This window comes from Strongylocentrotus purpuratus, unplaced genomic scaffold (genome assembly GCF_000002235.5).
Source record: "Strongylocentrotus purpuratus isolate Spur 01 unplaced genomic scaffold, Spur_5.0 spur5_scaffold_8, whole genome shotgun sequence".
Classification (NCBI taxonomy): Eukaryota; Metazoa; Echinodermata; class Echinoidea; order Camarodonta; family Strongylocentrotidae; genus Strongylocentrotus; species Strongylocentrotus purpuratus.
In genome coordinates this window covers 6,678,560-6,750,648 of record NW_022145614.1, presented here as the reverse complement: position 1 = coordinate 6,750,648, position 72,089 = coordinate 6,678,560, and the positions used below count along the sequence as shown (strand labels likewise).

Sequence of the window (72,089 nt, the reverse complement as noted above, 5' to 3'; positions counted from 1 at the left end):
GGGGGGGGGGCGGGAGGCGCAGGGTAAGGGGCGCATCAGGCCAGTGCTCCCTTTTTAAAACGCAAGTGGAATACATTGGTTACACAACATCAAAATCATGCCCCTAAGCTTTTGAGGTGCTGACCCCCCCCCCCTTTTTTTTTTTTGTTTCCTGCTTGTCAGAACATTTTCTGGACATTGCACCCCCTCATTTACAACATCCTGGATCCGCCACTTGTGCAACACCGCTGTCATTCAAACTCACGTCACACCGACGATACAGATACCAGATAGACAGCAAACCGAACTGAAAACTACATTATACCATTACCGAAAGGCTAAAAGGTATCGTGGTCTCCGGAGTGTGGATCACATGTCTCGTGGTTCGAGTACCGCCGCGGCACTAATGCCTTTTGGAAAAACATAACTAGACATTAATCTTTATTTGCCACTCTTCACACGGGTGTTAAATGTGTAACGGTAGGAAGGAATTCCTTGAATAATGTGGGAACCAAAATCGGTAGCCTAGCTGATCTCTAATAATATTTAAACGCCTTGAGCATCTTGCGTAGTGGATAATAATTATGTGAGCTAAAAAATATCCAATATGATTATTATTTTTATTATCATCAAATGGTCGGCTTGGGGTTGATTTTGGGTCGGTTTGGCGGTGTGACTGAGGTAGGCCTATTTTTTCACATTGAATAGTTGAAACGACATAATATATCATATATTAATTTTGATAAGTTGAGTACAGAACGAAGTCCTATATTCGTTATCAGTAATGTCAATGGCATATATCTGTGTGCAAACATTATCAATGGCTACGATATATGATGATCATTGTTTGTTCTACGGGGAATTTTTTCTTTGACGTAATGAAAATGAAAGATTACACAACTTCATGTACGTGTATATAGTATTAAGTAGAAGTCTAGAAGACACGTGGATATGATCACTGTGCCGGGTTTGGTAGGCGTAAAGTAATGGAAGTCAATTGCGAAACATTGAAAGCGGAAGTCATTTGTGAAGACTTGAATGTTACAATAAAGCCTTGTAAGTTATCAATCTGCTCCACATAAAATTACACAAGTCCGCCAGAGAGAATGTATTAATTAGTTTCATGAACATGATTGTTTGCCCTAATGGTGGCGATCCGCAAACACTAATGAATGGATACATTATCTCATACATTCCACATTACTATATTACATATACTGTGAAAAGGTTGGGCAATATTTTTCAACACTTTGCCCAACGTTGTGCCAATAGTCAACCCAATCATCTATTGGGCAATATTTTGCCCAGTGGTATTGGTAAACGTAAAGTACGTGCATAATTGTTTCGTATTTTTCCCAACAGCTGGTCAAGAATTTCCCAACAAATGGGCTACCGTAGTCGGGCAGTTGAAGGATCATATCTTTGCCCACATTTTGGACAGAATACGAAACAATTATGCATGTGTGAAGTTGGGTACTGACGTTTACTAATACCACTGGGCAAAATATTGCCCAATAAATGGTTGGGTTGACTATTGGCACAACGTTGGGCAAAGTGTTGGAAAAATATTGCCCAACCTTATCATTATTATTATTTATTCGACCATTCATTAAAAAAAAAAAAAATCACAAATACAATACAGCATGGCAAGAGCCAAGTACATAATACGAATTAATAAACACATGCAAAGAGATATGGGAGCAGCAAGTGGGTCAGGGTGCACAAAAGTGAAGTTCAACACTAATGCCCGGAGGCATGCGCCCCCACACTAGTACATTGAAGACTTTAGATACAAATTATATTTTAGTTTCACGAAGGGACATCTGTATCTGCTTCAGTACTATTCGCTAAAGATACAGGTCATGTGAGACATTAGTTTTATACTGAATTGAGAGGAGGGGGTGTAGGGGGTGATAACATCGTGTCAGAAAAAGTACAAAGAATAAAATGGAACTGGTGCTACGATTCTGTGTCAGAGAACGTAAACATGACTAGAGGAGAGAGAGAAATTAAATCACAAATAATGCCCTGCAATTTCGTGTCAGATCAGAAAACGTAAGAAAGAATGCACGAGAAAGAACCAAAGAGAGGGCAAAGGAGTGAGAGAAAGAGAGAGAGGGGAAGTCAGAGGAGAGACATTTGGAGAGAGGTATAGAGAGATATTGAGGGGAAGAGGGAGTGAGAGGGAGAGAGAGGGGGAGGGAGGGACAGAGAGGGAGAGAGAGAGAGAGAGAGAGAGAGAAGGAGAAAGAGAGAGGAATAGAAAGACATTTCAAGTTAGATTTATAAACCCCATGGCTTCGACGCATCGCATTGATCCGTTGCCGCAGTGGGGTGACGAAAATAACCTGCTTAGTAGATCTGACCAACGGTCCTACGTCACAATGCATGCGCTCCATGTTGCTAGAAACAGCCCTTACTCTATACCGTAATGCTGAATTTAGTGAAGATGCCATGATGGGTACCTCTCGGCACCTCTGCATCGTATACCAGAACGGTAACAAATCAAATTTGAAAGAGGGCAATTACAGTATTATTTTAACTTGGAATGAAAAGGTTGTTTTAAATAAAAAGCAAACTAATAACGATAGTTGCGACAGTGAGAAAAGACAGAGAGACATGCTGCTTAATAGTGCATTCACAAAAAGCCACGTGACCACATAAAATAAAATCGAGGCCATGTCATTTATACGGAGACCAATAAATAAACATAATGATAATATTTGTGGTATATGGCTTGGTGAATAAAGTCGTGGTCTTAAAAATAGGTCATCCGGGTATCAAGATCAAACATGTCAAATGAAGCCTTTGGATGCCGTATCTATCATGAATTTACTCGTCCATAGGATAGACTGACGGCTTGATTCCCGGTGCATACAAAATGTCATTTAAATGAAGACTAAATATAAATAGCTCATGAGCCAATCATTCTATGTAATGTGGTTACATTTTACATTTTTGTGTGTACGATGCTTCTCTTGCATGGCGTATCAAAGACTGACGCAGTTCTGCATCAGTCACACGACACCTCGTCTGTGACAGGCATTATTTTCTTCGAGCTTATAATACCTGCTTCTCTTTATATAACACGCTGGTCAAAATAGACAATTAATCAATCTGCTTGGCTATTCCCGAGAAGTAGTTTCGCATTCATCGCTAAAAGTTCTCTGAATAGACTTGAAGATGGTATCATTCAAATGATTCAATACGAAGCCGAATTACCTTTCGTTGACAAAAAAAGGAATGTTTTAAAAAGCGCAGCGCAACTCGTGACGGATGGTCTGCTCCTAAACCATTCAAATCCACATCATAAATCTACTTGCTCGCTCAACGCTCCAGAATCCTTAATATATTCCGTCTTTCAGAATCGGAAGTTTTTTTGCCACGACGGTCGTCGTCTAACAGGTCCAATAGAAAATGGCGCCAAGCAATTACCTCAGATTTTATGAAAATTGCGATGGTTATAACTATCGAATCATTTACAAATTACAAATTGCGATATAACTGGGTTTTATTTATGTCATGTATATATAACTCGGCTATTGTTTTGTTCGTGATTCTGATGATCATGTTAACTTTCACTGCATTTTGTTGCAATCAGGTAGCTTTTTACGGAATAATGCAAGTCACAGCACAAAATGCATGTGTATACATGTGTATTGGGTGTAACGATAGATACCAATTCGTATTCATAACAAACAGAAACGTTGAGTTTGTAGAAGAACAGCATTCATTTTTATTTCTTGAGTTGGTACCCTCGATTTGAAAGTGCATACACAACTTTCTCATTTAGTATTTTTGTATTCATTCATATAAAGATCCTAACCGGGGGAATTTGAAAATGGAAAATTAATGCTTTCAAAGGGCACTAGAAAGGAAATATTGCACCATACCAAAACTCTCAAAGACTCGAAAACATTATAAAAATACACGATACACAAGTTCTCCAAAACTGAAAGTTGAGAAGCGTAAACCTTGAAATAACACTAGTTCATGGTCGAAACTTTCTATTTAAAGAAGTTATTCCACAGACCATAGAAACATTCTTTGTGCTACAGAGGAATCGCATTTCGGCGGTTATGATTCAGTCATGAGATATTTCGCGGTCAGCCAATGATGGCATTTCAAAACGGAAGAACTGCATGGTATGTGAAATAGCCTAGATCATGTGTATATGAACGATAAATGGAAAAGGAAAAAGGATGGAAAAATGAAAGAATTGGATAATGTAAGCTAAGACAGACAAAGAGAATAGAGAGTAAACGGTGCAACAACAAAAAACAAAGAAGGAAGGAGCAGCAAAGAGGGGGGGGGGGGGCATGTTTTCAGAAAAGGCTAGGTATAAGATGGTACATAAGAACACAGATGGAAGGTTGTGGTTATAGAAATAATAGAGAGACAACGACTATAATAATTCGTAGAGACAAGTTACTTGTTTTCGTGAATATTTGTGAGTTACTTGGAGGAGAGGAAATACTAGCCGAAAGGATAAGTAATTCATGCGGTAATTTCAGGATGTTTTAATACCAAATATTACGAGCTCCGGAGCTCAGCAGCTCAAGCCTGTCTGAAAAGCAGAATAGCGTTTCCACTGGCGTCAATTAAATGTTAGTCGTATTGCGCCTGGGTTAGGAAGAATAATCTCTAGAATGAAAGGAATATCCAACCTACAAGAGAGTAAGTATAAAGGAAGCTTGATTAAGAACAGACCCTCCCCTCCTCTCTCTCTATCTCTCTCTTTCCCTCTTTCCATCTCTCTACATGGATTAAGGGTTAAAGGTAAAGACCAGTATTGGAAAAGCCCCAATTTCAAAAAATGAAATGGAAGCTCTCATTACCAATCATGTGAAAGAATATGTTTTGACTAATACATGATGATACAAAATTTGCCGGGAAACCGCCTACTAATTCATATATTTGGTAAATTTGTTTCTCTCATGGTCTGTGAGAGATATAGGATAGTCCCATATACATCTTTCTGTGTATAGTGCTTGTAACTTTACGAAGAATGGGCCAAATTTCTTATCATTTTGATGATTCCAGAAGCTTGCAGATGCTAGATGCTAGATGATCAACCTTTTCTGATCGATTCCACAACGTTTCTTTCACAATGCAATCGCACGACCATAACTGGTCTTTACCTTTAAGGCTAGAGCTTTTAACAGTGCTCGTGCTGTATCGTTTTAATAGCAACACCACGAATATGAGAGGGTGACATCATGGTGTAAAACGAGTGGTGCTAGACACATCTCGAGGCAGAAATACCAAGACTATGACTTGTTTGATTTGTGGTAACAGGATGGATGAAGGTATGACGGTGACGAAAATGACTCTTTAAAAATCGTCACGACATATGAGTCGATAATACGAGTCCCTATCAAGACATAATTTTGCCGACCGTCGGTGTGTACTATGGTCAGCGAAGGCACATGTCATTTCGCAAAACAATAATGCCCAAGTCTTACCCTCACCCAATAAATTGTGTATGGGTTGTCCTCCTTTCGTTCTATATTTTATTAAAACTAGTACTATGATTATCATTATCATCCTTATTGTCGTTGCCGACATCACCATCTTTATCATCATCATAATTATTCAGGCCTAATCATAAATCTTCAGCAGAATCACCTCTTTGCCACCTGTTCGCTCTATCGATTGACGAATGTGTAGTTATTGTTAATACCTCAATGGTAATACAAATTGACCCTACCATGGTGATGTTGTCCAAAGGGTAGGGTAAGTTGTCCCATGGACCAAGTAGGTCCATGGTTATCCGGGATAGTTGTCCTAAGGATAGTTTTGTACGGGGATAGTTGTCCAGACTAACTGTCCAAGAACTGAGATGACATATGATAAGTAACATAACTTATTCCCGGTGCACAAGAGGTGTCATATAGTGACGGCATTTGCTGACGTAGAAGTGCGTTAACGACTGACGCAATCTTTGACGCGTCATGTGACATTGGTATTGTCTTTAAAAAAGGTGAATGCAAGAATAACATTGAAAACATTGCGTTAAATTACTGGTGTATGCACTAGTTGTATTCATAAACTTTATTAGTGTAGGTAAAAACGCAATCGAAATGACACATCGTGTACAACGGAAAGGGTGACGTTCCGCCAATGGAGAAACAAATATTAGCAAGTGATTATGACATGACGATGACAGCTACAAAAAACAAAATACGAAATTAAAATTAAAAGAACACATCAGTGCTATACGTCATATCAAATCATATAGGCTTAGGCCTTTCTTGTCGTTAAAGTGTCATCTATAGTGCGTAATCTTTTAATTGACTAAACTAGGTAGTCTTGATTGCAAACAGTTGCAACGCAAGTGTACCATTCTCTAGACTAGATCATCCGACCTCTAAGCATACATTGAAGAAATGTCATTAGTGAAGTTTTAGCCCCAAGTCCCCTCTTAACGTAGATGGATGTTGAGGGGAGTGATAAACAGCTAACTCTGACATACACACATAATACTGATGTAATAAAACGAACCGCCTCCAGCTCGCCTGGGAATCTTGATCGACAGGGAAAGATGCGTGCAAGGAAAATGGGAAAGACTGCGATAGACGCTTCACGGGATAGTCTGGTAATAATATCTGATCGAATTGAATGGCTGGAAACGTGTTTGTGGACACGTGACAGCAAGGTGACGAACAGGGTGAAGTTTGTCGTATGTTCAAGTCCGTTGCTTTAAACTGGTAGGAATTCGAGAAGCTCTAACAAAGTACGGGGATGAAAATGAAAGTCAGAATATTTCGTTATATGCGCTAGACAGTTCATAACATAATTATGTATAAAGACCACTTCTACCACAACTCAGAAATCACCACAATACCAGTGTAATGACGACCTGCGTACTACCACTAGCAATCTACCACCGCCCCCACTTGCAATACCAAACTTCCTGATATAGCCAACCAACATCACCACCATTTTCAGTTACGAAGAACAAATAAAGTACACGCGACTTTTTGCTATGGCTGTTGTACAAAAATGATGGAGAATGCAATAATATGAAACAATATAATTAAGGAATTTGAAGGGAATGCACATGAATGAAAACAAAGACACATTCTATTAAATATATGTCTGGCAATATGAGCATAACGGACGAATGGCCCACATGGTTATTTACAAGAATCGAAAATCTATCCTTTACCTGTCCTGATCTCATGACATGACCTGTGTGATATATATTAAAAGAGAGGGCGAGAGGGAGAAGTGTAAATTCTGTTAAGAAAAAGAGTAGGAGAGGGAGAGAGAGAGAGAGAGAGAGAGAGCTTAGAGAAAGAGAAGATGATGAAAAGGAGACAAAAAGATGACGAGAAAATAGGGAATGGGTTTAAGGTTAGATGGAAGTACACAAATGGGAAAGTGTGAGATAGGTACTGAGCAAAGCTAGAGGAAGAATAGGTTAAAATCAGAATGAGAGAGAGTGAGAAAGAAAGAGAGAAAGAGAGAGAGAAAGAGAGATGTGGGGGAAGGGGGGTGACAGATCACAGATGTATTGATTTGCAAACAGAAACATCGCGCTATACTCTGTAACACGGACACTATTAGTAAGCAAGTACAAGTACTCGTAGAATCGTTTTTTTTTCTTTTCTTCCAATATACGTGCCTCAAGAAGCTGGGTTGGTACGAACTGAAAAGTGAATGGTTAAGTATAAGCGATACAAAACAACCCACGCATATGGATAATGTAACATGCAACAGTACAATGCACAAAGACGAACGTACAATATGCACTGTAATGGACATACGTAGAATAATATTATCTATTCCTGTACATCTAGAACATGAAAAGTAAGGATTTTTAAATTTGTTTTTAGATATAAAGTGCATTCTATTCTTGGAGACAAAGAGCAGCTATACCAGTCAGTAATGGTTTCGACATAACCGAGGTATACACAGTGTTTAACATTTCCTTCCCATCGCATTTGTCAGCAAAGACTTTGTCATCATTTACATGTAATGACATGATCTTCTTCATAATGAAGATCTCGCCAGCGTTCGAAATGACTAATGCAATATTAAATTGGCAATCAAGACAGAAAGGTAGAACATGAATTTCCGTTGCACATGAAGCGTTATTTCTTGGCGTTGTCCTGCGTCACCGACTGACGCGGACTTTGACATAATACGCGACGTAAATGCAAAATGAACAGTGCAAACACTGAGTTGAATTATTAGCGGATACGCTAATTTCCTAAATAGGCCTGGGGCCCGTTTCACAAAGCATTTTTTCAATGACAAATGACAAAAATCAGTGACAAATCTGCTGATAACCAATCAAAAGCAAGGAGTTCAGTAGCTTATAACAAAAACTGTCATTTGTCACTGATGACAAGTTTTGTGAAACGCCCCCCCCCCCCAGATTAACGTAGATAACAACGCAATCGAAATGACAGCTCGTGCGCAACGGTTTTATTAGGAAGTGTGTGCCTTTAACAGCGGACGTTCAAGTGACAATGACCAAACAGACAGTGACGTCGGTGCAAATGTCAATTTATTCTCGGCGGGAAAATGAATTAAAAATGAGCTGCACATCTTTCCCGATTCGAGCACGACGTGCCCCATCGCAACTCGTATAATTGGAGATACAAACATTAGAGAACATAGACGTGTATAGTATTAGACCCCACATCACGTGATACGTCAACGTGATACATCAAGCACGTTGACTAGCTGTATAATGAAATGACCCAGTTTAATATCGCAGATCACAATAACACAATACGATTAATGTTTTCATCAGGACTTATACAACGTCGAAACAATCCTTGAGTAGTGAATGTTTTCATGTTATCATCTGCGCTCCGGCAGAGTCATTTTATTATCCCTTTTCAATCCATTTTGGTATGAATTAATTGATGAATCTTCGTCATCCATCACAAGAGGAATGATATTCTCAATCGTCATATTGACGTAGTTCGATTATTAACCCCCTTTAAGTCCATGTAGTGAGTTTTATCGATTTGCTCTAGTGAGTTGTCGGGGTATTCATCTTGCATTCTAATAACATGAGAACAACTTGCCTGGAAATAAATCGCTCTTCGTTCTAAGACGGGTAAAGTACACGTAGATGACTTTATATCCGCAAACAAATATAATGAAGGGGGAGGGGGGGGGGGGAGATGGCGATTCAAGCATTTTTCACATTTGTCAATTTGATAAGCTTCTACCATAATGACGTAGGTCCAGTGACTTACAGGGGGGGGGGGGGTTGCTGCTCGTCATCGAGTGAGGTTGACATGACAATTTCATTTCTGATTCACAGAGGTTGTTTCATCACGCATTTACTACATTCTCATAATTCTTATTGCCATTATTTTCACCCCCTTCATTTCTTTTTGTTTATCCCTTGATTACAACACCCAGGGATATCCGGGGACATTTTAACCTGGGATGTTTTCATCATGATCTGTTTGCATCCCATTTAAATGCCTCATGTGTCATGTCGGATCCTTCTCGCGTGCTACTCGCTAACACACCGGTAATGTGCTGATGAATCTCTTCTTTAGGATCCATATACCCTTCATCGGCCCACAGTGTAGGTGTCCTGGTAAAAAGAAACCGCTGAGAATAAACTGCATGACCATGATGATGTATGGGATCGTTAGCATGGAAATGTACTGCACGCCAGAGGCCCAACCTAACATGGCTTCTTTTCAACGCTCTTCATGTCTTGAAGTAAACAAAAACCCGAAATGATTTTGTAAGATGTGTGAAAGGCTTGAACAGTTAATCAATAACTTCCTGTTAAAGAAATGAAATCAGAAATGAAATCACTAAAAATGGTATTTTAAATCAATCCATCTTTGGTCTTACGGGTATAGTTGGTGTTTGCTGATTCGATTTCGTATGAACTCTGGTGTCTTCCAACCTACTATAATGAATTCGCGAATTTGAATGATATCCACACGCTAAAACACGTGTACAATTAACATATTTTGCTTGCTGCTCTTTATTTACATGGACTCTATTTGGTTTATTACCATCAAAAATACATAAACAACGTAGCTCAAGAAAGCATTAGTTTACATTTCAATTCTAAGACTCTCATAAACACAAATATCAACCAACATGTGATACACACAATATTTTCACAGTTCGTACTTAATCATAATATAATTGTAATTTGCTTTGATTACTAAATTGGTTTTCTATAACATAAATTCTGCTCATTAAAGCCCCTCTAAAATATTGGGAGCCCAAAATTTGCCCCAAATTTGATGGCAAAATTGCACTCAAATTGTATCTTAATGTGAAAGAGGATGTCATTTAAGACAAACTTCTGTTTTAACTTTGAAGACGAGTATTGATATAAAAGAATACATAATTTGAGTTTTTTTGTTGTATGCAGAAAACCTAAATTTTGTATTCTTTCATCAAAATTCGTCTTCAAACACATTTGTTCAGAAAATCCTTGCAGAAATGTGTCTTAAATGATTACCCTCTTTCACATAAGTGTAAGGAAAATGTTCCCATCAAATTTGTGGGGCTCCCAACACTTTAGAGGGGCTTTAAGTCTTCTCCAATAACAATAGTAAAAATAACTATATGCCTATTTCTTGAAAATGACAAGCTGCCAATCGGTCACCCCAGAATATTGGCAAATGACTGGATGCAGTGTTTGCTTCTAATGTTATACATGCACGCGCATTGTTTGTCAGGCAGGCCCTTGTGATTTACAAAGAAGGCTAATTCACAATGAGATGCTCATCAACGGTGACTGAATATAATGTTCAATTAGAATATCCAGATTTAAATTGTTTTTAAGACAAATGGGATTTCTGATAACAAAATTGAATACAAAAAAAGGGAAATTGAACGAAATACACATAGAGATCAGGGTATCTGAGGCCAACACAATCATGAACCAACCACCTGACAACATCTCAGCTTCTCAAATCGACAACAAGGGATAGGTTATTAATGCATAAATAAAATAGCAAAGCAGGAAAGCGTCGAAGGCAATAATAAAGTCAATGTACTAATGACGGTGCTTTAATGAAGGCCTGGATATTGTGGTGACGCAATGAAGATGTGGTGATGAAATATACGTTGGTTGTGACGCCTTCGTGGAGGCGACTTTTTGCGGTGATTCTGACACGTTGCGATGACGGGGAAAGAGGTCGGGATGAATTAGAAGGGGAAGTAAACGCAAATGGCGGTTGGGTGTCGTGGTGTTAACAATATTTACATAAAATTATGGCGGCAAATAATGACCGTTTTCAGGATTTGGTTATTGCTGGCTAACCAATAGGTGGTTGATTATACAGATGGATAAGAAAAAGTGAAGGGACTGGGGAGATTGCGAAAAGGTGAACGGTAACTGATGGTTATTGATAAATGATTGTCGTTGCTATGACGATCATATCCGTTATGATGGAGACGATAATGGAAATGGGGATAAAGCTGACAATGAATGAAAGAATAAAGAATAGAACTGTGCGAGGGACATGGTTTGATAATAATGTTTTATGTCTTGATGTGGGTCATGAGGATGTTCACTCCCGTTACTGAGTAGAATTGATGGTTACCATCGTTGACTACGATTCCGATTGATCAGGGGAGGGAACCCGTATTAGTATAGGATTCGATGGCGTGTGAAGATTATACAAAAAAGTAACAACTGGAGAATGATCGCGCATGCACCTTGGTCGCCTAAGCACAGACGGGAATGAAGGGTGGCACTATAATCTAAATGTAAATCATTTTGGGCTTTGTTGCTGCATCAATGCAACGTGCTTTATCGCAAGCTAAACAAATAAAACATATTCAAAAGATTACATCTTATCCAGAATGTTAAAATCTGTAGAAAACTATTATGATTTCCTCTCGAGTGTTTTATAAACGTAGTAATAGAAGAAGGAGAGGAAAAAAGAAATTATAACAGTTAACGTCTTTTTCACATTTTGAATAAGGCTTTGAAAGTTTGATGCATGTGGACGAAAATGTATCAAAAAACGTAAGAAATCGACCTTCTTTATGAACTACGGTGGTAAATCTCAAGAAAAGTCAATTTTGTGGCTGATAATGGTATAATACTCCGAGAATCAGCAGCCGATTTGTAAGATTATTGAATTGCACTGTAACTTCGTTGTATCATCACGGAGCTCATTTTATATTCTAGATCTATATTATGGCCATGATGTGACGTGCGTGTGTGTGTGTGTGTGTGTTTTGTCTCATATCGGGGTCATAACACGTATATAAGGAAATGCGGAGAAAAATAGGGGTAGGAATTACAGTGTCCGTTCTGGTTCGTTGAGATCATGATTTCTCTGTCCCATTAATCATTTGAAACACAACCTGTCAATGTTGATGTCGCATTTAGCACATTAGTGTGCAGATTGTGCGCGAATGGGATGCGAAAAACTTTGGACACTCGTTAAACGTAGAAGTAGATACGTGGCATAAGGAATGCTATTAGCATCACGTGACTTTATATCTTCTTCATCACTGTCATGATAACCGTTTCCAAGTAGGGACAAATCCCTTCACATCGTATTTTTTCAGGCGCGGCGTGCATGTTCTACGTTCTTGACATCGTGTGGCTTTTGAGGTTCGTAGGAGGATGAATGAAAGCACAATACTTCAAGTAAATATTACGTTGTAAATCTGCAACTCTCTTGTCGTAATAAAACTCTCGATGGTATAGAAGACCAGCTAGCATCCTATCATGTCGAACTTCAACCAAAGCGGGTTCCTAGAATCTAGAATGCAATCACCCAAACAATAAATTCATATGCGGTCAGTATATTAACTCTGGCTATATACTGTCGAAAAACCGCCGGTAGCTTGGGGGTTCCGTATCATACATACACTTGCCATCGCTCAGCGAGGGGAGATGGATCTTTGGGATGTTTAAACTAGATTTTTTTTTCCCCTCTTGTTTCTGTGTTATGAGAGATCGCCGTTAGGCAGGGAGCATGATGACTCATCTTCAACTTGCGGGTTTTGTCATTAATACAAGATGAAAGAGAGAAACGCCATCACTCCCTTCCCACCCCAAGAATTCGTTCAAATTTCTTGATTCTTTTCTTCTTCGGTTAATGAATTCAATGAATTGCTGTTGTAGTAATTTGTGTGTGTCCCATGCATGAAATTACCATCTATCAAAATATCAAGGACATTATTAATAGATGCAATGTATGTCAAGACTGATGGCGGGTGTGGTGTATCTCTTTGGTTTAAAGCAGGGACTTCAAATACAGCGCTAGATTTCATGTGCGGCATTCTGATTGCAACGATAAAACCTATCCCTTCGATTTTCCTTCCGTCTACAACCAGTACAAAGAAATAAGGCTGGTGGACCATAGTACATAATTCAGATCTTTTAATTTGGGAAACGTCAAACAATATGATCTTAATCTATTAAACAAATTTGGTCTGATGAACGTTATGACCGGGAACAAAGTTGCTTTTATTAATAGGATTGAATTTGGCAGTCGCAGCCGTTCTATCATTGGAAGTGAAATCGTTGGTTGTTGTTTGAGATAGAAACTAATGATGATCGTGTTAATTTATAGAAATAGGAAAGAGTCATCTATAGAGCAATATGTGTGCAACTTAAAGTACAACTCAGCTGATCCTAATTAAAGGACGATTTCCTATCACTAAGATACATTTTTAATTATTTGCTGCTTGGATATAATTTATCATCGAACGGCGCTCCTGTTTTTTTCTCAAAGTGGTGCAACAGCTTAAGTAGTCATAACTGCACACACAAAAGCTTATTCATATTTTCAGTTTTCATGCTGGCTTAATACGGGTGATAAGCATAGCTCACGGTTAGGGGACGTGTAACAGGTTGGTATTTGAGAGGAGACGTGGTTTACTCGTCAGCCTTTTTTGTGAAAGAAATGTTTCGAAATGAGCTGTCGTCATCTCAAATATTTTATTCTGACTGGATTTACACGGTGAAGGGGAATTCGGATGGATGTCTTTTGTTTGTTATTGTCTTATGAAATATGTAACTTAATGCTCATTTTTAGCATCGCATTAAAGGCACTTGTTGTGAAAGACAAACTCTGCCAGTTGATCAGACTGATTTGGTCACCAATTCCTGGTGCCTTGTCACTTTTGAATACTCACAACAGGACTGCGATTCCTCTGTGAATAAAACAATTCGTTTTAAATATCCATCTTCATACCTTTGAACGTTTTTGTTTAATACTGAGGGGCGGGAGTGGGTTGTGAGCCGGCCGAACGACCAGGCGACCTCTCCTAGCGCTGTCCGGCAGGAGGCAGAAACCCCCCTGTTCGGTTGTAAATGCAGAAAAAGAGACGAAAAGCACGGGAACGCACGGGTCCACCGAATAGGAAACGCGTATCACATCACCTACCTTGTTTCTCATCATCTATACACGCTGATTGACAAGGACCAGTCCCAAACAGGGGAACAAAATTCACTTGAACTTTTGACCCCGATCGGCACAATCATACAGCGTGCGGGCAAGCTCGAAAAACCCAGATTTTAATCATTTTTTCCATCCTTAACAGATGGGTGACGATTACACATTGAATTTGTTGAAAATCTTCTCTACTCTTGGCTAATTTTCAGCCCTCAAGGGTAACAATTTAGCCCTCCAAATCCAAGAAAAAGTACTAAACTGGCAAAAAAGTTATATCAAAGGATAGATAAACTTCTAAGCTTTCAAGTGATACTACATTCATTGACAAATACTTCTTAATCTAGAAAAATTCGTTAAATTTCACATGTCATATCCATTCCAATTCACTATTTAAAACCAGGGTGCCGAACTTTGTATTCTGTGTCGTCAACAGGGGTGTGAAGGCGGACGCGTCCCGACACGAATTGGCGAAACTCACTCACGCGTAAGAGGCGATGTCTCAGTACATAGTCTATGCGTTATGCACCACCTCTAATATATCTTTACTATGATAAAACCCAAAGATAGGGCAAAAATACCCCGAAATAATACAAATAATATTCCCAACGAAAGAGAGTTGACGTTTTACATTTGCAAGCGCACGGGACTGTGGCCGAAAGCGAGCGCAGCATCACACCTGATATCCCACGGTTGCCGTGCAATATTCCACTGATCTGAACGCGTTGCTAGGAGCAAACATTCGTTCATTTTGACGGGTACAAATGAGGGGAAATACCATGCCAAGAAATGCGGTGAAAATCAAATAAAACAGATACTAATTGCGTCGGGAACGAAGCGAAACTGCAAGGGGAAATGTTGTAACGTACCGTAAGCTCGTAGCAGCTCCACTATCATATATATTTTCAACATGGCTGCCATTAGAATATACTGATGACGTTTAAGGAAATTCATGTATGGTAAAGATGCAGTGAGCAGCATTTCCGTCAAATTTTCCCAAGGAAACAAGGTCGGCGCTCACGAATCTTCCCATATACCATGAGGAAGTTTAGAAATAAAACCTGCTAGTCATATTTCCCCCGCTGAAAGTGTACATAGAATTCGAAGGCCGGAGAGATATCAAGGAATGAAAAAAGGAATTCCCCCACGCCCCCGAATATACTAGGCTGCTGTCAATGAAAATGGTAGGGGATGAAATCACCACGTACCTGCGTGTAAGATGAGCTCCCGATGTTCCTCGTTCTCTATCCCCATTTCTATCAGATTCGCCTCATCAATATTGTTAAAATCCGTCTCCACATCAAATCCTTTGATCTTGAATATTCCAGCATATTGTGTCAATCCGAGTGGCTCCAGGAATTTTCCAATTCCTAAGTCGTTCATGACGCTGACGAGTGCCTTTCCTTTTTGCTGGGTTTCTAGCAGATCCACGGCAGCACTGCAAATGATAATCTATGCCTGGTTGCTGGCTGCGAATTTTTTTTCAATCGTCTCTTTCTTTCCCTTCCGCAAACGAGTTTACTACCAAACAGACGTGAATGAAAATGTTTTGGTATCGTTGCTCCTCCCCTTTATGTTCTTCTTGAGGCAACTGGTTGGCTGGGGTGCCGATAGGGCCTTTTTTCTGGGCTAGGAAACACCATGACGTAATAGCCAGGTACGCTACTGACTCTGACCTGCCTCGACACGTCCATTTTTAATAGTATGGTGATGTTATGCTAATCTAACAATATATACGATGACGTCATCGGCGAGACGCGCGTGCCGCACTCCACTCATGAATATTCATATTTGAGAAGAGCTCGACCGTACGCGACGCACACATTCTAGCTAGCTCTGTACATGAATACACTGTGCGTATTGTGTGTATTGTGTGTGCTGCAATAGTGGTCTATTGGTTTCGCCAGCAAGATTGACCCCAGCGCTACCCCGTAGTACCGTTTGAACGAATCGCACGGTCGGCCGACTCGCCTTAGCTCTGGGTATATATATTCGTACGTTTTCCTGTACACTCGTATCGGCCTCATCGTGTACACATCTATACCGAGTAACACATAGAATCTCAAAATGGCTACAAATGGGTCACCCTCGAACGATCGAAAAGTTGCCCTCATCACAGGCATAACAGGACAGGTAAGATCTAAAGGCAGATATTTGACCTAACAAATTTCGAATTCATTTAGATCTTTAGTCCTACTTTACAGGGGTAGAATCTACCCGTAAAGTGCCAGGTAGTATAGGTATTGTCTACGTGGCGCTCTAGCTCAGGCGCCCACACCTTTCCCGATAGCAAACACTGAGCTTACGTAGCTTACCGCCGACTTCTGCATCTCTGCACAGTCTGCGAATATATGATATACGTTCATTGCATTTGGTATTATACTGGGGATAATCTTTTCTGATGAGATGTTTGTAAGAGTTAGAGTATTAATTTCATGTTTATAATATATTGAGTGAGATGCTAATGTTGGAATGATGCAGAGAAATAGAGTAAAATGTCATGAACCATTCACCTGAATTAGACATGCATGATGGCATTGCATGTAGACCTATTGACTATTGTATGGCTTCCTTGCAGTTCTACCCATTGACAATGTATTTGTATTTGTTTTGTGGGTGTGACAACAGGTTCCTGGCCTGGATAGATTATAGTATTATCGCAAGGAACCATACATTGTGATGATTTTAAGGCATTTACATGTACTATGTAGGCCTCCATATAAGATTTTTTAATAATTTTCTTTAAACGTGTTATTCTTGCAAATAAGGAATAAACAAGGTTATGGCATTCTTTGCATAAGGAGTATTAGAACAATGCAGTGATATCACTCCGGTATTGTAGCCTTTGTAGGAATATATTATTGATTGCTAAATAAATGACCTTAGGTCTAGTAGTATAAGTTAATATCAAGGCTTGAAATACACATGGGGGCAACCGTCGATACGCCCCCATGCGCTACAAAAAGCCTCCCATCAGATTGCTCAAAATTAAAAATTGCCCCCTTGAAATGATAAAATAAAGATTATATTTTCTGCTATAACTTTCACACGATATTAAGTATCAAACATTTAATCAATAAAATGGAACTTTTGAAGTAAGATTAGCGTGCACTTATCATTGTCTGGGGGCCCCCATATTGTAAACAAATGTATGCTTATTTGCTGCAAGATGGCGCTATATCGCCCTCACATCTCTATGAGTATTACCGATACAAACAACGGAAGCTTGCAGTGCAGTGCGGCCGTCAGCAGCGGCTATACCGCGCCGGTAGAACCGGTGTGCAGGCTGCAACGCCATACATGTATCTGCTGGAGCTAGAGGCGATCGCAAGGACCAAAACATGGAGAAGCATCTCGTTGTAAGAGGGAAAATGCCAACAAAAATGAATGATGATGATGAAATAGCAAAGAATTTAGGAGTAACATGGGTACCAATTCAATGGCAATTTGTATTAAAAAAAGAGCCCCGTGACAAAATAATGGACATGCGGTGGGAGTCCCTTCTTCTAGTACAATCATGGACTTGTAAAAAAATCCAAGAAAGTCAGTAGCAGACGTCAAGAGAGAAATCTAGAAATAGCTTTTCGAGTAAGTAAAAACTATGTGCATGCATGCATCACACCGTACACATCAAGTATGCAAGTCTCGTAAGTGGCTCAAAATTACAGCCAAGAGACGTACATCCTGGCATTTGGGGGTATCGGGGATAGCGAGAAATACCCAGTTAGGGGGTAAATAAAACGAGTCTAATTTATGAACATGTAAGGAAACAATCAAGGAGGTGATTTATACTAGCTGGTCATGTAGGTACTATTATTCCTTTTTGACTGGAAGAGTGTTTGAAATGCCTGGCACCGGGTCCTGATATGAATTGTAAAAGCATTCCTCGACAGTTCTATGACAGAATTAAAAGCGGGACTACACTACTTATAGCTGCTTGCGCCCTCTACATATCAAACAATGCCTAAGCAGTGCCTGTTGGTCCCCCATAATCCCCTTTTTCTTATGTTAATTAAGAGCTGATTTGATGATATAACCACCTGTTTCCTTGCAGGGAGGTCTAATCCCTCCTGGCCAAACTAGTGCAGACGGGCTTTAAAGTCTATATAACATTAGTGTTTGATTTTGAGAGGCATGGTAGTGATAAATCTTGATCTGCTAAGGCTAAGTTTAGGGCAATCGTCCAAAAGGCAGTGAAGCCACATAGTAACGTTATACTGTAATGCATTTTGCACAAGAGGAGAATGGAATTTTGTCCTTACCCCTCTTCAAAATGGCCTGATTACATAATATGTGACATTGTTTCATCAGGAATGCTACTAATACTTCTGTAGTAGTATTAGTGATGGAACTCACTGCGCACTGGTAGAAGTAGTATACATTAGACAATAAAACCTGTTTACATAGTGAATACTACTGTATTTTTACTATAGATAAGAGAGAAAGCACCTTTAATGTCATTGGTCCATTTTGTAATGAAGGAAACCTACAACACGTAGTCATGAGCAAGCATGACGAAACTGCAGTCAAATTTGTCTTGGTATTCACTTGTCTATACCTGTAGTAATCGACCACGTGTACAATAAATCCTTCTAGGGAAATATGTTTTTTAGCCTGTTTTCGATGATAACCTACTGGCACATCTACCTCTAAGGACCATTACTCTTTCCTATGGGTGTCCTTCATAGACATACTTGGCTGCAAGTATCAGCATTATTGTCATAAACATGTTATAAACACAATATGGTACAAATTGTGTTTAGCTATATATCCCAAAGTCTTTGAGTTCCCCAATTGTAAAAAGTTATTTACTTTCCTTCCAACATGAGTGCAATGTACATACCTGTAGAAGCAATAGCCACGTTGGCAGAATATGAAGTGGGCTATTTTGTGCACTGTCTGTGCCCCGTAGGAATGTTATTTTTCTTTATGAATGGAAACTCTCTTGATATGACTACAGTCAAACCTGTCTTGGTAGCCACCGCTCTTTAAAAGCCATCTGGCTATAGTTGTCAACTGTAATGTTTTCCTCAAAGAAGAAATATGCTTGGTAGAACCTGTATAAGAGAGGCCACCTGTGTAAAGTGGCCATTTTGTGTTCCCTTGGTGGGCGTTTATAAACAGGTGTGACTGTCTTCCTAAAGTTATTGATAAGGCTAAAGGCTATTCATATGGAACCCTTCTTCTTCTTCTTCTTCTTCTTCTTCTTCTTCAAGATAATCTGCCTCCTTTAATACTGAAGATTCTTGCAGATGCCGTATACTTGGCCTGATTGGGGTGTGCAGGTGGACCATTACACCGGTGTTTCGCCCTTCTCTTATACGAATAGTGCAATAGGTTCTTAACGTGCAAGGGTTGTGACTCTCCTGTACACGGGGCCTCCATTTAACGTCCTATCCGAGGGACGGAGTGTTTTCCACTTGACATAACCTGCGTCTATGAACAAGGGAAGGGGCACGTTAACACACAACGCAGACTTCAGTCATCCGCCTAGATGGGAGTCGAACCCGGGATCTTTGGTTCGACAGGCAGACGCTTTACCGACTGAGCCAACTCGCCTCCTCTTCTTACTGATATAAATAATGCCCAATTCTTAAATAATTTTGAAATGAAAATAAAGAAAACTCTTTCTGGAGACAAAATAGAAAGATATATCGGTACAGTACCGGTAAGTACTTCCTTTGAATCTTTAAGTTAATTTCTTTTAATCTGTTGCTGTTTGTTTTTATTTTTCTATTATTTTGTTATGTTGTAATTTTGTAATTCACCAGTATATGTTTTTGCGTACACCGTTAATAAAAATTACCGTATTATTTTCTCTAAGTGTAAATTTCATTACCTATGTAAATAAATAAGGGCTACTCCATTCTGGCTGCTACCTGTTTTGTTGTAGCAATATCAAATATATAAAATTGTTCTCTTACTTGTGCCTCTTATTGTTTTGTGAATGTGTTGTTTTAAATTGGTGTTTTACACTGGAGGCCTCTAATAGTTCAGTTGGAGATCCATTTTGTTTTTTCTGTTTTTCTAACCACGAAACATTATATTCCGATGTGATGGAAGTTGGCCAAGGTAGAGAGGGGTTCAGGGGTAGTGTAAACTTAAAACTTCAAACATGTACACATGTACATGGGAGGTCCCCCCCCCCCCCAAAAAAAAAGAGAACAAAAAAAGAGGAGGATTTAGGATTATACTTTATCCCCACCCTTATGGATCTGCTGTTGTAGTTTGAATTTGTTCTTGTCTATATTTCATACTTAAGGCCTTGTAATTTTTATGATTGAAAATCACCATTCTTGAAACTAGTTAAAAGAAAGGTACACTTTACGGATGACTCAGATTCGTATTCAATAATACAATTTTCGTCCTTGAAATGACAATCTCACAGCCTTTTCACACACAGCTAAAATTCATCGTATCTAGAGATGATTAGAATCACTCAACAGTTTTAAACATGTTTATAGACAAAATTTCCCAGTGTGAACATCGTTTATACGATGTTGGGATAGATACGAAGTCGCGATCCATACGCCCCTAAAAGCAGGCTGCAGATACGAAGTTCGTATCTAGAGAGCTTGACATTTTGTGTGTGAAAGGAAATTCGTGTTTAAACGTGTTTAAACTGGATGGAGCGTGCGCTTTGATTGACATGACATGACCTTCAATGCGCAATGGCACTACTGCGCATTTTGCGAGCAGTAGTTAATCACGAAACTATCAACGATCGCAACGAAATTTCTGTGTGTGAAAGGCTCGTGATTAGTTTAAACACGTTCGAAACACGTTTATACTAATCATGTTTATAGAATTTTAGCTGTGTGTGAAAAGGCTGTTAATTTGCAAAAGGAACAGCGAAGAGTGAGCTATCCAATTATCAGAAGAAATTTAAGAAATTCAAGAAAACAAAAAAATTGTTTAAACACTGTTACAGGAATGTACAGTTTGTCATATTGATTCAGTAACATGCTCAAATGATTCAAAATTAGTGAAGACTGTGCTAGATAATTACAAAATAAAAGTACAGGTAATATAAAATTTATCGCAAGAAGATCTTTTCCAAGTTTTGATTAATCATCAGCTAACTATTAGGCCATGTTTGCCCTGCATTACCTTTTTATGTCACTGGAACCATATTTAGGAGTGTTGATCAAACACTCCAAGAAATATCCACACACTTGACCAAAGTTGAAAGTTAGATAAATTTCTGCTGCTGGATCCTTGGCCTGGCGTCTCCCCTTTAGGCAGTTCATACGGGTGCAGCATCGGAAATGGTGGACTTATCACTTTTTGTTCAGCTTGTACCATGGTGGTTCTATTCCTTTTGTTTCCTTTCCTCCATATTGAAGAATTGCGTGCACCTGTATTCAAAGTTATGTCAACGTCATGGCAGCACCTTAGCCGAACTTTAGACAAGTAATTCACTGCCGCTTTGAAGACAGTATCCATACAGTATGTACCAGTATTCCCTTTTGAGAATTGTGGCAATTTGTCCCAACTTTTGCAGAGAACAGGGTCCAGTCCTTGTCGAGAGACAGTGTGATTACCCTGGTCAGAACACTGGGGTCCCATGTCTCATTGGGACATGGCAGAAGCATAAAGTTCCACATGTGAATAACGTACATGTAGTCCCCTTGTCCTATCATTGAAAGAGTTACAGACAAAGGTAACATCTTAAAGAATGCTCTTTGGACCGTGCCGTTTAAACATGAACTGTGTCTGACGATGATCACTGGAGTTTGGAGTCCAAGTGACTTTGATTAATCTGAAGAGTTCAGTCAAAGTTAGAATCATGGCGTGCACAGTCGGCCTCCTCCTCAACGTACATCGTACATCCCAGGGCGGAGGATCGCTGGCTGGAACCAGGCAACATTCATATTGAACGAAGATGTCTTCACTATAGTGAATGGCTTGAAATCAATTTATTTGCAGATGGTAGAATAGCTGGCATTTTATGATAGAACTTTTCATCCACTTTATATAACTTGTACCACACTTTCATTTTATGGTAAAAACATTTGTTTATGACCATACCTGTACTGATGTACATGTACTGTACACGCATGAATTGCGGGCAAGCACTGAATCCAGTGACCAGGGTAATAGTATATTTGTAAAGCGCTTTATAGAGACATTTGTATTATTATTATTATTATAATGTGATTATGATATTAAAAGTCAGAATTATGATACTGTATATGTTTGTTCATGAAGTTTTGTGCTAATATGCTCTTCATACATGACTGCTCAGCGCCTCAGCCTATTACTGCACAGTCCTGTGTGGAGTGCCGACATTTCAAATGATTTGGTCTACTGCTTGGCAACATTACAGTACCGGTAGTCAGTATTGCACTTAACGAGAGTACAGCTCACAAATGATGAAACACCATACACTTTCGGTGATTGATATTGTGCATAATGATAGGTCTATCTAAGCTGATTTTATCATGCTGTAACGAATTAAAATGAATTAAGAAAAATATATGTCCAACTTCTTCAAATGAATGTGAGATGTGCATGCCACTCTCTTTTCTTTTTCTTTTGTTCTTCTTTTGTGAAATCAAACGTGATACCAGGGTGGAATGAATCCCTTTTGAGTTGAACTACATTGTTGACATCGCATGCCATTGAAAGTTTTCAGTATAAAGTAACATTTGTAGCTGCTTTCTATTAGATGCAACCTTTTCTATTTGACAAGTGCATATCTCTAAAAGAGCGCATCATCACAGACCCACATACTGTGAGTCCTTGGTTCGTCTACTGCACATGTTCCTATGTGAAACATAAGTTTTACATCGCGTTTTAGACAGAGATGCAATGTTTCATCCTGCCTGATTACCGGTAACCGTGGATGAGATTTGAGTGTGAACTCATCCTTAGATTGCAACATCTGTGCGCTCTATCACAGCCAGGTCGGGGGTGACTGACTGATCTCCCCTGGTCTCTGTCTGAACTCAGTGGTTGGTTGATGTCCTGAACCTTGCCTGCCTGCCAGGGAGAGAGAGGCCTGACTGTGTGATTGATGATGGGCAGTTTAATTAAAATCATGGGAATGTTCAGATGAAGGTTTAGTTTGTTTAACCATATTATCTCACTCTGTGCACACCTGGAGGTATCAGTGGGTTTTCATGATAGGTTGTGATGAGTTTCATTGTTTTATTAATTGTGGTATAATTGACTGTCGTGGATACAGATGGGCCTGTCTGTTACTGGAGGCCGACCTGGTGCATGGCTTTCCTTCAACCATCCATATTTCAAATATTTCCAGTATTGCCAATATTTTACACAGTGCATACTGTACCTCTGTTTGTTCCCTCCCTGCCCCCTCCCCTGCTACCTCCCTGCCCCCTCCCCTGCTACCTCCCTGCCCCCTCCCCTGTTGCCTCCCCTGCCCCTACCCTCACTGTCTCTCTTTCTCCTCTTCTCTCCTCTTCCTCTTTCTTTTCTGACTTCATTCTTGTTTTACATGTATCAGTGGGGGATGGGTTAATTACAAAATGTGTCTTCAATTGCCCCCTCCCCCCAGCTATCCAAGTCTGCAGCTATTTTTCACCATATACGTGTAAGCTACATGTACACGTAGTTAATGAAACCTGTGTTCAATTAAGTTAAATATAACATGCCTCAAATTCTTAATTTATTTCTAACACTATCGCAACTATTTTCGAAAAATCAACGCAATATCCAAAAGAGCAATTTCAATATCCTAATGTATGACCCCACAGGAATTGTGTTCAGATTACATAATAATTCATTGTACATTTACACATCTCAATAGGTGAGGGCGATCAAAATTGACCTGGGTTGATCTAACGAAAGTAGTTGCTATCATGTTTTGTCAAAGTTGTACATTTACCTACATCAAACTTTGAATTCAATTATTTGCTTGATGAACTTTAGTCTACATAAAACAAAATTTTACATGTAGCTCCTCAGCAGAACAAATTCTTTCCTCCAAATGAAAAGATGTGCCCCTCAAGTGAAAAGTTAACAAACATTTTGGGGCTTTTCGGAAATCGATGTGGGAATCATCACTAGCTGCATTTTCAATGCAACCCCAAATCATCGATTTTTCTCACATTCTGGTGAACACGACCAATAAAAAAAATCTAGCTCTTTAGTATGTTTTTATGCCTCCGTTACGAAGTATCCGAAGGCATTATGTTTTCGGGTTGTCCGTCCGTCCGTACGTCCGTCGCATTCTCATGATCGCGTTATCTGAAGAACCGAATGAAGGATTCCTGCCAAACTTTGGTCATGTATGTATCTTGCAGAGCCGATGAACTGATTAGATTTTGGGGGTCACTAAGTCAAGGGTCATAGGGCTCATTATGTTTGCAAAAACAGCTTGTGATTGAGTTATCTGAAGAACCGATTGATGGATTCCTGCCAAACTTTGGTCATGTATGTATCTTGCAGATCCAATGAACTGAGTAGATTTTGGGGTCATGAGGTCAAAGGTCAAAGGTAACAGGGCTCATTATGTATGCAAAAACAGCTCGTGATCGCGTTATCTCAAGAACCGATTGATGGATTCCTGCCAAGCTTAGGCCATGTATGTTACTTGCAGAGCCGATAAACTGATTAGATTTTGGGGTCATGAGGTCAAGGTCAAAGGTCATGTGGCTCATTATGTATGCAAAAATAGCTTGTGATCGCATTATAATTAGAACAGATTGATGGATTCCTGCCAAACTTAGATCATGTATGTATCTTGCAGAGCCAATGAACTGAGTAGATTCTTGGGTCATGAGGTCAAAGGTCAACGGCCATGGGCCCATTATGTATGCAAAAATAGCTTGTGAACGCATTCTCATTAGAACTGACAGATGGATTACTATTTACATGTAACTAAGGACATCTTGCAGAGCCAATGAACTGAGTAGATTTTAGGGTCATGAGGTCAAAGATCAAAGGGTCATATATGTATATGAGAAATTGCTTGTAAGCACAATATTCTGAGAACCTGTTAATGGATTACAATTGAACTTGAATTGAAAAATTTCTTCTGTTTTGGTTTGTAAAATTGCTCTATGACGGAGCCATTTTCGACTACACGCATTCGAAGTTCCATCTAGTTTTTTAAACGCCTGCCTAAGTTTCACAGATTTTTGCAGTGTAATTGCAAACTTTGGTAAGATACATGTACCAATTATGGTTCGGATTTCGGTACAAAAATTGTTATGAGCAAAATTTGATGTTTTTTAATGGTTTTTTTTCTCCAGTATTGTAGATGGTACCACTAGTCTAAAAAATCTATGATTGTTCAAAATGATGTTTTGGATGTGTAAAATGGGCCTAGTGTTATATATTGCAGTATATTGCTGTATAGAATAAAAATACTATTTAGACATTATTGTGGATCACATTTGAATAAATGATTAAAAACCCTCAATGGTCTACTATTGGCTCGTACATGTACTGTATAGGCGTGGTCTAAGTAGGTCCATGGTATTATAAGTTTTTAACCATACATGCTTCGCCTTCATCAAGCAGACTTGATGGTTCTACATTCTTTTATGTACTCCCTGTTGTCAATAGAAATGTAAACATCGGCCCTTTTCACATATCCCTCTCACATAAACAGTTGTTGAGTTAAGAGATTTCCCTTATTTAAGCAGAACTTAATAGGTTTGTTTGAGTGATTTTGTCTGTGGCGCTTAAAGTAGGCTGACATTTTACTCTGTTGACAGAACCAGGAGGGTCAAATGATAAAGAATTATGTATTTTACTTCTTCGTTCACAACAGCTTTCTTTAAAAAAAAAAAAAAAAAAATGTGTAGAAAATAGAGCTTTCGTTAATGTTTGATAGGGCTACAAGTAGTTTAGTGTTCGTTAGAGCTACAAATGTTCAGTACTTTTGAAGAGCATAATTTAGAATTATGGCATAATTTTGGAGGCTCTTTTTTATGCCTCCGTTACGAAGTAGCCAGTGGCATTATGTTTTCGGTTTGTCCGTCCTTCTGTCTGTCCGTCCGTACGTGATCCCGTTCTCGTGATCGCGTTATCTGAAGAACCGATTGATGGATTCCTGCCAAACTTTGATCATGTATGTATCTTGCAGAGCCGATGAACTGATTAGATGTTGGGGTCACGAGGTCAAAGGTCAAAGGACACGGGGCTCATATATGCAAAAACAGCTCGTGATCGCGTTATCTCAAGAACCGATTGATGGATTCCTGCCAAACTTTGGTCATGTATGTATCTTGCAGAGCCTATGAACTTATTAGATTTTGGGGTCACGAGGTCAAATGTCAAAGGTCACAGGGCTCATTATATATGCAAAAACAGCTCGTGATCGCGTTATCTCAAGAACCGATTGATGGATTCCTGCCAAACTTTGATCATGTATGTATCTTGCAAAGCCGATGAACTGATTAGATTTTGGGGTCACGAGGCCAAAGGTCACTGGGCTCATTATGTATGCAAAAACAGCTCATGATCGCGTTATCTCAAGAGCCGATTGATGGATTCCTGCCAAACTTAGGTCATGTATGTTACTTGCAGAGCCGATGAACTGATTAGATTTCTGGGGTCATGAGGTCAAGGTCAAAGGTCATGCAGCTCAATATGTATGCAAAATAGCTTGTGATCGCATTTTCATTAGAACAGATTGATAGATTCCTGCCAAACTTAGGTCATATCTTGCAGAGTCAATGAACTGAGTAGATTCTTGGGTCATGAGGTCAAAGGTCAAATGTCATGGGCTCATTATGTATGCAAAAATAGCTTGTGAACGCATTCTCATTAGAACTGACAGATGGAGTACTATTTAACTCAGGACATCTTGCAGAGCCAATGAACTGAGTAGATTTTAGGGTCATGAGGTCAAAGATCAAAGGGTCATATATGTATATAAGAAATTGCTTGTAATCACGATATTCTAAAAACCTGTTAATGGATTACAATGAAACTTGAATTTGAAAAACTTCTTCTATTTTGGTTTGTAAACTTGCTCTATGACGGAGGCATCATTTTCGACTGCGCGCAGTCGAAGTTCCATCTTGTTTAATAATCTCTGTAATGTTGAATTTTTTCTTGAAAAGAGAAGGATAAGAGCCTAGAGGAACCACTGGCATCGAGCTTATTTTTTATTACACATATTCTACTTTTCTGTCTTGACAAAAGAAAACAAAGGATGGGAGAGAGCTCAATATTGGTGTTTGCCAAAAATCAATACATTATAAATTAGAAGGTTGTTTGCATTAGAGGTATGTACACAGGTAAATTTAATTGAAAATGTCACAGGTGTATGTAGAGGGATACAATTACAGTATGTGGGCTTAGGAAAAGAATAGAGAAAGAGAGAGAGAGAGAGAGAGAGGGGGGTGAGGAGAGAGAGAGAGAGGGGGTGAGGAGGAGAGAGAGAGAGGGAGAGAGAGAGAGGGGTGAGGAGGAGGAGGAGGAGAGAGAGAGAGAGAGAGAGAGGGGGGGGGGGTGATGAAGAGGGGGCAGGGAGTGAGAAAGGGAACAAGCAAAGAAGGAGATAATGAAATCCTAACCATATTTCATCCACCTTGGATGACTGGTAGGCTTTCTCCTCCCCCACCTCCCACCTCACCCCATCCCACCACCTCACCCTATCCCACCCCACCCCACCATGACCCCTTTATGGTTGGACCCATCCATGCTAGCATTGCTACAATGTATTCCACAAGTATGTTATTGAGAACAAGAATATAATTGTGCAGAATGTGAAATAGGGAGAATTATCCTGGACTGGCTGTACCTCTTCAAGCAGGTAATAAAGATATAAAAGAGAGAAAACAATTGAAGTGAGTAGAATACTGATAAAAATAAAACATTTCTTTTGTTGTTTTTGTTGCGAGAACTGCTAATATGAAGCATTCTCCAATGGCAAGTGATTTTACTCTTTCTGCATGCTTTCTTTATTCCCAGACTTAGGTCGATAATTTGCATATATAGTAACCAATATGAATGGTGTTACCAATTATTAAAGTCTCAGTTCACAGCACAGATGGCCCAATCTAGACTAGAGCTCACAGCCAGACGGCTGGCCACCACAGCTCCCAACCAATATCAGCAATTAATATTAATGTGGACCGCTGCTCATTAGCATAATAGATGCCCAAGCTGCTGGTAATGCTGTGATAAATTATGCGGGCTGGCATGAATGAACGCACAAGGGTACACGCCCCCTCAGAGTCCGCTGTTTTCCCATTCACATGTCTGTGGTGTATAGACGTAGTACTCGGCAGCTCACAAAGCAGCGTGGCGTTTTACAATGAGTTGTGTACTGTCCATGCTTTGGCCAAGCTGTTCCATGCTGCTGTGTAGAAAGCCTTCTTTCTCTACATCTTCGCCTCTGAGCTGGTCTTTCTAGCGAAGAACCATGAATCATTTCTCTTTCCAGGAAAATGGAATGTTTGTGAAGGTCTACAGCTATCCTTTGCAGTGAGCTTGCTGTATAATTTGTCCATATTTGGTTCTTTGTTGTTTCTGATTATGATGTAGCTCCTCTATCACTCTCTCTTGCTCTCCCCCTCCCCCTCTCTCTCTCTCTGTCTCTCTCTCTTCCCCCACCCTAAAATTTCACCTTTGACATGCTATCTTTAAAGCCATGATCACTCATGTGCAGATTGAGACTATTCGTGTAGTCTGCTCAGTCTTTTAGATGATGTAGTATTGTATAGTATAGAACTTGACATCATGATGCATTATATATTATTACTATTTTTTTCCTGTTTTATATACTGAGGAATAGAATAACGAATGAGTATAACTTTCTCTTTATCAGTCCGAACAAGAAAAGATGCCTTCTGCCAGTTTATTTTTCATCAATTTTTTTATTGCCCCAAGCTTCTAACTTTGCCATTTTAGGATATATTCGAGAGGAAACATAGATATACCTATACATTGTAACTTGAAGATTTCCATAATTTGTATGAGTTTTGAAGTACATCTATAATTGAGTTTAAAAAGGGGAATTATCTTTTATTATTTTAAGAGGTATGGAACATGTAAGTTGAAACTTCAGGTCAAGTGTAAAGTATTGACAAGTCTGATAAATAGTACTTTGTTAGTTTATTTAATGCAGGACATTGAAATTGATATATGAACAAATAGATATATGTTTACCATGGCGTGGGTGTGGAATAGAGTCTCTTATCACTCTGAAAACAGGTTGATTGGCTGTTAAGTAGATCTTATTACCATACCAAATGATTTCCTGAATATTGTAGTTATTAAACTTTAATACTTGAGAAGTCTGGAAGAGATCATAATCTATTGATTAGTTTACAATCTGATTTAAAAAGGTGACAGTCAGATTAGAATAAGGATATTTCACATACAATTTTGCTATTATAATTATGTACACTGGAGTCAATTACAAAAATGTTTTGGGACAACAGAATATTATCATTGTGACTAAAGAAATAGAGATATAGAAGAAAATAATGTGCTATTGTGCTTCAAATGTTAATAATAATAGAACTTCATGAATGCCCTTTTCAAAATTCTTTTAATTTTTTGGGTCCCTTCTTTGTTTTCATGTAAACAGGGATCTATTACCGGTACTATAATGTTAACTTGGCTATTGATATATTCCTGCATAGACAATATCAATTTTGTACAGTTTTACTTATTTTTTTTACACCCTTGATTCTAATGTGATGGTGCTCGTTACAGTTGCCTAGAAATGTGTTCTATTTTTAGATTTCATTGAGCGGTTCTTGCCACTCTCTCTTTCTCTCCCAGATGGGTCGGTTCCTTATAATACATTCGCACACATCCATGTACAATACACGCTCGGCCACTAGTAATACACTTAGCGTCCCTCAAACCAGTAAACAAATGGGTGATGGGGCTTTTTCAGTTATGTACTGCTCCCAAAACCTGAAACGCCTTACCCCCTGTTCTAAAGAATTGCCATACTCTCACAGCTTGCAAGTCGTGTCTGAAAACACATCTTTTCTAATTACTTTTCTTTTGCTTTGTTTGTAAGAATTTTCTTTTTTATGCGCTTTGTATCTTATGAAAAGGCACTTTATAAATTGTAAATGAAACATTATTATAATTAATGTTATTACTATATATATATATATATATATATATATATATATATATATATATATGTATGTACTGGTACTGTACATGTAAGGAGCATTCAAGTTTACCCTTGTGGGTTGTGTGTGTGGATAGGGTGAAGAAGGTGAATTGCATTTTTAATCATTAAAGGCCTCTGCACAATTTCAAGAGAAGGTCATGGTGATTGTAATGGATTGTGAGGGGTGCAAAATCATAGGAATTACCAGTGATCTTTTCTAAAGAAAATTTAATTAAACAGAAAAGTTTTTCTTCACATTTTCTTGTACTTTAGAACGTGTGGATCCATGATTTTTATTTTTTGCAGAGGGGGTGCAATATTCCTAGGAAAAGAATGAAAAGAAGTAAAAAGAAAAGGGGAGGAAGGGGGGGGGGGTGTATTGTTGTGTACTGAGGGTATTCCACTTGGGGGAGGGGTGGTGGCAATAACTGGTTGAACCCAATCCACCAGTGTCAAATGTCAATAATAGTTTCTGCATAAGTATTCACTGACATTGTTTATACAACATCTAACATAAATAAATGATGATAACAATGATCCCATGATAAATTTCAATTTCCATAGCTGTTATTGAAGTTGTTCAGGAAAATCTGTATAGCGTTGCAACTGTTGCCCACCCGTTGGACCATTGAACGTGTGTGTGTGCACAAAATGGAATTCACATCTTGCTTCGTGTAAAACGTAAATACCAAGGGTCAAGCCCTGGGAATCCGGCAATCTGCAGCGTCCCTCGTTAGGTCCCTCGTTAGGTTACGGATCATTAAAGATATCACCATGAAGGACCCTGGGAGGAAGAAGAAAATAATGAGAAGAAAATGAAAAATGGTGCTATTTTTGGTTCTGTTTTATGGGATATGTTCTATGGTACACTGTAGATGTTCTACAGTGCAAACATTGACATTTTCTGTATGTTCTTCAGTAGTTGGGTAATAAGACCGGTTATAGTCCTTTTGCACTATAAATGTAAGCATACTAGTTGATCGATCCATACATGAGCATGTGTGATATACTGTACATTGTAACTCAAAGAGCTTGCCACAGGGGTCCATTTCCGAGACCAACTACTGTAATAGCATGCATGCAGGTAGTACATAATAATAATAATAGGCATTTCTATGGCGCCGTCTATCTAGAAATTCTATTACTGTATATATCTCAGTGCTCTTGTAGCAAAGGTCTCGGGACAAATTTTGTCACAGAAATCTGACAGTTCCCTTTGTAATCAAAATATAAACACAAAAATAAAAGAAGAAAAAAAAACAGTGACATTTGTATTGTGATATATCTCTTATTGTGTGATTGTTTACAATCAAGCTTAATGTATCACAAGCAAATGACTTTTGAGAATAGTGGAGAAAAAAATAAATAAAATAGGAACCACGCCCATGGTGCTGAATACAGGTACCCATGTATCCTACATTTAATTTCTCTCTGAACATAGAGACATCAATATTCCTCTACCTACTTTAATAAAAGCAATGACCCTGAACAGTGGTGCTACTCCATCTATAAATCACCCAATTTGTGAATTTAGCAAATGACGCAAAACTATCTGTCTCTACAAATGTATTAATGCAGCTGCAAACAGGCTGTGGTTTCTCTGAGCGCCATCATTTCCCACTTCAATGCTCCAGAGCCATCTCATTGATTTGGGATTCATTACTTTTGCGGTTTCATACAGCATGGAATGATGGGGGTACATATGTAATGACCATACCACCAGGCATACTAGCCAATTTGAAATGATTTGGGGAAATGATTTGAGGTCATTACCTTGGCTTAATGTCATAAGGGACTTTAATATGTGGGAGATCGGGTTCTAAATTGTTTGTTTGATTTGTTTTTAAGTATTGGGCATCCCTTTCCCCCCCATAAGATTCACCTTATATATATATTTGTTATCTTGCTGTTTTGTCTTTACAGTAATTAGAAATGCCTTAGTAACCGTTTTAGGTTTAGGTACAATCATTAATGTCTTTGAGACTGGCATTTATTGATATATACCAGTAATGAGTTTTCTCTTTCTCTTTTTCTTATTTAATTTTCACAGGATGGATCATATCTAGCTGAATTCCTGATTGATAAGGGCTATACAGTGAGTAAAGGTTTCTTGAACTACTTCTTAGGAGTCTTTTTTGTTTTAACCGGTTGACTACTGAATTCATTCATTACCATAGGCTGAATACAGGAGCCACCAGGTTCGAGTAGGCAAAGGGTTGAACAAATGGATCAGGGGAGTGTTTCACAAAGACTCAGATTGACTCTAAGTTGGACTTAACTATGGCAGGCCTCTCAAGGGAGGTATAAATCATAGTCTCAAATCTACAGAATTTACATTTTTTGATAATTCATTATAAAAGGAAAAATAATATTAAGATCAGAATGGTGAGAGCAACTAGTGGCATGAATGGCCTGCCATAGTTAAGTCCAACTCAAAGTCAATCTTAGTCTTTGTGAAACATCCCCAGATCTCTTTCACAATTTTACAGTAATCTACATTGTACATTCAGCTTTTGACTTTCATTGTTGCTCATTATGTTCATGTTTAGTTATTCCTGTTACTTTTTTAGAATGATCATATGCTAGCATCTCATGAGAACCAGAAAGTTACTAACTCCTATCATTTTGCATAGAGTTTAAGCTCTTCATGCTCTCAACAGATAGTGTTACCATTGACAAAATACCTTTCTGTTCATGAGAGCTCTTTTTGAGCTTGGGGTGACCATAAAAATACAAATTATACATGCAAAGTAATGGATAATAGATACGGAGTAGGCCTAAAATAAAGAATGGCTTGTGGAACGTACAGTGTACATGCCAATGTTTCTTACCAGGGACCCGTTTCACGAAGCCTTTTTTGCAATGACAAATGTCAAAAATCAGTGACAAATCTGCTAATAACCAATCAGAAGCAAGGATTTCACTAGCTCATAAACAAAAACTGTCATTCGCCACTGATGACAAGTTTTGTGAAATGGCGCCCAGAGCTCTTTTTCAGATTTTTTTGTTGGAAATAAATTTCCGAAGCCAAATCACTCACCACTCTCATTTATATATTGATTTATTAATTTTGCTGGTTGTTGCCCATGTTTTAGAAGTTATAATAACTTATTGTTACTTCTAATATTTGTCTTTGCGTGGTAATAGGTCCATGGAATCATGAGGAGGGCAAGTACCTTCAACACAGGACGTATCCAACATCTCTACAAGGATCCCAAGACACATCAAAGTGGATGTTAGTATTATTAAAGAGGTGTTGGGTGTTAGCTTCTTGAATGCATGGGTTGGAGTGGAGGAAAGTAAACATGTGTAAAGAGAGGGTGTTAGATTCCAGCACCTTTGAGGGGGAAAGGGTGTTACAATACAAGGGTGTTACTTCACTTGAGTAAGGACGAAGTACATGAAAGTGAAAGGATCCCAAGACACATCAAAGTGGATGTTAGTATCAATAAAGAGGTGTTGGGTGTTAGCTTCTTGAACACATGGGTTGGAGTGGAGGAAAGTAAACATGTGTAAAGAGAGGGTGTTAGATTCAAGCACCTTTGAGGGGAAAGGGTGTTACAATACAAGGGTGTTACTTCACTTGAGTAAGGACGAAGTATATGAAAGTGAAAGGATCCCAAGACACATCAAAGTGGATGTTAGTATCAATAAAGAGGTGTTGGGTGTTAGCTTCTTGAACACATGGGTTGGAGTGGAGGAAAGTAAACATGTGTAAAGAGAGGGTGTTAGATTCAAGCACCTTTGAGGGGAAAGGGTGTTACAATACAAGGGTGTTACTTCACTTGAGTAAGGACAAAGTATATGAAAGTGAAAGGATCCCAAGACCCATCAAAGTGGATGTTGGTATCAATAAAGAGGTGTTGGGTGTTAGCTTCTTGAACGCATGGGTTGGAGTGGAGGAAAGTAAACATGTGTAAAGAGAGGGTGTTAGATTCAAGCACCTTTGAGGGGAAAGGGTGTTACAATACAAGGGTGTTACTTCACTTGAGTAAGGACGAAGTATATGAAAGTGAAAGGATCTCAAGACACATCAAAGTGGATGTTAGTATCAATAAAGAGGTGTTGGGTGTTACCTTCTTCAATGCATAGGTTGGAGTGGAGAAAAGTAAACATTTGTAAAGAGAGGGTGTTATATTCCAGCACCTTTGAGGGGGAAGGGTGTTACAATACAAGGGTGTTACTTCACTTGAGTAAGGACAAAGTATATGAAAGTGAAAGGATCCCAAGACACATCAAAGTGGATGTTAGTATCAATAAAGAGGTGTTGGGTGTTAGCTTCTTGAATACATGGGTTGGAGTGGAGAAAAGTAAACATTTGTAAAAAAGAGGGTGTTAAATTCCAGCACCTTTGAGGGGGAAAGGGTGTTACAATACAAGGGTGTTACTTTACGTGAGTAAGGATGAAGTATAAGAAAGTGACACTTTAAGAGAAAAGTATTTAAGATTCTTGCACCTTCAGAAGAAAGGGTGTTACTTTACCTGAGTAAGGAGAAAGTATTGAGTAAGAGGAGTAGGAGGCTTTTCATCCCAACATACATATCTATAACTCATTGCCTCCTTACTGTGCAGAGAGTTAAATGATTTCCAGTGTATATTATTCCAGCAGTGAAACTCTGTCGCAGTTCTAAATGCCCCCTCCAAGCTTGATTGAGCCAGATTTCTTTAAATGGCACTAGGAGGAAGTATATACCTGTAACTCAATATAAGCTTTAAACGATGACAGTTTCTTATAGAATAGTCTTTATTTGGAAATGGCCCCCACCCCTCTGATCCCCCGCACAAGGTCGGTCTTGGGCAATTAAGGAATAAGTAGCAGTTGCCAACTCAAGGATTAATATCATGGGCCATATGGGGAAAAACAATAAGGAGAGGGGGTTTAGGAAAGGTTTTTCTTATTGAAAAAGGGAGAAGTCAGAGGTCTTGGTTAAACTGCTTGGGTCACTGCCAGGTATCGCAGCCCTAAGATTAAACTCAACTGTCTGAATAGATTGGCAGGACAATGCTAGCTGGGAGAGGCCTTCACAATTATATAGCAACTGTAAATACATGTCATCTATCCTGTACAGTATTTGCAGATGCGATGGTTTGAAATGAAACTATAACAAAACTAAAACTAGGGGCCCTGCTATATATCTTTTAAATTTAACATTCTGAGGTCATTATGAATTTATGAGGCCGCTCAACACTGGACCCTGCACCCCCCCCCCCCCTCCCCCTTCGGATTCAGGCCCAGAGACATTGTCTTTGACTGTATATTGGTTGTGTCTATTACCCCCCCCCCCCCCCCCCCCCAATTTTTTTTAAATAACAAAATTTAAAAAAGACAATTAGTCCTGGTATATATATATATATATGTCATGTTTGAGGTCATTTTTAATTCAAGAGGGTCAATTACCCCTGGAAAGCCGACCGTTTAAATATTATTGAGGTCTAGAAACATCATCTTTTGTATGGTCAATGAACATGTACATTGTACGACTCAATCTTCATGGTTAAGTAAAATTTCAAAAGACAATGAGTCATGCTATATATACCTTGATCTCTGAGTTCACTCAGACTTTCTTTAAGGTCACTTGCCCTTGGACCCCCCCCCTCCCCACCCTTTTTATAGACATGTTTTTTTGTGAAGCCAATGACCAAGTATGACTGTCTCCCCACATTTTCTATTGAGAACCAAGTGATGGTCATTGTATGGTCATGCATTTCATTGAAGATTAACCTTGCCAATCCAGGATTATGGAAGATTATCTGTTCTTAATTGAGAAGAAAACACAAAGACAATGGGCGAGATTTCACCTGGCATGCTATATAAGGAAATGATTTCTAATACATGTACCTCAGTTATACCCTAAAACCACCTCCAAACCAACCGCAAACCTACACTGAAATTATTCCAAATGAACTGCAAACTCTTTGATGAGGAGCTTCAGTCATTCTGGCTGAGAGTCAATTTGAATTGTTTATTATGCAGTACAGTGGTTTGATCATCAAAATTCATACAAACTAATGAATACATTCACTGAGAGCACTTGTTTTGTTTTGACTTTTGTGATATGTATTTAGATTTATTCGCTAATCATGTTATCTGTCTTTGCTCATTACTCAGCTATTATACAATCCAAACTAAATTTGTTTGGAAGTTTATGATTAGAAAACTAGTCAGTGTAAGTTTCATCTGAATCTATGAATTATCTTTTTCTGTCATTATATCAGAATACAAGATTCTCTGTTGTTCTCTCTCTGTCTCTGTCTCTCTCTCTCTCTCTCTCTCTCTCTCTCTTCCTCTGTATCTCTCTCTCTCTCTTCCCATCTCTCCCTCTCTCTCTCTCTCTCTCTCTTTCTCTCTGTCTCTCTCTCTCTGTCACTCTTCCTCTCTCCATCGCTCTTCATCTCTCCCTCCCTCTCTCTCTTTCTCTCTCCCTCTCTCTATCTCTCTCCCTCTCTCTATCTCTGTCTCTGTCTCTCTCTCTCTCTCTCTGTCTTTCTCTCACTCTCTCTCTCTCTCTCTCTCTCTCTCTCTGCAGTATCATAGACTTTGGTGATATGTTTTCTTTCTCCTTCAGTTCTACTCTACCTCCTTGGAATTTGCAGGGGGATGAGATGGCTCAAGACTAAATGATATTTATTAAACTGGATCATGGCCCTTTTGGATTTTTGCAGTTTACCCTAGTACCATTAAAATATTGTGAAGGCTTCTCAGCTAATATTTATTAGCAGGTCATGAGGAGTTTTCATGCCTAATTTGGAGCTTTTATCCGCTTTGTCACAAAGATATCCCCAATCCACCCCATTACTCTACGTGCCATATCCATAGACTGGTGGTCACGCTGTTCCGCAACTCTCCATCTCCAGCCTTCTATGTCAGTTGTACCTATTCACTCCCCTCTCTCTCCCAGCCATTTCTTAATCCTGTCATTTTCTTTCTCAACTCCTGGGCCCCGTTGCATAAAACTTACCATTTTGTGCAACAGGCCCTGATCGATCTTTCCCTGTAAGTGTGAAATGACCTCTGACCTCTGTATCTGCTTTTTGTTCTTCTCCCAACCAGCCATGGTACTACATTATGGTGACCTGACGGACAGTACGTGCTTGGTCAAGATTGTGAGCAAGGTCAGACCCTCGGAGATCTACAACCTTGGTGCGCAGAGTCACGTGAAGGTAAACACCCCCTACACGGTTCTACTACGACCCGACGTTGGCTGCCTGCAAAAAGGCTGTTACTGTCATTAGCAATACACCTGGGCCCCATTTCACAAAACTTGTCATCAGTGATAAATGACAGGTTTTGTTATAAGCTAGTGAAATCCTTGCTTCTGATTGGTTATACACAGATTTGTCACTGATATTGTCACTTGTCATTGAAAAAAGGCTTAGTGAAATGGGTTCCTGGTAGCTTTTACAGCCTTCTTGCAGGCAGCCTTTGAGATGCTGATAATTGCTTCATGGTCCATCTCCTACGTCAATCCATTGCAGACGGGCACCAGGGGGATCCTGTATAAAGTTTAAGGGACTGAGACTGTTCAGTAATCAATGGGCCTAACTGAATTCCTACAACCCTGGCCTCAACACTACACTTTACCATAACCCTTACCTTTAAGCGAACCTGAAACTCTTCGGCAACTCTAGCCCTAACCCTCTATTTTTAATGAAAACAAAACTTAGAATAATGTTTCCTAGAGCAGTTTTCAGAACACCCAGGGACCAAACCTGTCATGCATGCAATATGAATTGCAAGAGCACATCTCATTTTCAGGTCTGAAGTCCTGTACCAGCCACTTTAAAGAAACCCTTCATACTACATGGTAGCAGGTACTTGATGAATATCAAAGTCCATAATATTTTGTAGTCTTAGTCTTAAATTTCTGCCAGCCATTTTCAGAAAATTTCTATTTGGAGACTGTAGCGAGTTTTGGATGTATCAGATACCTTGAAAGAATGATGTAGTAATGAAAGTTTCAAGGAATGATTATGATTTGATCTTTTCATTTATTTTTCTTGAAGGGGAACTATTTTCTTTCTTTATGCGTGGAAGAGCTTCCAATTGATTTTTTGTTATGCCTCAGCCTGCCATAGGAAGTGCAAGAGGCATGTTACTACTAGCCTACATGTAGTTACCACACCTGTATCCTTACATTATCCTGATTTTGAAAACAAATTGCACGTCTATTGTTGTTGTATCATTCTTGACTTCTTTTATCTAATTCCTTCCTCAAAGTAATGGAAAACAGTCACAGTGTATATATATTTCCTGCAAATTAGGTTTATTTCTCTTTTTTTCTTGGAGGGGATAGGGAGTAGGGGGAGGGGGGGCACTTCCTCCGGAATATTTTCGATGATTTTCCTATTCCTTTTTCAGCGCTTGCTACATGCTTTTAAGAGCTCAAGATCTTTCTACTTCTGAGTTTTTATCAAGGCATTGGTGGTTTTACCATTGCTTCTCACAAACCTGCCTCTAGAGGGCAGTATGACACTTTCATTGCCTAGCATGTTGCCTTACATCTTTCATGGTCTTCGGGTGTTGCAGCCAGAACAAATTCTATTTTTAAAATTCCAGTTCTATACACAAATGCCCCCACTTATGAAAATGTTGTTTCTATAGTTAGTACATTGTCACTTGCTGGATGTTCAAACTAAGGCCAAAGTTACATTTATTTCAGGTCAGTCAGTGTGATAAGACTGAGCTTTATATGAGCTCCAATTCTTCCATCACGGATCCGCACTGTCAATCTTTCTTTTTAATTAAAAGCAAAGCTTTATTAGTTCAAATTAATAGAGAAGTTCCGTGATTTTCTTCAGGTTTTGGTGTGTACACTGTTTTTTTTTTAATTTTCAATCCATACAGGAAAATAGGTTCCTATATATGAGCTATTGAGCTTGCACAATATAGTGTACAAACCACCAAAAGATATAATGTTCTGTATGTAATGCTAAGTTCACACCGACGCCGAATTGATGGCGAATTAAATCGGCGAGCAAAGCGGCGGCAAAGCATAACAAAGCTTAATTAAAGTGTAAAGACCGTAATAGAGCGTGAGAAAGCTTTGAGCAATTCGGGACATTCGGCAAGAGCGCCAAATTTTTTTAAACCGTTTAAAAATTTGAGGCGATCTGTCACGAATTGCGTAAAGCGGGGAGAGCATATTAAAGCTTATCAAAGCGTCACAAAGCTTATCAAAGTTTTGCTCAAAGCGTAGGAAAGCTTAACAGAGTTTAACAGAGCTTGGTTCAAAGCGGTGACCCCACTTTTTATGCTCTGTCACCAATTGACACGCTTATCAGAGCATAACATATCTGAGGAGATCGTGAGATTTTTTGAAAAGTAAACAAAAATGACACCGAATTGATCGCCGATTTAAAGCGCGACATTTGGCGTCGGTGTGAACTGTGCATTAGGGGTTCCTTGCTGCTATACTATATCAAAACTATGAGCTTCAAGTATTGCTTCTACAAAGAAATATTGCAAGTTAATACTTTCTTAATTCACATTACAGTGACTCGTGAGTAGACTACTCGATGCATCTGTACGCGTTTGCATAGTAATGGGCCCACATGGAACCCAGGTTCGACTTGAGTTCCATGCACTGGGTTATATGTTATTCTGTATTTTCTTCTTACTTCCTAATCACTAACCTACATATTATAGAATGCCTGATATAGTTTTTTATTTAATTTTATTTGATATATTCTTGCTACAGACATATTATTTTATTAGGTGATTGGTACACTTAAAGGGAGTAATGAATTGCAAATTGTAGCTTTAGGCCAGACCTCAACAATTTATGCCAATAAGCATCCCTCAACTATTTAATTGTCTCATTGGAGTTGCTTGGCCTCCCATGATGATATGTAAAAGCCAATAATGTGGGATGTGACATGAATCAGAAATGATGTAGGTAGTGTTCAATGCCTTTGTAAACTTGATCGTTTCTTTGATGGCTCTTCATAACGGGGAAAAGATACACAGGGGCTCGGGGCGAAATAGCCCCCAAAATTCCCAAAAGAGCCCCCGAAAATCATAAAAAAGCCAACAAAAAGTTGCATAGAGTTCAATACAAGACAAATTGAAGAGTGTTACTCTCATGCTAGCAAGCTTGAAAAGTAGCCCCCGAAATTGTTTTAATATTTTTTCCCTGCCTCTTTACCTCAGGTATCCTTTGAGATGGGCGAATACTCTGCTGACGTTGATGGACTCGGAACCTTGAGACTCCTGGATGCTATCAGGACCTGTGGTTTGGACGACTCTGTTAGGTTCTACCAGGCCTCTACCAGTGAGATGTTCGGCAAGGTTCAGGAGATACCACAGACGGAGACCACGCCCTTCTATCCTCGCTCCCCCTATGGTGAATAATAATGAAGATGATGATGGTGGTGGTCATGATGATGATGATGATGAGGATAAGGATGATGATATTGATGATAATGGTGATGATGATGATGGTTGTGGTGGTGGTGATGATGATGATGATGATGATGATGATGATGATGATGATGATGATGATGATGATGATGATGATGATGATATTAATGATAATGGAGATGATGACGATTATGGTGGTGGTCGTGATGATGCTGGTGGTAGTGGTGGTGGTGGAGATGATGGCGAAGATGATTATGATGATGATGATGATGAAGAAGATGATAGTAATAATGATAATGGTGGCTTCATGTGTCCATGGCTTCATGTGTTTCATGTCATGATGCTTGGGTATTCCAATGTTACTATACCTTTAATAGCTGTTCAGCCAAATACTTATGTGGCGCTCTTGCAAATTAGGTATCCCATTTACACTCGGATGTAGAGATTCAAACAATAATGTCTCGCCAAAAGAAATTAGTGCTGGGTTAAGATACAAACCCTGAACCTTTGACTGAAAGTCAGTTGAATGAACCACTACCGGTATACCATAATTCCTCCATTACAGTGGAACCTGCTTTAGCAGCCACCAGTACAGAAAAAACTTTGTCTTCAAAGACCACATCTTTATCCCCCCCCCCCCAAAAAAAAAAAATGATACTTCACTTGAATAGTATTTCTCATCAGAGTTTGGACTAAAGGAACCCATGAATCTTATCTTGTTTCCAATGAGCGGTTTTTATATAGAGGTTTGAATGTATAGAAATGTATCATTCATTGTTATGAATTTAGTAACACCAGACTGTAGAGGAACTGTGAACTAAAAAAATTAACGATATGAAACTTTAGCAACTGTTACTTCACTTACTGGTAAGTGAAGGTACAGAAATTCATTACTACAATTGAATCATTTTGCAGCATGTGCAAGTTTTGCAAATTTTGACCGCTCCGAAAATGTGTGAGCAAGTTTGTGATCTTTATGTTGTGCCATCCATTTTCAAGTTTGTTAAGAGACTTTAAGGCTTCCCGTATTGTTCTTTTAGAATACTCCTAAATGTCTCCTCATTTATCACACACGCATTGTGTAGCAATTGAGAGTAAAGTATCTTCAGATGTCCAAACATTGATTCAGATCTGTCTGGTAGTAGGGAAATTTTCCACCTTCAATGAAACAAACAATTTTTGTGGTTTGAGACCATTTCACCTAATTATTCATCTTAATCGAGACCATACTTTGAATATAAGGAACTAACTTCACAATAATCAGTTTCAGTAAAGGAAAGATTGTTATTTGACCCTCGTATTTCTGAAAATTCCCCATTCTTTTATCTTTTCTTCAAACATAATGGGTAATGTGGCAATAACAGCAATACAGCCCTAATTTGTGGTCAAGTGAAGTGCATTCAGCTTTTCAAATATGATTGAAAACACTTACCACCAAATTCAGGGAAATAGAGTGTACTCAATGTATGTTGAAATATTAAAAACAATTAATAACTATAACCGCATATGCCTTGTCTTCTTATAGCTTTAAACTGATGGTTTACCACATAAACCTCTGAAATTCCTCGTTTTGGTTTTCTTCTGTCTCTCCTTATTTGCTCGCACGATATTGATTAAAATTATTTAAAAACAAAATGACACTGTAACCCAAGACATGCATGTATTTGAAACTCACTTATCACTTATTTGTTCCCAGTGCATTAGATTTCTATTGCTGAAATGATAGATCTTTGTTAACTCTTTAGTCACTTTGGATCATAACTCTAGAATGACACATTCTTTGGCTAGTACACTCAGCAAAAGAAGAAAGTGGACACTCTTTATAGTTGAGATATTTAAATATATATTTAATATTTATATTCCCTTTCTCATATCAAAGTAAACATAAATTAATCCCTTTTATAAAGATGATATGCAAGTGAAATCATGCAACGCATGCATAGGTGAGAGCATAGCCATTTAACAATGAATGAGTTTCTGAAAGAAAATTACAAAATGGCCATCTGAGCAAGGAGGTTTCATATGGCTTGTCCTCGATCTTGGGTGGAAACGAGAGGCATATTGACCATGCTTGCCAAGACCATGCAGTCCTGAGAACTATAGTTGACATCCACAGCTGAATCCTTTTTATTATTCCACATCCTTTGTTTTCATTGTTGAACAAGAATATCCTACAGATGCACATGTCCATTAGCATCTGAATGGCTACTTGCTCTAGTTTTTAACTTTTCTTACTCGACCTGTGCCTATCCAATTGTGAAAGCTCAAAACTTGACCTTAATTAAAATTGGTAGAGTATTATTAAATTTTCTTTAATTTGGTATGTATTTCATTGATACATTGGATTGACAATTCATATTTGAACGATAGAGATTTTCCACTTCTTTTTAAATACACTGCATGTGTGATAAAAGTACCTGTGGCAGTCCAAAGTTTGTTTCATTATTTGGCTGAAGCCGATAAAAAGTTAACATCGCTGTCTTTTCTGAAAGCAGTATTCATCTCTTGGTCCATGTTCACATCTTTTTCTTTTTTTTTCCTCAAAAATAAAAGTATCATATGAATTACATATGTATCACTAATAATGATTATAATAATAACAATTTGTCTTTTTTAACCATGATGGTCTTATTTCAGGGGCCCTGCAAAGCATGTTATTTCTCCAGCTTTTTTTTAAATTTAAAGATATTTTGTTTATTTGTATATTCTCTTGTTACCTATGCAGGTGCGGCGAAGCTGTATGCCTACTGGATCACAATCAACTTCCGAGAAGCCTACAACATGTTTGCTTGCAACGGTATCCTCTTCAACCATGAGAGCCCTAGGAGAGGTATGGAAGATCTGCAGGGCAGGCGGGTGTTTCACAAAGATACCAAGTCAAACTTAATTCTAAGATGGACTTAAATATTACAGAGAGCCATTTGTAGCCTTAAAACAAAAGATTTTCAAAAGCAAAAATTCAAGTAATTTAGACTTTTCATAAATTCCACGTCAAGAACATGAAATTTCCTTGGATTATATAAAATATGAATGATTTGAACCAACATTTCATGCCTTTTGAAATAACTTTTACAAAATAATTTTAAAGATGCTAACAGCTTTCCATAATTGTTAAGTCCAACTTAGAGATAAGTTCAACTTACGATCTTTGTGAAACTCCCCCCAGGACCATTCCCTGAAAACATCATCGGTACACGTTTGTGGACATCCCACGGAAGTACTTTTAATACACACGTTTCAATGGGATGTTGATGAACTTGTACTTATGATGGTTTCATGAAATGCTGCTCTGGTCAAAGGTCATGTACAGTAATGGAGAAGTAAGGGGAAAGAGACTGCTCTGACTTGGGATGTTAAGAATTGTAACAAATGGCCAAATTCTGTCTTTAATGTATTTTTTCCTATCGGTGGCATCGCAACATTTACATCCAATGCCTATTCCACATAAACATACTTCAAGGCCCTGTCTTTTAAAGAGTTGATATTAATCGCAACTTATTTACGATTGATATCGATCACAACTATGTACATAAGAGATTAGAGATGGTAATCTTGTAATTGATTCGGATCAATCACAACTCCTTATAAGACGAGGCCCAGGAGACAGGGAGATGTGAGTTGGTCTGGCGGCACGTTCCCTTGGTCAGCTCTCTGTCTATGCCTACAAACTGGCTCAGGCAACCCAGGTTTCGAAACTGAGTCACGTTTTTCGGATGGTGGCATTAAAGGTCGGTCCCCAGTTGTAAATAGTCATATCTGATCGATACACGTCTGTAAAACAGACACACACACACAGAACAATTTATTGTGTAAGTGTTCCGGTAGTCTAGCAATCATTTGTGGCTCCAAAGCATCTTTCATGCTATGTCACTAAATTTGTAGGTACAGTAAAACCTCATTCAACCTCTAGACCAGAGATTCACTTGAGAGTGAAAGTAGACATTGGTTTGTATTCTACTGATTCAGTTAGGCATGACCCATGGTCTAAGACCTCAATTCATAAAGGAAAAGCTAAGACTTCGGACCAACTTCCTATGTCAATCCTGATTTTGAACAAAAGCTTTTAAGCCCAGCTTGGGATTAAATTCAGAAGATTACAGTCCCTTTTGTCCTCCAGACAGGGCAACAAAAGAGGAACCAGGAATGAAGAGGAGGTGAAATTTGGTTTGGAATGATCACCTAAGCACCTCTGTAAACTTTGTAAGCAACTTAAAAGAATGGGATTGATCGTTGTTATTCTTCAAGTACACTGCACTCACAGCTTGTCTGGTGCTGACTTTTTAAAGTCATGGAAAAACCAAGCATGTGTGGACTTAGAGATAGTGAAATATTAGTGTAATGAATAAGACAAATTTGATTTAAAGATGCTTTGAACTCATTGAAATGATAACAAATTACCAAATCTTGTTGGACATGATAAACAATGAAAACAAGAATAGTAGTAGACACTTCAAATATTGGACTTATACATGGGAATACACAAAATTGTGGCATCGGAATTTGGTCAAAAGTTCTTGACTATTTCTTGTCATATTTGAAGTTTGGGAGCACTTTAGAGAACATTTCTTTTCACAAGACATTGCTGCTGTAATATATTCTTCCACATACCAATGAAAGGAATGAGAAAACTTAGAATTTAACTAGAACTTAACGATCCCCTTCGATAGTACAGCTAAGAATGTATTTTTCCCCCTTTTGTATTAAGGTGAGACATTTGTGACGAGGAAAATCACCAGAGCTGTTGCCAAGATCCATCTGGGACAGCAGGATTCCGTGAGCCTAGGAAACATTGATTCTCAGCGTGATTGGGGACACGCTAAAGACTACATCGAGGTGAGTCTGAACCCGGGCCCTGTTTCATAAAACTTGATATCAGTAACACGTTACAAGCTACTGTTATAAGCTACTGAAATCATGGCATCTGATTGGCTGAGAGCAAACTTGATATCAATAACAAGTTACAAGCTACTGTTATAAGTTACTGAAATCATGGCATCTGATTGGCTCAGAGCAAACTTGATATCAATAACAAGTTACAAGCTACTGTTATAAGCTACTGAAATCATGGCATCTGATTGGCTCAGAGCAAACTTGATATCAATAACAAGTTACAGGCTACTGTTATAAGTTACTGAAATCATGGCATCTGATTGGCTGAGAGCAAATTTGTCATAGATACTTAGCATTTGTTACAGATAAAAAGTTTTATGAAACAGGGCCCAGATTGGTGAGGTTATTGAAATCACATTCACACTCTAAAAAAAAAAGCACACAGTGACATTTGTTTGCAGTCCACAAGAGACCGTGTGATCAGACAGGGACTGAATTTTTAAAGAAATAGGAGTAGTATTTGGGATGGAATTTCCCACATTGTATCTGATGAAGGCTCCAAACTGTTGACTGAATATTGGATTGTAAGCCTCCCAGGTGGATAAGTGGCTAAGTCTACCAATTGGTGACCAGTCATGCTTTACATGGCTTATGATTCCCAGTGATCAGGCTTTTCCTTTGAATGGAAAGACTTCCAAGACCCTGCCAATTCATACGGAACCTGAATCAGGAAGAATAACATTGTAGAAATCCATATCTGATCCTACTTCAATGTCTTTCAAAACCAATCAGGACATATTAGTTCACCGAATTGTTCCAAGAAGCTGCCAAACAGCATGGTACACTTCAGGAGCACTCTGAGATCCTGTGTACAATCCAACAAATACACAGAGAAAATGCGAAAGCGAATGATGTCTACTATTTAAATATTTTCTGGCTTGATATAAGAATGTTCTTATTGGGGTGTGTGAAGTGGTTCTAAGGGTAGGCCATATGCTGCAGACAGACAAGTTGACTTTGATGACACTGAGATAGCACAGTGTCATCCCACACACTGTTATTTGGTTCGCAGTGATGAGAATAATTCAATACGATACCTCTGAAGAAAATGGAAAAAAGCTCATTTGCATGAGGTCCATGGAAATGATTTCTGGTCACTTTGTGTGGAACCAACGAGTCCATTGCACTGACTCATTTTACGAGGGATATATATACAATACCAGCTTTGTTGAGACCAGAATAATACAAGCAATAAAGTGTGACGTCCTCAAAATTCTATTTTTATGATGTCACAGCTTCGGTACTCTATACCCTTTTAATGAGAGGAGTAGAAGAGGATTAAATCCATGCTCTATTAAACCCCAATAGATTTTCTTCTCCAGTGACTATGAAAACTGTAGGATGACTGTAGATTTTAGTCCTGTTAGTCTATTGTGAAGCATGACGTCTGAGTAAGGGTGACGTCATCTGAGTAAGGGTGTGGTTGGGGTAACAAAGAGGGACAAAAGGTGGACAGAAAGGGAGGCTAAATCTTTTCCAGTTAGAATGGACAAATGATTGCCTGGGATTATTCCTTATTAGCAATACCAATCGTATGCTTCTCTTTACAAGGAGAGAACGTTCCCTTTGTTACAGTAGTTAAAGTTATGAAAGGGTTGTATATTTGAGAAAGGAGTATATCGGAGAAAGTAAGGGAGATATTATGTAGGAAGATGATAGAGGTAGATCTGGAATCAAAATAGAAATAGAGAAGGGAAGGAAGTGAGGGAGGAAAAAGGGAGGTAGAGCCTAGAGAGAGAGGGGGGGGGAATAGAAGAGAGAGAGAGAGAGAGGGGGGGGATGGAATAGAGAGAAAGAGAGAGAGAGGGAGGGGGGAATAGAAAAGAGGGAGAGGGGGGAAAAGAGAGAGAGAGAGGGGGAAAATAGAAAAGAGAGAAAGAGAGAGAGAGAGAGGGGGGGGGGGAATAGAAAAGAGAGAGAGAGAGAAATGACAAAGGTGAACAGAGATGGAAAGAGAAAGAGAAAGATAGGTAGCAAGTTATGATGGCTAGTCGTTGTTTACCCAAGTAGACATCAATTTTCTTTGAAAAACTCCTAGAAAACAGTCTTAGGTCATTAATTGTTTGTCAGTTGCACAACCATGTAGCTGTCAAGCAATCATTTTTGCCACCCTTTTTAACCCTTGTGTGCCCTTCAAACAAAAATCATTGCACTCTCCTGTCCAAAACATCAGCTATGAATGTCCTCTTAGATAAATGTATATCCAGAATATTTGATGAAAGTTGTTTTGATAGTGCTTAATACCCCGTTCCTTTAAAGGAGTCACCCCAAGAACCCAAAGTGTTTTAAGATGCAAAATTCATATCATTGTGAAGGGGAAGCCTTACTGATCAAATACAACAACTTCCCTCTTCTAAATATGTTTGGGGCCCGCATTAATCAACTCTCAAAAACGTTAGTTTTGAGATCCAGATTTTCTGCCATCAGCGGTCCTTCGTATAGCGACACTACTGTGACGTCACTTACGGGACAAGGCTAGCTGCAGACTGCTAGATGCGAACGCATATGATAATACATGCAACTCGACTTTTTGTAAAAGTCGAAGCATACTCTTGAGATTAAAAAAAAATCCTTTATCACATATGTCACAATAGATTTCAGCTGCATATCGTCATTATTTCCCTTATGTAACAACGGGTCTCATCTTGCTGTTTGTTCCTCTAGGCCATGTGGATGATGCTGCAACACAAGGAGCCAGTGGACCTTGTCATCGCAACCAACCAGGTCCACAGTGTGCGGGAGTTTGTGGTAGCTTCGTTCAAATGCATCGGGGTTGAGATTGTGTAAGTACTCCTGCACTGCCAATTTGGGAACTTAAAGATTAACTTGAGTTCTGGTAAAAAAAGAAAATGAATTCTTACAGAATCAAACAAAACTTAATACACTGAATGTTTGAGATTACAAATAAATGTCATTTGCCAAACAATTTTTGAAGGAAATGTATACTGGCTGAGTAATGAGCATAGAAAGATAAGGAAATCAAGGTAAGTAGGCCAGACACCATTTGTGTAGTCCCATGTACATCTTTCTGTGTACATTGCTTGTTACTTAACCAAGACTGGGCCAAATTTATTATGATTTTGATGACTCCATAACCTTGCAGTACACACCAATACGTACATGTTACATGGTCAACTTTTTATGATCCACTCCACACCTTTACTTTCACAATGCAATCGCATGACCAGAACTCAACTTTAGCTTTAATAATGCATTTGATTATAGTTGTGATTTCAGCATTGCCCATCATATATCTGTATGGGAACCGTGCATTCTAGATAGACGGATCAGGGAACAGCATGCAGTGAGATTGTGGTTGAATCCACACCTGTCTATTAAGGTCACTCCGAGAGCAACATACAAAAGTGGCCACTGAAGCCAGGTGTCCACCCAGGTCAAGGTACCTTTAAAGCAGGTTCCAAGGTACCTGTTATGTATTTCCAGCGGGAGACAACATAGGTTGACCGAAATCATAGGAGGCTTTTGGAGATTCATGTATGTGGCCTCTATGACAAGTTTAATTGCACCAGGGACCTGTTTCACAAAACTTGTCATCAGTGACAAATGACAGTCTTTGTTATAAGCTACTGAAATCCTTGCTTCTGATTGGTTATCAGCAGATTCGTCACTGCTTTTTGTAATTTTTCATTGAAAAAAGGCTTTGTGAAACGGGTCCTAGGACAATCATGGTACAATGAGGTACTGTCCATCTCAAGGTGATCGTTGTGATCCAGATTTTATGACAATAGCACTCTATTTTTAAAGTGTACCAGTTGCCTGAAAGTATAATTTGTGTTTTTATATCTAAATAATGCATGAAATCAAATTAACTTACTCTGTTCACATTGATGAACATTTCATATGTATTGTAATTTGTAGGTTTATTTGCATTTACCTTTTTGTTTTGTTTTATAGGTAATTGTTTATCATTTTGTCATATTTTGTTTGTTATTGTGCCTACATACATTGATGGTAAGCGTTTTATAAGCACCAGTTTTATTAACATTATTACAAAATATTAACCTACATGTATAAACTAGCATTAGGTACAATCTGGGCTCAAAACTAACAGGTGGGATACACCACGCCCTTCCCCCCTCCCCCCTACCCCATTTTAAATCTCGATCCCCATAAGTTTGAGTAGTAACCGGGTGCTCGAGCATACCAACCCACCACAGCATGAGTGTCCTTAGTCAAGACATTACTCTACAGTTGCCACTCTCCAGCCAGGTGTAGTAAATGGGCTCCCGGTGGGAAGAAATCCTTGAAGGGTGAACGCCCTAAATCATGGTAGCTGGGCTAATGCCATGGTGATAATGTGATTGCAGGGCCCTCAGGGAGAACGATATTAATACTGATGAGGCTTCCATGTATCCTCTGTTTTCAAGATATATTGTAAAACAACCACTGAGGAACTAATACTTTAAAGAGAAGATGATGTTTGAAGGTTTGCATGGTGGTATGAACAATCGCGGAAGAGGTTTACGGTACACCATGTGTAAAGTCCTAGAAGGACTAAGGAAAGTGGATAGAAATAGAAGTGAAATGGAAAGGCGAGAAAGTGGAGGTTGGAAGGAAGAGTATCTTTCGGAAGTGAGTATAGTCCTGAAAAGGACTGTAAACCAGAAAGTTGTAGACAGGATGAGAGGTTTGAGTAGAAGACTGGATTGAGTTGGAGAGTTGAGTAGATGAGAGAAGCTGGCGTGAGTCGGCAGAGCAGGAGCAGGAGAGTAGACTCAACGTTTCAGACAGGTTGACTGGAGACTCCCTATTTGAGCACAAATTATTTAACATTAAACTCTGTTCTTTTCCACCCTTTTTTTAACAGATTTAGTATGCACAATCCAAACCAGTGGAGAATCTTTTCTTGTGGCTTTTTTATGTGGAATATTGACATTTATTTTGTATTATCCCATTTTACACATACCGGTAGTTGTATCGGGGCTTCAAATGTCATGTAATGTAATGTAATGATCCAGCCCTGCCTAAAAGAAACATAATTTTTTTTGACATAGACTGTGTGTATATAAAGAGTATCACAAAGTGGTACATTTTGTGTCTTTATTTTTGGGTACTCGGTAGCCTTTATTTTTTGGTACTCGGTAGCCTTTCTGTTTGGGTACTTGGTAGCCTTTCTATATAGATGGTTGGTATTCTCATAAGTTAAGCCTGGACTAAGTCCAGACTAAATAAGAATTTTAGTTCACACTTCTATGGAATGCTAGGTTTCATTTTCCTCCTTGAATATTCATGACAAAGATAATCTACCAAAGAAATTCAGTTCATACTCATATTATCTTTTTCTTCCCATTTCATTGCAAAATTATTTTTTTGGACACTTTTCATTGAAGGATTGAAATAATTTGTACAGGGTAAATGAGTTGGCAACAGGCACTCCATAAAAGTGTGGACTAACTTAGTACACGCTAATTTAGTACGCGCTACCGGAATACCACCCATGGTCTCTATAAGCATGTTTTACTGTTTTTACATTCTATTCCTTAAAACTAGACAATAGCTAAATCAGTATATGACCAATCATGATGCCTCTGTGACCAACACTTTCTTGTTAGTTGTCAATTGCTGTGATATCACATTTTATTTTAAAATCAATCTCAACTAATTTGTGTACCGGTATTTCTTCTCCAGTCTGTTCATGGACCATGCCATGTCCATGTGCTTTTTGACAGTTTCACCTCACTCTAGTTTTTGAAGTGAATTTGTTTTCACTTGTGTGTGTGTTATTTTGCTTCCCATGTGCAGCAAAGTTCTAAATTTGAATGATGCTGCTCTACAATTCTACTTAAGATATCCATAGCATATAGACCTTTTCCATATAGAGTAAAACCTATATATAGAGACCAAGCAAAAATTGGCAAGGATTGTGGTCTTTATATATAGTACAAGAAAAAACAGTTCGAGGGAAAGAAAACCGCAGTGCTTATAGACAGGTGGTATTTCTATACAGGTGCTTGGTAAAACAGGTATAACTTTACATGTTAATGATATTACTTTGGGAAAATCAATGAAATATATAGTTTGAGGGATATACCTATCCTGGGGGGTGTTTCACAAAGATCCTAAGTAGAACTTAACTCTAAGTTGGACTTAAAAATTATGGACAGCCATTGGAGTCTTAAAATGAAATATATTCAAAAGCAGAAATTCAAGTATTTTAGACTTTTTATAAATTCCACATCCGGAACATGAAATCTCCTTGATGATAGAAAATATGAATGATTTGAATAAACAATTTATGCCTTTCAAAATAACTTTTACAAAATATTTTTAAAGATGCTAATGGCTTTCCATAATTTTTTAGTCCAACTTAGAGATAAGTTCAACTTAGGATCTTTGTGAAACACCCCCCAGGATAGTTATTTAGCTGTGATAAGGACTATTAAATCACCAGGGCAACCTAGCATCTCTATATTCATGTTTATTGTTGATTTATAGGTGAGGGAATGGTTGAAGCTTTACAGAATGACAAACATTTAAAATTCATTAACCACTCTGGGTTCCTGCAGTTATGAACAAAACTTGGAAAGTCATGGAAAAACAAATTCTCCTGGATAATCATGAAAAATTGGTCGTTGGTGTGGGCTGTGTGTAGCTATGGTGGCTATGTCTAGCTATGGTGGCTATGTCAGCTTTCCAATTTGAACTGACAGTGGGCGTGGTATTCGTATGTCACTTGGATGCCGAAAAACCCACACCAAAAGGGTTGTGGGGAGGAAGGTCTGCGGATCACAGTTATTTGGTTAACTTTTTCCATACCCGGGCAGCTCGACCGGATGCACCTGCTATTGCAATATTTATATATGCTTTCTATTGATTTTTTAATCTCAATTCATGTTTGTTATATTGTTGTATTATGTGACTTGATTTGCCAAATAAAAAATAATAATAGTATTTATCTGGTCATGAAAAGGGCAAAAATGGATCGTGGAATTTGGTTCTCAAATTTCTATGGGAAACCTGCCACTGATTTTTCTCATTCCCCTATGCTTAACACAGGAAGTACCTGATTGGTATCTTGGCCATGAGCTAACCCATTGGCTACTGAATTCTCTCATTGCCATAGGCTTTATACAGGGACGACCAGGTTCCAAGAGGCAAGGGGTTAATTGTGTTCTTATTTCTTTGTAGATGGGAAGGCAAGGGAGAACAAGAAGTTGGAAAAGACAAGGCGACGGGAGTCATTCGAGTCAAAATCGATCCCAAGTTCTACAGGCCAACGGAAGTGGTAAGTGTTTGCAATAAAATAATATCAAGAAAAAATGATAATACTTGCTTCTTTACGTATAGTAGAATCTTCTTCTTCAGGTAGTGCTGTGCCGTTCAATCCTGGAGATTATCACATGCGAAATGCAGTGTGAGCTGTGTTTGTGCCAAAGAGATGTATTGGTCCGTGGGTGGGTGTTTACTGTGAGGCCTTAAGCGTTTATAGTGCAAATTGTATGACATAATAACGTTAATAATAATAATGATATCTTAACAATGATGGTGATGATATTATGAATTTGTATGATGGAATCATAAATTTGAAATTTGTAAATAAACTACATTGTGTATTATTATGTGTAGGTAGTGTCATACAATACAGAAAACAATAGTTGAAAAGAGTCCAAAATGTCTGCATTACACATTGAGATTCACATTAGAGATATACACAAAACAAAGCGTGCTATCAACAAAAATTAGCAATATTATTTCCATAATGATGAACTTGTGTTGAATTCTTTTCTGAGCAGAAGCACATTATTTTACAAATGCACAGGGCCAGTGCCAAGCTCATTGAGCTATGTTTGATAGAGTGACTAAAGTTCAACACTGCCCTCTTGTGACTAAATACAGCTAACCTGCTGGTTTTTGATGTTGTAGTCTTTCTTCTCAGTCTCCTATTTTGGCTTCGGTGATTTGTGATTTTTTTTTTAAAGTGAGATAGTAGAGAGAGAGAGAGAGAGAGAGAAACAAACAAAGAAATTGAGAGCCCTTGTCCAAACTAATGATATAAGGTAAAGAAGCAAAGGGTATCTTATCTTTTTTAATTAATCTTTGGTAAAACCTAAAAGTCAGGTAAATTGCTTTGGAAGTTATACCCTTTTTCACGTTTGGCTTTCTTTGATGTAGTGCCATTGTCAGCTCAGATTTTCTCTGTCGACATTGATTTTCCTGGTGTCAACCTCAGTGCGGTATCAAATAATTGTCACTTGTGTAAACACGTTATTTAGTCTAGCTAAGATAAGTGGTCTACTGCCATCTAGTGTCAAAAAGAGTGCTACTATATAAAAATGAGTATGCTTGCATGTACCAGTACATGTAGCTAAAATTTCAGTGTTGTTTACACTGCACATTATTGTGAGTTTTCTCATTCTTATTTCATGGAAATTCTGTTTTTACTTTCTTTGAAATGATTTCTTTATATAAACATGTATCTGCAAATTCTGCATCAAATATTCTACATTCATCCTTGTGTCTGTGGTCAGCTGTCCCCCTCTCTCACTCTCACTCTCTCTCTTTCTCTTTTCTCCTATATCTCCTGCATTTTTCCTGTAATGAATATACTGTGGTTTGATGAAAAAAATCAGTCTGAATTGTTGTAATCGGAACTAACAAAATTAAAGGGCAGTTGACCTGTCTTAGAAATAGAAAAATCTGAAAATTAAATGAGTAAGTAATAATGTTATTTGAATGTCAAAATCACCAATGCCATTGGGAATCTCAGATTGGATATGCAGTTATAATTACTCTTTATGATGGTAGGTACATCTTTAGCAGGTTGGCATGTCAAAATATTAGCGCTTAGAGACATATTTTGTGATAAGCGCTGTACAAATGTTGTTAATTATTATTATTATTATTATTAAATAGTGTGGCTTTGCATGTAGGTAACCTACTGTAGTATGTTAGAAAGTCAAATGAATGATTGCTCAAAGTAGGTACTTTTCTAGTTCACTGAGTTTTTTAATTCCCAGTACTGTAAATATTTCTTAAAATAGAAAATAATTGTTGCATCATGCCCATTTCTGGCAGTGAATGTTATATCATTGTTCATGCATTTTCATGCAAAATTTTTTTTTCTAGTTTTATTTATATTGAGTTTGTTGAGCAACAATCAAATGTGAAAGCTGTCCCCTTGTCATCTCTCAAATTAATATTACCTGTCCATGTACATGTATACTGTATAGGTTAACCTTCTACAGTTTATAGTGTGAGCACAATACATTTTTGAAAGTTTATGTATGTATCATATGTTATTATAAAACAGTTAAAGACTATTCAAATATTTTTTCCGGTTGGTGTTTGTTTAAATAGCAAACTATCATTATTTTCATGAAACGTGTGGATAGGTATCGTGAAGAAGGATAATTAGCTGCAACCTACCTCTTCTTTGCTGGTTTGAACTTAAAAGTAATTGAATGTCCTTTCATCTTTGATCTATGTTTAGTATATATTCCAACATTGATCTGTAAATGCATTGATTTTAATTCATGTTCAATTTTGTCTTGTTATTGAGACATCAATCAAAGATCTTTTTAAATTATGTCAAACATTCTAATCCTAACTGACAAGCTGTATCTAATCAGACATCAGGTACAGACAGGTATTATGTTTTAAAACATGAATGAAGTCCCATACAATGACTTTTCCGTGGGTGGGTGTGAATGTCTTTGATACACAATGAAAGATGTGACTTATCAACGAGACATTTCACTCCCAACATGTTTATAAACCACTCTCTGCCATTGTCAGGATGGCTGTTGTCTCATAAAAAGAGTTTTTTTCTTTTTTCGTCTGGGTTCCTTTCATCCATTTTTCATATTCTAGTTCAGTGCCCTTTGGGTGCTTCCTCCATGCTTTGTTCATGAAGTGTTTTGATGCCATAGGATTTGATTGGTTGACACAATGCAATACAAGTACAGTCAAATCAAGTAGAAATTCTGAAGTTTTGTGAGGAATCCTGAGCTCCGCACTCGGCGGAACAGAAGGTCCGTCCCGGGCATTTTTCAGACACGGCTCGTTCTATTTTTTTCCGTCTCCGTCCCTCCCTCCCTCCCTCCATGCAAGATCCAAAGTTGTTGGCAGGGGTGAGGCAGGGGTGGGAAATCTAGCTGGAATCATTGGATTTTTTTTCTTGTTTCTTTGGTTTTTGTGGTTGTATTGAGATGGTAGTTAATGGTATGCTGTCACGGGGTTGAATGAAGGGGCCAGAGGTAAAGGGTCCTCTCACAATAGAGAGGTGCAAGTATCAAGAGTTCGCCTACCTCGCGTACGGACCCCAGTGCCGAACGATATAATGGCATACTGTGATTTGGCTTGGGCTCACACCGAGTGAGCCCGAAGGTTGGATTACTGCTATTGGTTAATCTAGGAACCACTAATGTGCTAATTCAATCGTTTTCCTCTTTCTTTCTTGCCTTTTATCCCCCTACCATTCTTCTCACGTCACACCGCCGTGATTGACACCCCGTACTCCATTCTTGCGCCTCAAATTCACGCCACGATGATTCCTGTTCCTCTTTAGGCAAACCTTAATTGGATTAAGTCACAAAGAAGAGGAAGTTTTTCTTTCCTTTTCATAAACCAGAGTCGCGCAGAAACCGGGCTTTTCTTCTCTCACTGCATCCGCGGAGGAGGCACTCCCTTGTTTCCTAGATTTCAAAAGCGTCACGCTCCCAATTTGTCAGTCGATGTTTTACACGAATGTCCCGTGTTTGTGCAACATGTCGAGCAGTGGCCCCTCCAACCAGATGGTTAACACTTAAAACATGTTTTGGGGCAGTATATATTTCAGCAGACACATCGAGCTCTCCTTCCATCAACAACAAATCCCAATCACACTTCTCCTCCTCATGTTTAATTCATAGCAAGCCTTCATCCGATACATCATCATTTGGTTTGGGTTGATGGTGACCTCACGTGGGTCGCGAGGTGCCTAATTACTCCAAATTACACTGATTGCTTCAGAAGTGGTCTCCTCAGTAGCTAACAAACTGACGGTCTCTGGATAGCTCGATGGTGAAGGATAATAAGCCTAAGTAGTGTGTCCACCAGAATAACTGTTCTCCTCGGAGAACACTACTGTAACAAACAAAATAAGAGTTAGTACAGAGAGTTGAGAATATTGATCAAATATCAGATGAAGCAAAGTTTATTTGTATTTTTTACAAAATTACAATGCACAATTATGCCTGATACAAAATATATCATATAATTCTACAGATAACTCCTGAATTTTAGTTTTAGACTTATTGAATTATTCTTTGAAATTCTCAAGTTAGTCCCAGGTTAGTTATTTTTTTGGTGAAGAATAGTTCACCAAAGATTATGCTGCAATGAGAGAGAAAAGGGGGGGGGGGGGTTGAGAAAGCTAAGGGGAGGGGAGATAGTGGCATAGGAAGAAAAAAAAAGAAGGGAAGTTGTTTTTTGCATAGATATGTAGAGAGTGGATAGTAGAGAGATTGATACAGGTAAAGAACAGTGTATCCATCACCAATTACATGTCAGAATATAAGCTTTTCCTGTAAAAAGAAAGAAATCCAGGTATCACATTTTAGAGGAAACAGATGCCTGGAGGTAATGACGGATAGACACACCTCAAAACAAAAGGTGGTAGCATTTTTGCCCCAATCCTGGATGATCTAAGCTTTTCAGAAGCTCCTCACTCACTGAGCTTTGCAAACATGGAGCCATGGATCTCTACCACACCTGTACAGTAGGGGCTTAAGTGGCCGCTGATAGATGGTTGGACACCTTTATCTGAGGGCTTGCCTCCGCCACTCAGTGGATAGAGGTCTGTCATCATCTGTGTCAAATCATGAAAGGAAAGTCACATTTAGACAACAAAGCATCTCATTCATTAATCAGAAGTCAGATTATTAGTTATCTCGTTTTCATTTTCCTTTATTCAAGTTTTTTTTCTTCTTCCAGAGGTGTGCCATTCCTCTTGGTAACATCATGGACCTAGTCTGGGAATTCCAATAGTGACTTCTTTCTTTCTTTCATTCAAAGTCTTTGAGTTCAGAGAAGATATCCTCCTGTTTGCCTAGATCTGTATCCCTTATGGCTCCAATAGTCTGTATTCTCAGCTCCATTTTAGTTGCGTTTTTTTCCTAAAAGTTTGTGCCCAGATTTAATGAATCACAACGCTGCAGTTTTTATGTTTGCATACGTTTCTTGACGTGGAAACAGTGGCTTGAATTGAGTAGATTAGAGTTCATAAAAAGATGTCATGAAATTTGTAATTTTTGGGTATGAAAGTAATCATACTAAGGTCTGAATTCTGATCCGACAAGAGCCACAGACATGCAACAGAATCATAAAAATTGAACATACAGCTAAAATACTATGTATCTATTTGCAACAGCTGTACCTGAACTTTGTGTGGTACTAGATGGATTAAGGGTTAGCATCAAACACAGCCTATGCACTTTCTACCATTAAACACTAATAGCGTTAGCTGGTCCCTTTATGAGATTATTCCAGATTTGAGTATTATTTTTCAATTTCTTAGCCAATTTTTAGCTCCAGGGCGAGTCCAAATACAGGGGGGTGGTGGCACTGGTCCGTCCGAGGGGGACAGGGTCTAATAAGACTGGCAGCAGCTGATCTTTGCCTGCTCATTCTGGTTGCCATAAGAACAGATGAATAGTGGGGAAGTGGAGAAAAGGCTGTCTTTTTTTCCTTCTTCTTGTTGTTGAAATATATAGCCTCTTTGTTCTGGTTAATTTGCCTAATTGTATCCAGTATGATAAATTATGATTACCATTACCACTACTGGGTATAAAAACGCTCCATAGACTTTGCTTCTCTCTCTCTCTCTCTCTCTCTCTCTCTCTCTCTCTCTCTCTCTCTCTCTTCTCTCTCTCTCTCTCTCTTTCTCTCTCTCTCTCTCTCTCTGTCTCTGTCTCTGTCTCTGTCTCTGTCTCTGTCTCTTTCTGTCTCCCTCTCTCTCTCTCCGTCTGTCTTTCTGTCTGTCTTTTTGACTGTCTCTCTCCCTTCTTTCTTTATCTGTCTTCTGCACTGACATTCAAATTTTGAGGTCATAATTAATTTTACTGTTATTTCTCTCCATTATTTGGATTTGTCGAATATACATACTCTAATTGTTTTTAATTAAGAAATTAATTTGAAATTCTAAAAGTCTCTTGATATCATAAAGCACATGCAATGATTTATTTTTGCAATCATTCATTTATTTTCTTATAATCTATTGCTTATAATTCTTTGTCACAAAAAATGTCTAAGTATTATTGCAGTCTTTTTGACAGTTTCTTGCTGGTACTACTTTTGTGAGAGCTTCCTCTGTAAATTCAGTGGTAGAGAATCAATATTCAATCCATTTGCAACAGGATGTTGACTCTCCAGCCAGCCTTCCACTCAAAGACTTTAGCTGAAATGATTATAGCTCCCTCTCTTGGGATATTTCAGAGATTGTTTTTAATCTCTCTTATTTTGCAGTGATCAACTTGGAAGTATGCATGTACACTAGACATACAATCAAGTTTAGGTACAATTTTATCTTGAGAAAACCTAAACAATTGGAACACGTAGTGGCAGGTTATTTTGATTAAATTTGATTGATTACTATGAAGAATATATTGTTTGTTCTCTGGCAATGTCTACAAATATGCTAATGATAGGATTAGCATTATTTTAGTTGTATATTTAAGGTAATGAAATGAAGTTATAATATTCGTTAGAATCACACACAGTATGTTGCCAAAACTTCAGAATGAGGACAATCAGACGTTAATGGGAAATGCCTAATACTTTAAAGTTGATATCTGTCAAATAACTTTGATATTGCACGTACCCACACAGATCCTAATTATTTAACTGGATGTCCGCCATTTGCTCTCATCACCTCTAAAGAAAATGCACAAACCACAGCGGTTACAAGCCATACTTTCCGCCACCTCGAGATTCATGACAATTGCTTGAATCACAGCCATATCAAAAGCCTGGGAATCTTATGAAAATATTGACAAATTACCACCAAAAGCACCTTTTTTTTGTGCCCAAGCCCGATGCCATTTGATATCCGGGGATAATTGGGGCGTTAAGCCCAGTGAGGCTGCATGTAATAAGCCCATTGTGGGGCTGTGTGGTGTTTTTTTTTTTCTTCTTCTGTGCGCCTGAGAGAGCGTTCCAGCAGCACAATACTTCTCCGCCTCCGATTTCAGAAGGAGAGGTGTAATCTTAATTGACTGGTGCTTGTCAAATTCGGAAGTATTTATTTCATTCTCTCCTTTCAGCGTTATTTATTTTATACATCTGATGCTAGTATTAGGACAAGTTGCTTCTTTAAAGTGCACGTGTACATGTAGGATGCAAGTGGCCAATCGGTGATGCAATCAGACAAGAACACCAGGGTAAAAAATACACGGGGGCTCGGGCGAGGTAGCCCCCGATCTGCCAAAAAGTTCCCTCAAAAGTCATAAAAAAGCCCAAATTTTTTCATAGAGTTCAATGCAAAACAAATTAAATAGTGTCATTTTCAAGCAAGCAAGCTTGAAAAGTAGCCCCCAAAATTGTTTAAATACAGGTATTTTTTTCCCCTGAAGGACACCAAGTGGTCTTTGATGTTGGTTCACAGATGTTTAAAAAAAAATATAAAAAAATTAGTTGCATGATTATTCCCAGCTAGTATCAATCAAATATATCGTCGCTGTTTTCACGAAGTGACGGTAGTGAAAAAAAATTGCATTCACTTTGCATTACGATTTTCCTCACTACCGTCACTTCGTGAAAACAAGGACGATATGTCTGTTAGTCTGGGAAATGAACCCAGGACGTGTCGTAAATTTGATTTTTGTTGTAGTATAAAATGGATCCTTTTTTCTTTCTTCTTCTGCTTACTTTTTGATATATTCTAATGACATTTTTAGATATATGTCCAGCTCCCTTTTTCAAATTGATTTGTTTACCAGAGTATTTTGAGTTATGATAGTTGTGTTATTTGTTCATTAGTTTATTTCATGTAAACTGGGTTTCTTCTTTTGAAGAAATTAAATGAAAAAGGCCATAGGTCAACTATTTTTCTGAATTACTGAATTGCATTTATATGAAATTGGAAATGATATGAAGCAAATTGATTGAAATTTAAGTGCGAGTTCTGCGAGTCGGAAGGGGCTAGACCACAGAAGGTTGTGAATAGAACGAGAGTAAAAGGGTTTCTGGCATTATCAATAGGAGGAAATTGGCCCCATTTGAATTGGTGTATTGGTCACACCACCCAAGTTAATGAGCATAATTTGGAGTCTTTTCAATTTCATCTCTTTGCTTTAGGGCAGGAGGGGAATGCCCCCCAAAACCGCAGTGCTCCGGTCACGAAGAATCATTCACTGTCAAAATTGTTCTCTGAGCCATCCATCTCTCTCTTTCTTTGCCTTTCTGCTTTTTTCTTCTTTATTCCTTCCTTACTCTATTGTATTATTACACATAGCGCTTCTCTCTTTCCATTATATCTTGCTTTCTGTCAGATTTTTCATTCTTCAGTCTTCACACTCGATATCTTTTTTAAAATCTTTTCTTCCCCCTCCATTTCATTTCAAGCTTTCTTGTTCAAGCTCAGTTCTTTCTCCTATTATTTTCTCAATTTGTAATTGATAATGTCATATCTTTGAGAGAGAAAAACACCCTTTTCCCCTCCCTCTCTTTGATCTCTCTTTTTTCTATTCTTTCTTCTTTGACTATGCTCAGTTTAATTGCCATGTCCCTTCTCATTTGTGTTTTTCTTGATCTCTTTGAATTCAACCATTTTTCTACCCCCCTTTTCTCTCTCCATGATAAAAGCAGACTCCTATTTCCATTCTTTCATCTTTCCATTCTCCACTTCTTCCATTCTCCACCCCTTCGTTCCTCCATTCCATTCATCCATCCTTCCCTCACTCACGCACCCATTCCATCTCCCTCCCCCCAGCCAGGAAGTCGATCTAAATTGGGCAGGTGTTTGGTGAAGCGAAAGTGCTCCCTTTTCAGTCTTCCAGACGACTCAACCTGAAAAATTGCGCCTCTATCCAGTGGGATGGGGGCAAACCTCCCCCCATGGTGGGGTCACAAGTTTACCCCTCTGGAAGGCAACTTCCTACCAAACTTCACACTTTCTTGGTTTTCTCTTTGTATTTGATGGAAATTCTCATTGCTTTTATAATTTTCAAATTGAAACAAAAAGTGTAGTGTTGGTCTCTCTCTGTAATGTATCAATCAGTGAGTTTTTCATGCACTTCCAGATTGCTTTTTATATACAATAAAACAGATTTGGATCACTAAGTGGAAGAGGGACTCCTGATTAACAGTGTTCATCTACATATTTTCTTTTATTTAAAATTGTATATCTGTAAAGAGTCTTCAGAAATTTGTTTCAGCAACAAATAACACTGCACCTTGAGAGCTGCTCTAACAAAAGGAACACTGCTTCATTGAAAGGGTTTTATTTGAGGTCTACAAATATTTACACATATTTTTTCATCATATAATCATTTTATTTCTACGTTTCTGGTCTTGAATATGATAGACAGGTGAAGATCCATACAATTTTTCATTGACTAAATTGAAGTGTTATGAAAACATTGCACACAAAGCATTCTTGGCATTAAGCCACTTACATGTACCAGCAGTAGTTTGTCTATCTTTTGTGGATTGTATGTAATTAGGAAAGAACACACATTGTTGCAAACGATGCATTTTCAGGAAATGATATGACAATTGATTAACTTTGAAACAACATTTTTCATAGTCTTGTACAAAATAGCATACAACATTTTAATTTGAGGATGAGAGAGAGAAAACAAAGACAGAGAGAAAGACACAGAGAGAGAGATAGACAGACAGAGAGACATAGAGACTTTCACTTTCATTTTCTTCTTTGTTAAAAAACCAACTCACTATCAGGGTGGACCTCACCTGTAACATTCATTGGTTCATCAATTATCAATGGAAGAAGTGTGCAGTATCCAGTTGTCAAAAAGTTGCAGCCTTTAAATTTACAAGGTTATGAGCAAGATACATGTATTACCCTCTGTAAGTGTAAGAGCTCCCTCTCAGTTTGAAATGTGTACAGGAGAGACTTTTCCTGAATGCCATTACAGCCACAGTACTTGCCAAAGATTGATTGATGTGTAGTATACTTGATGGCTTTCTGTGATTGATCGCATTGTTTTTAGTAAAGTAGATCAATTATTATTATTGTTATTTTACTTTAAGGAGTTATTTTTCTGAGTTATTACAAATATGCAACCATTGTAATTCATCCTGAAAAAATAGATCTAGGGAAATACCATGGATAGTTGGTAGTTATATCAATGGGAAATACTAAACAAATTAAATTAATGCCTAGGAAACACTGCGATTCCAATGCTGCTTCAGAATAAAAGAACCACTTCATGTTATGACATGATGACTTCGGAGCCCCTCTTTCATATTTTGAAATACATGTGTATCTGATACTGTAGTCTAGTTATCGGAACCTGAGAAACGATTATGAATTTAATTACAACTGGGAAACGGGACTATAGTTTCAATGTGTCATGCAATTAAGATTGGGGGGGGGGGTGGAGTGACATGCTCTAGAAATAGAAAAGAAGATGAGGGGGCAACAAATTATTGCCTCCTTTTATTTTGAAGAGCTGCAAGCAGTAGGTCTCTGTCTGTTTGAACAGGGATAATGAAATCCCCTCTTTGGACTCATCTCCACATACCTCCCTCTCTCATTTTAACTGAGCTTATCCTTCTCTTTGTAAAAACAACTATAGATGGGGGACCACCTGCATAACAAAAACAAATAATGATAGAAAAAGGCTCATCAGAGCAGCTCTTCATTTATGCCTTCTACATATTTTGTGCTTTGTAACCCTCTTTCTCTCTCCCTTCCTCTCGTTCGTCCGCTCTTCAATCTCACTCGTTCTCTTCACCCCCACTCTCCCCTTTCTCTCTTTCCCTTTCTCCTTGGCCTCTCCTTTCCTCCCTCCCTACTTATTATGGTTATTAACTATTATCTTTTCATATTTAAGTTTGTCCTATTTCCCCTGACAATTCCTTTCATATTGCATCCCTTTTGATTTAAGAAAATAGACAAGAGTACTTGATGCATTCTTTGAGTAAGATAAAAACAAACTAATGTGATGTTGACTTCAAGAACATTTATTACATACACATTGTACATTTTATCATGCATATCATTATCAATCGATAGTAAGGAAAATATGAAATAGGAACATCATTAAGACAGAAACTTCAGAAGTTGGGACCCCTCCCCTATTTAATTTCTTGTTAACTTGTTGCTGGACCAGACATCTGAGACAACTTCTTAGATGTATGTTTATCCCTACATAGTTATACTATATACCGGTAAAGGCAAAAGACAAACTTACAGAAGTGAGTAAATTAGGACAAACCATCATTCAAATCCGTCTCTATGTATGATGGCACTGTCATAGTTTTTAAACTTTAAATCTGTTGTGAAACTGTGAATTTTAAAACTACAACCTACTTTATAACGATGCAGGTTCACATGACTACTTGAACTTTTCAACTACAAGCTGGGCAAGTGATTATTGTAACTAAAAGCTGCATAACCTCAAAGTTAATTGAGTCTTTCTTGTGAGTTCAAAACCATGAGCTTAAAGTTAAACTTTCCAGATTCCCGTGTGAACCCAGCTCAATGTTTGTAGTTGTGTGAACCTAGCTCATTGTTTGTAGAGTTTTCAAGGGAGAGGTGTTTGCCACTTGTTGGGGGTACACTGATCCAATAATTGGGTCTTGTATGACCATTGTTACCCTTGGTATGTGAAGATGGGGGCTCAAGACCTAACAACATCAAACAAAAACCTGTGAAGTGTGCCTCTTCCCCTTCTCCTAAAGACCTAAGAGTGAGGGGGGGTGACTCTTCCGTGTTGTTATTATTGTGATGACTAACCATTGGCAACCTGGTATCTTCAAAGATAATTGTCTGATGATGATGGAAATCAAAACATTATCGTCTTCCTCATCCTCATCCTCATCATTTTGGCACTTTCATCGATGTACAAAGGAGTTAATAATAGAACACAATAATTCCAGAGACACTGGTGTATAGGCTGACTTGGAAAGGAACCATGTCCACAGACATTCCATCCCACACCTGATCTATTTGAACTATGTGATTTTCGTTGATTACAGTTGCTTTTTATTTTTAATATTTGTCAAAAATGCACTCAAAATGCATACAAATAATCTCCCATGTTAAAAACTAAGAATCAAACAGAAAATAAATACATGTAGCTCATGTATTGTGGTCCTACATTGTACAAAATAATTAGTTGTTGTTAGGTACATACTCTTTCACACTCAGTTTCCAAAGTTTGTGATCTTCAAGGCCTGTAGTGAGCTCTCTATTTGCAAAGAAGTAGATGATAAAAGCTTTGCATTTTAAGAGCAAAGATGAGGTATCTCACAGAAGCTATGAGTCACCACCACCACCACCACCCTTCTAAGGTTTGGTATCGGTGCCTACAAAAGAGCAGTCCTACTGCTTCAAGCTAAAGGGGATTTTTCTTTTTTTTGTCCGCAGAAATTAAATTCAAATAGACAGGATAGAATAGGAGAGGTGTTGGGACATTCCTTTTGTATGAGTCATGGAGCTAATTTACTCAGGTGTACACACACACACACGCACTGAAAGTTGTTAACGTTATTTGTCTGTTTACCTGTAGTTTATGGATAGGAGTTTAATAGAAATATGATTATGTAATCCGACTACCCTATATCTATCCAGGCCGGATAGATATGATAATTTACCAAATATATCAATTAGCAGGCGGTTTCCCGGCAAAATTTGTATCATCACGTATTAGTCAAAACATATTCTTTCACATTGGTAATAAGAGCTTTCATTTCATGTTTTTGAGAGGGAGCGTTTCCAAAACTGGTCTATACCTTTAATGTCTGGCGCAAGAAGGATGACTCTGAGCAGACAAGGGAAGTTACGGTATTTGAACTTGGTGTATTGACCAGTAAAGTGGCAAAGACCTCCAGTTTTCACACATTTTTGAAGAAGAACAAAGCCCTTATACATCTTTGGGATTCTGTCCTATGATCCATTGAAATATTCCACTAAGAGGCTCCCAGGGGAGATTCAAACAAAATGGAAACCCCTCCAAACTTTTCGCAGATATTCTCCAGCATCATGCAATCAGGATTGCAGGAATGGGACCCCTTAGTGCACTGCGGTCTCTCCCCTAGGCTCTCATCATACTGTTTTGATTATCAGCGTGCCATATTTGCTTGGCTCATTTGTCAGTTTAGAAGTCCTCATATTTTCACAACAAATTGGCCCCCCTTTGTCACTCCTGCAGCTTCAAGATCAACTTTAAGAGCGCATCCCCCTGTTTTTAGAGAAGTGATAGTTCTCAGTCATTTGAGGGGTGCCTCATTAGTGCCAAAGCGGTGCAGGCAGAAACAAGTGGGTATTGCCCTCTGTATATATGGATGAATTTATCCAAATACGTTTGGAGTTTTAGATCAGTATGGAGAAGATAAACTTACCGGTACAATTTTGAAGTAATCAATTGCCTGGTTTTGTGCTAATTTCTTTTAATTTATAACGATTTATGTTGCTAGGTAGGGAGTACAGTACGGTAATGAAATATAATTTGAGAACACCCCAACCTAACAAAATCATTTTTGTATCCATGTAGATGGGTGCCATTATCGCAGTAGCGTCTTAACTGTCTTTACATCCATGAAGAGGCCTTTAGAGTTATCTTTCTGCATACAAATACAGTCCAATTCCATACATCATTACTTGAGAGTCATAAGCTTGTTAAGTCATGTCTAAACATCAAAGTCAAATGCAGGTAAATGGTATATGAACTACCAGTTAGTTAGTCCAAAATCTTTACAATAAAGCCCTTTATCGACTTTCCCCTATAAGTGTCTCTGAGTGTCTCTTGCTTTTTACAGCATTTTGTTCTTCTTTCAGTTTAGAAAAGATATTGAGATCTTTTTTTCAGTTTAGATGAGGTATTGAAATCTTACATTCAGTTTAGATCCGATATCTAAATCTTTATAAAGAACTCCACTGGCCTTAAGAATCCTCTTTCTCCTCAATGGTACCTTTCCTGTCACTTCAAGTTGCCTTTTGTGAAGCACTCCCTCACTAGAGTGGGAAAGACCAGGCATGGCATCCACTCGCTACCCACCGAGTGGGAAAATATTGTGATAATCGCCTTGTTTGATCATCTGATTCTCCGAGTTGAGAATCTGTCAAGATGAGTTACTAGATCTGTTTAATACATGGGTTCCCTTCAAAGATTGTGTGGTTTGCCTCAGTCCCATGCATACTGTTTTCTTGTCCTTGTTGAGAAGGTGCTACTTGAGTTTGAAACTTGACATGACTAATTGGCAGGACAGGTTATTTAAACCAGGATCAAACGTATCGGTTACTGCAAGAAAGTGATGGGAAACATTTTGCCATTGACCAGAGTCAGTCAAAAGTGACAGCACTGAATGATATTGTAATAGGAATTCCTTTTCTCCAAATCATTGTTCATACATAATTTATTTTGACAGATTACATTGTAATACTGAGTTTGGTGCCATCTGATCTTTTTTCTTTCCTTCTTTATAGTTTGAAATTATTATTGCCTTTTTTCTTTCTTACTATTTTTTGTTGTTGGGGGGGGGGGGGGGGTGGGAAGATCTGTAGATTTTCATATACTTATGCATATGTTTTCTGTAAGTTCAAAAACTAAGTTCAAGCTCCTGTAAGATGTTTCTAGTCAATATCTCTCAACATTCCAAAAGCCTGAATTACCTGTAGTTATGAAATTTCTCCTCCTGCTGTGTGAGGGCTCTCCTCCAGACCAGGGACCTATTTCACAAAGCCATTTTTCCAATGACAAATGACAAAAATCAGTGACAAATCTGCTGATAACCAATCAGAAGCAAGGATTTCAGTTGCTTATAACGAAAACTGTTATTTGTCACTGATGACAAGTTTTGCTGAAATGGGGCCCAGGATAGTCTGTTCCTCGCAGTGACCAGTCATAACCATTCTTTAACTTGTCTATCAAAAGTTCAAGCTAGGACAGAGCGAGAATATAAGAGAGACATAGAGACAAAGAGATAAAGATAGAGATAGAAAAAGATGGTAAAATGAGAGAGAGAGAGAGAGAGAGAGAGAGAGAGAGAGTGGGAGAGATGTAGACAGAGAAAAAATGAGTTGATTGTTGGAGAGTCCATGATTGAGGGAGGGGATGGAAAGATTTAAACAAAACCTGCAAAATTAAACTTCTAACTTTTAGAATCTGGGTGTATCAAAGTCCATTTTCATTTATAGCTGCTTTTTTCTATTTTCCTCCAAGAAAGGACATACCATGTCCTCGGTATACCTGGTGTATATTTATTTCACTCGTTCTGCGATAACAAATTCACCAAATTGCCCATGCCTCGTCACTTCTCTAGGTCAATAAGAGAACATATGAAGTAGGAGGTATTGTCACTCCCTCACCTATATACTACCCACTTGACACCTCGCCATTCAGATCAGATTTGACTTTCTTCTATTCAAATATTATTGTATTTCAGACGGCCGTGATCGCTGCTGCTATAGCGCAGGCGATGCCCAACTTGCCTTTCTGGTCGCCCCAATTACACTCCAAACAATAATTGTGTGTTTTGTCTCCCTTTGTTAGTGTTCAATGCAAGGGAAGGTCTCTCAAAGACCAGACTGTTTAGACAACAAGTGAAGTTGTCGCTTGAAGGTTCCGCGGGCGCTAAAAGTCAAAGAAAATTCCACCTTCTTCAAGTGATAAAAATATCCTTTTTTATTTTTCTTTATTTTTAAAAATGCAACAACACTGGCCCATATATTTACACACACATCCGTTATGTTACATAAGGAAAAAGAAGGCAGCTATATTTGTTCAGGTAAAGCTATTGGGTAGTCATGGACTCTTCTTGATCAACATTAGCTTTAATGAAAAGGCCGAGAGAAAAATGATGAAAAAGCATGATGAAACTGAAGAACAAGCGTACGGAAGATATTAACTTTGGAAAGATCAACCAATGATTGTAGGGAAATGGATTGGAATATGATATATGAATTGAATTTAGAAATATTGAAGGCTACTGCACATGTTACAAGCTGACTCTACAAGAACACAAGAGAAATTGCATTCCCCCTGTAAAAAGAAAAGAAAAGAAAAAAGATGAATAAGTGACAACAAAAAAAACTTATTTATTGACTCTGATATTTATTTAATGTTTTGTGTAAAGATACATTTATGACTATACTGTACCGGTATTCAATTGCACCATCTCCACTCCAGTTGGGGTATTTCTACTGCATCTACACTATTCACATGCACCCATGCACATTGTCCTCTCGCATCCCCATACCTCTCCTGGGTCTGGAGTGGCAAATGTGGATATAATGTCTTGCCACATGTCTCTGGCGGACAAAGATTGAGAGTCAAACATGCTGAGTGAGTGTGCAGTGATAAAATCCTGTTGAGTTGTCCACATTTTGAAGAGAAAAATGCTTCATTTTTAAAAGAAAATCCTTTTTTTTTTAAAGAGAAAATGCTTAATTTTGATTTTTTGTTTCTTTTTTCTTCTCTTTTTCTGTAGGAATATTTACAAGGAGATCCATCAAAGGCAGAGAAACTTCTGGGATGGAAACCCAAGTGTTCTTTTGATGTAAGTATATGAACCCCATGTGTACCCCATGATACAAGTGGTAGATCTACAGTCAAACCTGTATAGAAAGACCGCCCTGGGGGAGACACAGAAAGCAGTCTTGAATGACAGATGGTCTTTCTAGACAGGTTTACTTTAACACATGTTTCAAGGGAAACAAAGATATTTGTCTTTACACACAGGTGGTCTTTCCACACAAAAGGACATGACTGTATTTTAAGAATATTTATAATGCACAATTAGTCTATAGACAGAATTTTATTTTCAAACATCTGAATGAAATGACAACTGCATACTCGAGGCTTTCATTTTTGACCAAGCATGAAAAGTAATTACTATTCAATTTCATGTTCTATCTCTCATCCAATCTCTGTTTTCAGGAACTTGTGAAGGAAATGGTTGAGAGTGACATTAATGTCATGAAGAAGAATCCTACGGCTTAGCCTGCTGAAGACCACTAGGGACCCTTCTCACAAAGCCTTTTTTCGATGACAAATGACGACAATCAGTGACAAATCTGCTGATAACCAATCAGAAGCAAGGATTTCACTAGCTTATAAGAAACACTGTAATTTGTAACTGGTGACAAGTTTTATGAAATGGGGCGCAGAGGAAACTGACCAGATGGATCAATAAACTCAAACTCAAACTAAAGAACAACATCAGCATTAATATACGCAATATTCATGTTTTAAAAACAAACTCAAGTGTCTAAAATGTGGTTGATATTTTAAAGTGTTCTAAAGATCACTCCTAGTATGCTGCATTGTATTATCTGTTTAATTTAAATCACAACTCGACAAACTTTTTTTGCTATTGTTCATTTTTTTTTCTTTTTCATCTCTTTGGTTCTGAAGAAAATGTAAGCTTGATTTTTTGTTGTATTGCAGATGGATACCAGCTACGGTATTCTTTTTTGTTGATAGCTCTATTACTGATACTTTTTGTGTGGAGAATCATGAAATTCAATTAACACATCATTGTGCCAATGTATTTAAAGTTGTAACCAATACATCATGTGTAAAATTAATCAGTGCTTAAGCCACAAGTCCAGTGTATACTGTCCATAGTTCTACTAAAATGCACTGAAACACATTTGAAATGATTTAAGCTTCCTTCCAAGGATATCAAGGCATGTGTGCTGTCAGAGAACCTTTACTTTTAAGATTTTCATTCAAAGGAAAATGTTTCACCTTTCTTCTTATTATTAATTGTGTATTACTTCATTGTTTATTGTTTCGCGGTTACATCAATTACTTCCCCACATTCATCTTGTTGTCATGTCAATTTAGAATGTTATCTTGAGTGGTCTTCTCTATGGCATACCAAAATCTTGTATAGAGAGTCGGTTATTACCGCAATTATGTCTTTCATAAAAAAATGCCTTCATATTAGACATCATTATAACAAACAAGATAGAGTGCTTTGATCATATTGCTAGCTCGTCTACAGCTGTAAATAAAATGATTTTATGAAATGTTAATTAACGTGTAGGGGTAGATACATCACTGCTTCCAAAAATTTCGAGTAAATCAAGATGTTCCTAGAAGAACTTAAGTGTGTGCCAAGTTTTATTCCTGTGTAGATAACTTCTGTTTCGCCCAAGAATATTTCCATCATTACAGTCTTATTTATGTTCAACATTCCATGGCGATAGAAAAGTGGCTAAGTAGACAAAATGAAATGTATTGCGGCTGAAAGTTTGTGCAAAAAATATAAATGCTTAATATTGCATTCATGATCTTATAACTTCCTTGTGTCAAATTGAGAAGAATCTTCTTTTCTTAAGGAATTGCGCAATAGATGTATGTATATTTCAAGATATCATTGATAGTATTGATATTATCATGATGCAGTACTCATTAGTTTAGTTTAGTTTAGTTCTGGCATTGGTATCGTTCCACTATCAAATATCCTTTTTTTCAGCGTTGGTAGAATCAATTAAATAAATGGATCACACAACTCATTAATTCTATGTACTTATTACAAATATTGCATAATCAGAGATTGCATGAAGAAGAAAAAAATTGGTGCTGAAGAAATGTGAAAATGAGGTTGAAAGAAAAGAAGAGGATTAATTTACTTACTTTAAGATAAAAATGATACAGTATTGGATATTCTAAGATGCCTTTTTATATTTTCCACCTCCTATGTGGACAGAAATGGAGTTGGGTGAGCAGCATATGATATATTTATTTTATTTATTCTTAAGAAGACAGTCATTGGTAAATATCTCTGTATGGTGTATTATAATCGTTTCTAAAATGAGATACTGTGCTTTTTTCCACAATTTTTTATTTTTCATACATATATGTATGAAAACTTTCTATCCGTAAACACACTCCATTTTAATGGTATGACTAATCAAAGCACCTCATGAAATTGCAGTTGTAAATTGTGAATTATTTGGTGAAATTTTTTCCTAAATGAACTTTATGTTTAATTTTTATGTTTATTATGTGATATATGAAATAAAGATAATTTGGTATTATTGAAAGCGTTTTAAGCAAATATTTTTTCTAAATGAGTTTAATTATGCGAATTTATGAGATATGTGTAATGTCCGTGTGGTGAAAAAAATTAAACACATTGGAAATACATATAATTTAAATATTAATGGAAGGGGATTAGAATTATGTGTTGATAATAATTGATTTGACAATTTTGAAGGTAATTTTGAGGCTTGCTGGGTGTTACAACTCATGGCAGTGGGCAAGTAGATTTAATGGAAACATAAATT

The 72,089-nt window shown here is 38.1% G+C and overlaps 1 protein-coding gene across 1 annotated transcript; it reads left to right on the top strand.

Annotated features, from left to right (window-relative positions):
• Nucleotides 1-16,193: 16,193 nt before the first annotated feature.
• LOC588885 (GDP-mannose 4,6 dehydratase) lies at nt 16,194-71,857 on the top strand. The gene is made up of 11 exons (XM_030975814.1): nt 16,194-16,481; nt 32,465-32,509; nt 33,562-33,649; nt 37,466-37,575; nt 40,565-40,757; nt 43,500-43,604; nt 45,480-45,607; nt 48,329-48,447; nt 52,814-52,910; nt 69,281-69,349; nt 69,730-71,857. Exons 1-11 carry the CDS (start codon nt 16,416-16,418, stop codon nt 69,790-69,792), a joined length of 1,083 nt encoding a protein of 360 aa, XP_030831674.1. The 5' UTR covers nt 16,194-16,415; the 3' UTR covers nt 69,793-71,857.
• Nucleotides 71,858-72,089: the final 232 nt, after the last annotated feature.

Excerpts from the sequence above, each read along its gene's own strand:
- LOC588885 (XM_030975814.1), top strand. The coding sequence starts at position 16,416 with ATGGCTACAAATGGGTCACCCTCGAACGATCGAAAAGTTGCCCTCATC. Across the intron at positions 16,482-32,464 it reads TCACAGGCATAACAGGACAG|GATGGATCATATCTAGCTGA; the intron begins GTAAGATCTAAA and ends TAATTTTCACAG. Across the intron at positions 37,576-40,564 it reads GTGCGCAGAGTCACGTGAAG|GTATCCTTTGAGATGGGCGA; the intron begins GTAAACACCCCC and ends TCTTTACCTCAG.